The 72,089-nt window shown below is 47.7% G+C and overlaps 1 long non-coding RNA gene across 1 annotated transcript; it reads left to right on the top strand.

The window, feature by feature from the left end:
• Positions 1-34,129: 34,129 nt before the first annotated feature.
• LOC146813263 (uncharacterized) lies at positions 34,130-61,532 on the top strand. Its single transcript, XR_014966022.1, has 4 exons — positions 34,130-34,260; positions 40,679-40,713; positions 50,842-50,988; positions 61,004-61,532. It is a non-coding gene; the product is annotated as an uncharacterized LOC146813263 (long non-coding RNA).
• Positions 61,533-72,089: the final 10,557 nt, after the last annotated feature.

The following is a 72,089-nucleotide window of genomic DNA, read 5'->3' as shown; positions in this document are numbered from 1 at the left end:
GGGTGCCTATCACTCCCAGCAGTGGCCAGACATCTGAGGGGTGGGTGCAGAGGACTCCCAGCATTGACCAGACATATGAGTGGTGGGTGCCTATCACTCCCAGCAATGGCCAGACATATGAGGGGTGGGTGCAGAGGCCTCCCAGCAGTGGAAAGAGACCCATGAGCAAAACTCCATGGGTGCATGAAGGCATCCACAATGTGCGACTATGATGAGAGTGCCATGACAACACATCACTGACAGCAGTGTCCCACTCCCATGAGGATGGATGTCCTTCCCCCACTGCATGACACACCACATGTGGGTGTGATGACAAATTTTGCATAGGTGTGATAGGAATGTACATGTGCTGGGGCAGCCAACAAGTTGTTGCCTCCCATGGAAGGAAAAGGGTGGAGTACCCACAGATACAATGCCCACAATTGTCAGTCAGGTGCCCAAATACCCTGCAGAACAAGTAACACATGTGTGCTAGGCTGGGAGTACACACATGCATAGTGCGGAAAAGGGACCATGTCCACATGAAGCCATGGCAACATACTCCATACACAAGTACAGTGACTACCAAGGATGACACAGACGATGCAGGCGGAGACATTGCTGAGCAGGCATGGGCAAAGTTGAAGGGATCGCTCACACAGCAAGGAAATGTAGACACAGGTCAGCACACCAATTGGGAAACACCCTGCAGGGAAGAAGTCAGGTGCCAAAGAGGAAGGGACACTCCTTGGGACAATGTCACCATACAGTAAGAGCTTACATGACCAAAGATTATTTGCGGAGACCTTGTGATGGCACGCAGATACCAGGTTCCTCCCCATGAGCAGCACACTACAACATTTCCCAGACACCTAACACATTATCACCACCCCAACTCAGGGAGCAGCAGCACCAACAGCAATACCAGAAAAGCATGTGTGTGCAAATGAAAAACAAAATGATTTATTCAGCATAAAAAATTATTTGATTTGAAATGTACACTATATACAAGGCCCACAGGCCAGTCCATATGCGAATTCCTGGGGGGGGGACACATTGGGACGTGTCTCCCCTAGCTTGCCTGCACAGTTCAGAGTTCCTTTTCATCCACAGGGGGGGGCATCATGTGGGGGGGAAGGACCAGGCACCACAGGGACAGGAGGGGCAAGGGTAGGTGTTGTGGGTGTAGGGACGGACGACTCCACCACAGGGGGTGGGGCAGCGCCAAAGGTGGTGGTTAGGATGGCACTGCACACAGTTGCAAGGTCTGCCAGCGTCTCCCCTGCACCCAAAGGAACCATAGGCCCCAAGGAGGAGGGGGGGTCGGAGGGATGGGTTGCAGCACTACTGGGGGAGGGTGTGGACAGGGGGGGGACTCAACTCCCCTGCCCGGGGACTTCCTCGACCGCTTGCGGGGTGGTGTCACACTGGGGCTGTGGGGCAGACTGGCCATGAAGGACTCTTTGTCCGATTGTTGGGCAGGGGAGTTAAGGGGAGTGGTTTTGGAGGAAGTGGGTCGTGAGGACTGTAGACTCCCACTGTGGCTGCATGTCTGCCGTTTGCCCTCCGACCCAGTGGGTGTGCCTACTTCCCCCTGTGTGTGCGTGACAGGAGGTGTGCGCTTGGCCTTCCCCGTTGGTGTGCTGGCTGTGTCTGGTGGGGTGCGTGCATGGGGTTGTCTGGGTGTGCTTGGGACAGGCATGGGAGTGGGAAGTGTGGATGGTGCAGGGGTAGGGGGGGACGGAGCGCTGCAGGAGACCCACTGCTGCCGTCAGTGACGAGTCCATGGACCTCAGCAACATCCATTGGTCAGACATCGCTGCTGACATGCCCTCCATGTACGACACCATCTGTGTCAGCAGTCTGGTGTGGCCATGGAGGACATTATGCAGCGATGTCTGACCAACCTGCAACTGCCGCAGGATGTCCAGAGACTCGGCATTGACGGCAGCAGGGGAGACAGGGGCAGGGGGTGCGGTGCATGGCACGAAGGAGACATGTTGTCGCCTAGCAAGGACAGAAGGGACCCGAGCAAGTGGGAGGGCGGTGATGGGAATGGAGGGGGCGGCGAGAGATGTACTGCTGCTTTCTGCTGTGGGAGCAGCCTCCGCCCCCTCTGGGAGCTCAGCCTCGGACCCGTCAGCGTCATAGTCGGTGTTGGGACTGGACAGGTCCTCCGCCTGACTCCCCTCGCCCTCCGTGCCACTTGCTGCGCCAGACTCCCCAGCACTGGTGGCACCGGTGCTGGATCCCTCCTCCACGTCCGTGGCGGTGTCTCCCTCGGTGTCCCCCGACGATGCTGTGGGCAAGGTGAAGAGACAGGAAATAATCAGACACCTGTATACATATGACACATGAGTCCAAACTACATAGGTCACAGTGCATAGCATGAAAAGCATCTAGAGTAACATCTACAATACTACGCACATATGTAGGCCCTGCACTACACAGTTGGTTGACCCACCATGCCACTTTGAAACAATGGAGAGCATGACAAAACAGCAAAGATCTTGATATCACATTATACAGAGAAGCTAGTGTCTGTGGACAGTCGAGCACATCATCTGGACCACACACCATTGCCAAAAATGGATGAGCAGGAACCATATCTTTTAACTTTTGACACATGCTGCAAAGCACAAACATTAAACCCTGCACAACATGACTGGGTCAATACTTGTTGAGTGTCTGTTCAGACTATCATCACACACAGGCCAGACCTGGCAAGGAGACATAAGGTTTGGACATGTAGGCCTTGCCCGCACAACCCCACCCCACCCCTAACTGAGACTATGAGATTGAGACAGAGGAAAGACTTACACCTCTTAATCAGGGATCACAAAAATGGGCTCCATTAATTCCTAATTGCACTCTAACTACCCCTCGTGGGGCTGACCACACATATTATTGACAAACAACCATCATCAGATAGTTGTACACAGACACACAGGCACTGGCCAGTGTGAGGATGCACAAGCCACATTGGGTCACCCTGTACAGTGGACACATGTAGCACACTTTACGTAAATACAAATGAGGCCAGGGTACAATGCCACAGAGGCCAACCTATGCTGAAGACACTGAGAATGTCCAGAGTGTTGGATGACACACATGATTCCTAGGAAAAGGTGTCTCAGGGGACTGTAGTGGCCACACTGCTCCATGGTCCTGGATAGATCTGACTGCAACAGGAGCAACCATCCCCGCACTATGCATATCTCCCCCTCATGCACATCATGTCTGAGGCCGCAACATCGGTCATGCATGCTGCAAGGCAGTTCATTTTAAGCCTCACACTCCTATGTTGGGACTCTGCATCAGAGCCAACAATCATGGACCCCCAAATGACTGAACTGGACAGGGCACAGGCAAGGTCCCAACACATGTCACAGACCACCCCCACACATGATGCTGCAAGCATTGGGCACTTGGATTAACTGCCAGCCTAGATTACCTTGTGCAAGAGTGACTACACACAGACCAGGGAACACATGTCAAGGAGGGGAAGGGAGGAAGAACAGGACCGGTTGACTTTGGAGAACAGGATATGCACTGCACATATAAACCCTGGCAGTGTATCCAGGCGACTGAGCACTTCCAAAAGCTGGTGACACACAACAAACACACATGTACCTACCCCCTTGCTGCTGCTGCTTCTCCTGTAACCGCCTATCCATGTCAGGGAAGACCACTGCCAGGACACGCTTCATTTGGTGGGTCAGGCGCCGGCACCCGCCGTGTTTTCGTGCTGGTGAGTCCCCCAGCAGGACCCAGGCAATCCTCCTGGTCCAGCACCGGATGTACTGCCAGCGTTTCCTCACCTGGGCCAGGCGCCGACTGCGACCCTCCACCGACCTCACGGCCCTGACGGCTCGCTTCCAAATCTCCCCCTTGGTGTAGGCGGCTACCTGTGAGGATGACAAAGTGAGACAACATCAATACACCTGCTCCATGTCACAGAGACACACATTAGAACAATTAGGCTTATATGAACAGGGCATAGTATGCAGCCAACTCATTGCACCTTTGTCATAGGGACATTATCCTCTGGGGAAGGCCAAATGCACTACGTGGCATTTAAAGTACACAAGTGGCATGAGGGGTGCGACAGAATCAATGATCATGGCTCACACTGTGCATCACAAGCAACACCAGGATTATGGACAGCACCTCAAAGCAGTCACATGCCCAAGGCCACTGACGCAACCTCAGCGGAGTACACAGACACACACAGGCACAGGACAATCACCTGCCATTGGCAACTGCGGATACAAACATCACTCTGCACATGTGCCACTTGACTGGGGGGAGTCACAGGTGTGGGGCTAGCTCAGCACGTCAGACACACAGCACGGCTCCCTGCTCACATCAGATGGGTAGGGCGTATGCATCCTCCATGCAGCTGGGGTGCAACACTCCACATAGACACTCACCCACATGACAGGGGACTTACACACACACCAATGTCCAGGGGCCGTACTCATCATTTGGACACTATCACCACAGGTACACTCAACTGACACACATCTGTGGGTACAGTCACCTGTCACACTGGGGGGACCACAGAATCACATCAGGACTATAGAAACAACATTCCCAAGAGGATTAGCTAGGCTGACTGTGGCATGCACCATGCAGTGATTGTCACAGTAAGCACAATGCAAGTGAGGAGTGCAGATATGAACCACAACATGCTCTGCATGGGAGACATAAGGCATTCCCCCCCCTGGGACCCACCATGAACAACATTGCATGTCTGTCACACCTGGACACAATGCCAGAAGGGACCGACACAAAAAAGGGGCACAGTCAAAGCTAGTGGAGTCAGCACTCACCTTCTCCCCTGGTCTCCCATACAGGCAGGGGTACTGTGGGAGGATGATGTCCAGCAACCCCTCATTCTCCTCTTGGGTGAAAGGCTGGGCCCTCTCCACAGACCTGGACATGGTGCCAGAGGAATCACAAGCAGCAGCAGTGGTGTGGAATGAAAGGTTGTGCAGGCAAGTGCTCTCTCATGGGTCCTGGCTGCCTTATATCTCCCTTGCTGGGCTGTTTCATTTACAGGAGTACAGAGTCATTGGTCAATCTCATTTGCATCCTACGTTCCCTCCAATCCCTTTAAACCTACCCCAGTGAGGGCCTTTGCATGGTTCAAAATTTGAGCATGATGTCAAGTCAACAACCACTTTGCAACATAGTATATTGTCTCCAACCGACTTTTGCTGGCCACCTGATGAAAATTTTTGAACTGGAAACTCGGTCTCCATGACAACCAGCATGCATGTAGGCCCTTATACTTGTCCCTCACGTGTCCCCTATGTAATTTCACTATCCACACACAGGTACGGTGCGTTCCACACGTACCCCTAGGGCACCACTACTCCAGTGATACGGTCCGTACACGCGTGTGTACGGTCCGTATCACTTTGGTAGTGTTACCGTAGGCGTACGCCATAGTGATACAGTCCGTACACGCGTGTGTAGGGTCTGTATCACGTTGGTAGTGTTGCCGTAGGTGTACGCCATAGTGATACGGTCCGTACACGCGTGTGTAGGGCCCGTAGCACTATGGTAGTGTTGCCGTAGGCGTACGCCATAGTGATACGGTCCGTACACGCGTGTGTAGGGTCCGTATCACTTTGGTAGTGTTGCTGTAGGCGTACGCCATAGTGATACGGTCCGTACACGCGTGTTTAGGGCCCGTAGCACTATGGTAGTGTTGCCGTAGGCGTACGCCATAGTGATACGGTCCGTACACGCGTGTGTATGGCCCGTAGCACTATGGTAGTGTTGGTGTAGGCGTACGCCATAGTGCTACGGGCCGTACACACGCGGGTACGAGCCGTATCTCTATGGCGTACGCCTACGGCAACCCTATCATAGTGCTACGAGCCGTACACACGCGGGTACGGCCCGTAGCACTATGGCGTACACCTACGGCAACCCTACCATAGGGATAGGACCAGTGTGTACACATACATGTGTACGGTCCGTTCACACACGTGTACTCCTACCCAAAGCCCATATAGTGATACGACCGTACACACGCTCTCTGAGCGTGTGTACGGTGCGTTTCACAGCTTACGCTGGTGATAGGAGGCGCACAGGAAAGGAATGGAGGTGTCTGACTCACACAAGGATGGACATTCTCCTCTTGGGTGAAAGGCTGGGCCCTCTCCACAGACCTGGACATGGTGCCAGAGGAATCACAAGCAGCAGCAGTGGTGTGGAATGAAAGGTTGTGCAGGCAAGTGCTCTCTCATGGGTCCTGGCTGCCTTATATCTCCCTTGCTGGGCTGTTTCATTTACAGGAGTACAGAGTGATTGGTCAATCTCATTTGCATCCTACGTTCCCTCCAATCCCTTTAAACCTACCCCAGTGAGGGCCTTTGCATGGTTCAAAATTTGAGCATGATATCAAGTCAACAACCACTTTGCAACATAGTATATTGTCTCCAACCGACTTTTGCTGGCCACCTGATGAAAATTTTTGAACTGGAAAATCGGTCACCATGACAGCCAGCATGCATGTAGGCCCTTATACTTGTCCCTCATGTGTCCCCTATGTAATTTCACTATCCACACACAGGTACGGTGCGTTCCACACGTACCCCTAGGGCACCACTACTCCAGTGATACGGTCCGTACACGCGTGTGTAGGGTCCGTATCACTTTGGTAGTGTTACCGTAGGCGTACGCCATAGTGATACAGTCCGTACACGCGTGTGTAGGGTCCGTATCACGTTGGTAGTGTTGCCGTAGGTGTACGCCATAGTGATACGGTCCGTACACGCGTGTGTAGGGCCCGTAGCACTATGGTAGTGTTGCCGTAGGCGTACGCCATAGTGATACGGTCCGTACACGCGTGTGTAGGGTCCGTATCACTTTGGTAGTGTTGCCGTAGGCGTACGCCATAGTGATACGGTCCGTACACGCGTGTTTAGGGCCCGTAGCACTATGGTAGTGTTGCCGTAGGCGTACGCCATAGTGATAAGGTCTGTACACGCGTGTGTAGGGCCCGTAGCACTATGGTAGTGTTGGTGTAGGCGTACGCCATAGTGCTACGGGCCGTACACACGCGGGTACGAGCCGTATCTCTATGGCTTACGCCTACGGCAACCCTCTCATAGTGCTACGAGCCGTACACACGCGGGTACGGCCCGTAGCACTATGGCGTACACCTACGGCAACCCTACCATAGGGATAGGACCAGTGTGTACACATACATGTGTACGGTCCGTTCACACACGTGTACTCCTACCCAAAGCCCATATAGTGATACGACCGTACACACGCTCTCTGAGCGTGTGTACGGTGCGTTTCACAGCTTACGCTGGTGATAGGAGGCGCACAGGAAAGGAATGGAGGTGTCTGACTCACACAAGGATGGACATCAAGTCATTGTCAGTGCAGTCCTTCATGTGTAGGGCCTACGTGTGTCAGGCAGTGATGTGGCACATGTCTCCTCATGTTTTAACCCAATAGTTGTGTCATGACCTGTGTACACATGTCATGTGTGATGGGGCACTATGTGGCGCACTTCCCCTTCACACCTTTTACATGTGTGCATGTAGTTCAAACTTGTCAAGCACTGCATCACTGGCATGGCACAGTCAGCAACTCCCGCAACTGTCCCCTGATGCCAGGTAGACGGATGATGACACCTGACATCTCACTACCAGCGTGCCACGATGTGACTATGTCATGTGTGTGTCATGTGCTCCCATGATCTTGGTGTTGGTGTTCCGTCCATGGCATCTGCTGTAGCTGCATCCAACATGTGTCTGTGTGTAGATGCCCATGTCACACTATTACGCACACCAGGACACATGTGGAATGACACGTAACGTGTGTCTGTATGCATCGAACAGGGACTTGCATGCTTAGGACATATCTGCGTAGTCTTGATGTCTGTGTGATCATTTTTGACATGTACCCCTTCATGGCAAGGTGTGTGGTCTGTCCTTTTTTCCATGACATGTGACCTGTGCGTCTAGATTTGCGGCAGCTGTCTGTATGAGATGACATCCTTCAAATGCACATATGTGGATGTATGTCACTCTTGTAATTTGTCTGGCTGTTCACTCACACTGGCCCACAGCTCCTTTCATGGCATGTCATGTAGACCTTGCCATTCCACGTTTGTAGCTGGCTCTTGGTAGGAGTATCACCTTGCTGGCATACGTGTGCAGGTTGCATTGCACAGTACAGACTCTGTATGTAGCATATGTGTATTAGCTGTTGAACATGTGCTCAGTGCATTGACATTGGTGTAGTAATGTACTCAATCTTCGTTATTCCTTCCAAATTTTTGCAGGGCACCGCCTCTCCCCCGACCAATGCCAGACTTGGCTGCCATGAGGGAACGTGACTGCATACGCCGCTACAGATTCCCCCAATAGTTAATTGTGGACCTGACAAACAGGCTGGCACCACACCTCCAACCGCGACACAGTTATCCGACTGCGCTGACCCCAAAGATGAAGGTGATGTCAGCCCTACATTTCTTTGCCACCGGTACGTTTCAATTGACCATAGCTGATGTGGGTGGCATGTCCCAGACCCTGTTCAACCGTGTCCTGCATGATGTTTTAGAAGCCATGTTGGAGCACCTGGATGAATTCATCCATTTTCCAACTTGTGAGCAGCTGACAGGTATCAAGGGTGAGTTCTATGCCCTGGGAGCGATGCCCCATGTAATTGGGTCCATTGATGGGACACATGTGGCTTTGGTACCACCACAGGCACAGGAGGTAGCCTTTCGTAAACGTAAACATTACCACTCCATTAATGCCCTTGTGGTGTGTCTTGCTAACATGGTGATTTCCCATGTCTGTGCACGTTTTCCAGGGTCAGCACACGATGCCTACATCATGAGGCGTAGCAGGGTGCCAGAAATGATGCTGCAGCTGCACAACGAACGAGCATGTCTTGTTGGTGGGTAGACTCTGTTTGTCCAGTATTCAGCGGTATCTTAGTATGTGACGGCATCTCCTGACCCACTTCTTTCCATGTTGTTTCCATGTAGGGGACTCTGGCTATCCCAACATGCCAGGGCTGGTGACGCCTCTCCGCAACCCGAGAACAGCTACAGATCACCGTTACAACAACGCCCATGGGCAGACCAGGCGAGTGATTGAGAGGACGTTTGGCCTCCTGAAGAGCCGATTCCGGTGCCTCCACAAGACCGGCGGGTCCCTCCCATATGCACCGGTGAAGGTCTGCAAAATCTTCCTCGTGTGCTGCATGCTGCACAACATGGCAGTGGAGAAAGCTGTGCCACTCATCCTGGATCCCGATGAGCAGGAACATCCACCCGTGGAGGATGACGGCCTTGGTCACGAGGCAAGGGAGGAGGAGGAGCAGGAGGAGGAGGAGGACCTCAGGAGTCAGCTCATACGCAACTACTTCTCATAATGGTGTGTCCCTGGGTCTGAGTGTGCACGCTTGGAGCCTTGTGTGGCATGTGTTGCAATGTGTGTGTCCAGCTGACTCTATGCTAAGTGACTTTGAGGTGTGTGCTGCTGTGTCACTCGAGTGCTGATGTCATTCCACACATTTTAGCTGACACACTCAATTGACAACTAGCATGGTGTCAACCTTATTCATGTAGAGCACATGACCATGCATGCGGATGACTATGTTTTTCCTGACTTCTTGTGTGTCTGTCATCCCCAGGTAGTTGCGCATGCTGTCTGCTCGTGGCATTGTTGTGCTCCTGCTATTCCTCATGAGTAATGCAACGTGTGCTGAATCAACGTTACATGCACGGACATGGTGAAAAGTCTCCTTTGGGTTAAGGATTGCAGCAAGGCTTTTTGGGTGTGGTAGTTGTTTGTAATGTGTGGGCACTGCTCCTGTGCAGGTTTTGTTACTATGCATACATGTCGACTCACCATGGGGCACATGACATGTGGCGTGACTCACATGAATTGATAGTCACACTTCGTGACAGTCATCTGTTATGGGATTGTGGTTTTTGATGAAGGCATCAATGTGTGTACAACTTCCCTCGGAAACATACGGGAGGCTACGGGTGGACATATTGCGGGACATCCCCATATGATGCTCAATGGGGAATTGCAGCCTCTCCGGGCGCAGCAGGGGATGTTTGGCTCAACCCCTTCACTTGTGTGCCAGTACAATGGATTTACAGCATCTGTGGTGCAAAGGGGGTGTCCGGTGTAGGTCCCACATGTTAATCCAATAGACCTGTGAGTCTGTTAATGTTGATGCTTTTGCATAGGTGTGAGCCTGAGTAATAAAGGTGTTCCTCAGCCTCCAAGGTGCCACATCTCTGTCAATGCAGGTCTCTTGCCACTGTGCATGTGGCATCTCTGGCATGGTTGTCAAGGATTGTGCATATGAGTCTATGTGTAGATTAGCAACCTGCATGCTGTTCTTCATGTATTTGATTCTCTATTGTGCATGATGTCCATGGCTGTGTATGTGTTTTGGCATGTTAGTCCCCCCCACGGGCCGTCAACACCTTCTGGGCTGTGTTTCCTGTGCGCAGCTCGGCCTTCAGTTTCATGATCCGGTGTCAGTCATCTTTGGTAATTGTGCATCCTTTGTCTCTGGGTGTGCCATTGTAAAGCGGTAACTCCTTCCTTGACATACACCTGTTGCAGTAGTCCTTTCTGACATCCTAGTCTTTGTGTGGATATTGTGGCATAGTTCCCAGGACATGCCTCCTGCTGTTGCAGCCACTGCAGCAAGGGCACATGTAGTTTCGAGATTTGGCAACACACACACATCAAAGGTGGTCCTCCCTTCCTCCCTCAACACATTCATTTGGCTGTCTTCAGCTTGTCTGTGCCACAGTTGCGGCCACGCGGTCCCAAAGGCTGGACCGTCTGCACATGCAACGTGCACATTGCACGACCCTCAGGTCCTTGCATGACCCACATCACACTACAGTCTGATGTTGCAGCCACCCTCCAAGCAAGGTCCATCCACATCTCCCACCTGCTCTCAGGCATGCACTGAGCGCACACACAACACCTTTGCATGATGAGTGTGCAACTCCGACTGCCTACACAGCGCTGCCATGCCTTCCAGGACCTGTCACACCCACCAGGTCATGTCCCTCCTACTCCCCACCGGCTCTGTACCCCTGCAAGGCCATGGGAGTGGGACTCAAGGCTTCTGTATGTAGTATGCTGTTGTCGTGAGGCACATGGCACAGGTATCATCTCTCAGCGTGTCAATCTACAATGTGTCCAGGACCCCCCTATCCACCATCACATGCGCACACAACCTCATCATCAACTCATATGCCATTGACAGCCAGGCGCTCCTCACCCTCACCAAGGACGCAGACATTTCCAGTTCCAATATTCAAGATTGCATGGGATCCATAGATGAATGGCAGAACAGCAGCCACCTGAGGCTGGACTTGTACAGGACTGAGGTCAACATCTGAGGATTGTCCCCTTACAGCTGGGTCAACTGCTTGTGTCCCACCTACAGAAGCCCCGCACAGGCACCCAGTGTCCACGCACACAAGATGTTGTGCATCATGGATTGCTTGCTCACATTTGCCATGGTAATCACCAGCATCTGTACCTCACACTGCAACACCCTCAGCATTATTCACATGATCCACAGATAGATCCACTCCAAGGTAAGACGGACCATCCCCCAGGTCCACAACAACATCCGTGTCAAATACTGCCCTGCCCTCTACGGAGCAGCCACATCCAAAATCCATGGACACTTGTCCACATCCAGGCTGCATCTGCACACCTCAGCGTCAACATCCCACGCCCCAGCCACATCACCGTCCAGCAGAGATAGCTGCAATGGATCACTGTGTGCTGCAGGATGACCTGCAGACTCCTCACCCACACTCAGGAGGCAGGCCACAACCCTGACCCAAAACCAACCTTGTACCACTGTCATCCACCGTACTCCTGCATGCAGCACATAGTTCTCCCACCTGGGAACACATACCTGGGACTCCCTGCCCGGGAACCTCCAAATGAGGCATGACCTCTACACCTTAATGTTACTCTTCCAAATAGGTGTGTCCTCACAGTTTCCCTAGCACCCCCTCAGCAGCTTGAGGCCATCACAGGTGAGTATTGTGCTCCATGTCTGCATTAAATGATAAATTGTGACCCATGTGTGTCCTGTACCAGACTCAGATCCCAGGGTATGGATGGGTGGAGTTAGTTCAACACTCAGGCATAGTTAGACATTTACACACACATATGTTGTGGACTAATGCCAAATGACAGCAACATCTCATGACAAGAAAAAAGAGAATTTAGTTTTTGGTGGGGTGAGTCTTTTGGTAGATGTGCTAAGGTGCTCTACCGGGTGCATAGAATCCAAAGTTCACAGGGGGAGATGGCATCCTTGTCAGTTGGAGTCATCAGAGTCCAGACCACAGTGTTGGTCATCATTGGTCAGACTGTGACCAGCAAGTCCATGTGGCAGAGAATGTCATTGGGTGCGATGCTGCTGTTGATGGATGATGGTCCGCTGACTCTCATGGTCTTTTCCGTGGACGACCCACCTTCCTCGCAGGACCCTCAGATGCAGGCCTTGACGATGTCTGTGATGCTCCGTCGGACGAATCCTCCTCCTCCTCCCTCCCTGTATCTGGTGGTGGTCTTCGCTTGGTGGCACAGGGAGGGTTGCCCATGTTGTCGGCAAACCGACGGAGTGAACGGCTCATGTCCGTTTGCACCGCCAGGAGCTCAGCCAGTCTTGCCTCCATCCGTCCTTGGTGTTGTTGCTCGGCCTGCAGGTTCTTCATCTCGTCGAGGGTCCCCTTGATGTCTGTGAGGCTCGACACAACCTGGCTGATGCCCCTGGTGTCACGCCGGTATGTGTCCAGGATGTGGCGCATGTGTGCCATACCGGTTCCCTCAGCTGGCTGGTCAGGTTCTTGCCTCCTCCTGCCTCCACTCCCACCACCCCTGCCCAAACGAGCCTGGCCTGCCGTTGTGGGCACATCAGGTCTACAGGACCCCTGAGGGATGGCATTAGCGTGGTTGTCTGCCTCCTCCTGGGTGCCCGGAGAACCTTGTCCCTCCTGGTCAGACTGGCTGTGCTGTTCAGTGCGAGCAGGGCTCCTGGGTGTCTCCTGGGAGGTGGCAGGAATGGGGGTGGTGGTTGGCACAGATGTATCTGACGCAGGTGCTGCATGGGCTTGGGCCCCGGAGGGGCCAGGTTGGTCGGGGTCATCCACGGAGTGGTGGGAGTCGTCGCTGCCGGTGGGATCATCTTCACACCAAGCCTGGGACTGTGATTGTTCCCCCCCATTGATGGGGGGAGGTCTATGACGTTGCCCTGTGTGTGAGAGTGAGACAATGTTAATGCTGTTTCATGCCACATCCATGTTTCATACATATTCAAGTAGTCACAGTTCCTCCAGGTGGTTGGATGTGCCTAGCATTCCTCTCAATGTACACTTGGGGATGGGTATGTTGCGGGGGGCAGATTGGTATGTGCTCCTGAGTGTTTGACCATTAGATTTTTGGCTGGTATGCTTATTTGGCTATAGATTGGTCTTGTTGTGTCATATGTCCATTGTGAGAGTGGGTAAATCCGTTCCCTGCCCCGGGGGTGTGTGCTTGTGTGAGGGGGGGGTGTGTGACCGGGCCTGCTGTTGGGTGTAGTGTGATTTGTCATTGGGTCTCCCAGGTGATGTGTCTGTCCCCTCATGGTGCATGCTGGCATGACAGTGTGTGTGAGTTTCTGTGCTGGGTATGTGAGCTAGTGGAGTTGTTGTTTGAGTGTACAGTGGTCACATGAGGGCCTTGTGCTGCCTACAGCAGGGCCAAGTGTCAGCTACCTAGTCAGTACTTTGCCAGTACCTGTGCATTGGGCATGGTGCATGGGTATGTACCTAGGCCATATGGGCTTTGGGCATTGGTGTCTGGTTCTGAGTTGCACAATGTGTTGTGTGAGCCACACCCTCCCAGCATCCCGGACATCCAGTCTTGGGTTTGTGGTTTGTGTGGCCTGGGACATGGCATTGCCTTTATTTGTGAATGGGTCATGGAGACGTTAGTGGCATGAGCGTGGTTTTTGGGTGTGGTTGTGTGCGGTGAGGGCTTGGGGTAAGTTGCGTGCATTTGGTGTCTATGTGGTGTGGATGCCATTCCCCCATCTTTCATGAGTTGTTTGTGTACTCACCAGGCTCTGCGACTCCGTGTACTCCCACCGGCGGAAGCGTGGCCATCAGCTTCTCCTCCCAGGGATGGTAATGTACGGGTCTGCGGGGCAGCTCACCTCCAGTGATTTTACTCTGGGCGTATTCCTCGTTCATTATCCCCTTGACTGCCCTGCACAGATCGTACCACCTGGCTTGGCATTCATGCCTGGTCCTTCGGATAGGCGCAACAGCATTCACCTTATCGACGATCCTCTGCCACAGGCTAGTTTTTTGGGCTATGCTGGTCTGTCTGACCAATGTTCCAAACAGCTGTGGCTCGACTCTGATGACTTCGTTGACAAGGAGCTCCAGCTCCGCCGTTGTGAACTTTGGATTCTTGTCTGTGGGCGTGGGGTGTGGGTGTGGATGGTTGTGGGTGTGTGGGTGTGAATGTGATGGTGTGTGTGTGAAGGTGAAGAGGGGGTGTTTGTGAAGGAGGTTGTGTGAAGGTGTTTGAGTTAAGGTGTAGTTAAGGTGTAAGTAAGGTGCAATTGTTTGTCTGTGGTGTCTGTCAGCAGTGGGTCTGTTGCAATGGCTCATGGGTTGTGTGTGTGGGCCCTTTTTATTGGTCCATTTGTTGGTGTGGCTGTGTTTGAATTTGTGGTGGGTGTGTTATAAGAGGTGGTTGTGATTTAGGGCCTCTGTTTGCCTGTTTGGATGTGCCAGGTCAGTCATAGAGATGTATTTTGTCATGTTGACGTGTTTTGTTGTGCGAGTCGAATTGACCCTCCTTGTGCTGTTTTACAGTGTCCTGGTTCTGTACGAGTCTTTTTCGCGTAGGTATGGTCCGTACATACGCGATGCTGGGTGAGGGTGCTGGGGTACGGTGTTGGGGTACGGTGCGTACAGGTGCGGGCTGTGCTACGGTGTTGGGGTACGGTGCGTACAGGTGCGGGCCTGTGCTAGGGTGTTGGGGTACGGTGCGTACAGGTACGGGGCTGTGCTACGGTGTTGGGGTACGGTGCGTACTGGTACGGGGCTGTGCTACGGTGTTGGGGTATGATGCGTACAGGTATAGGGCTGTGCTACGGTGTTGGGGTACGGTGCGTACAGGTACGGGGCTGGGCTATGGTGTTGGGGTACGGTGCGTACAGGTACGGGGCTGGGCTACGAGGTTGGGGTACGGTGCGTACAGGTACGGGGCTGGGAGACGGGCCTGGGGTGCGGCGCGTACAGGTGGGGGGCTGGGGTACGGTCCTGGGGTACGGGGCATACAGGTGCGGGGCTGGGAGACGGGCCTGGGGTACGGCGCGTACAGGTGGGGGGCTGTGGTACGGTGTTGGGGTACGGTGGGGGGGTACGGTGCGGACATACGGGGGTACGGTGCTGACATGTGCGGGTGAGGGGGGCTGTACGACTCATATCCGGGCACAAGTTTACCCGTGTACATGTAGGCTACAGTGTTCGCTCCGTACGGGGCCTTTTTCATGAGGTCGTGTATTCGGACGGGCGGTACGGATCGTACTTGCGCGCTCGGACTTCTGTTTTACAATTTGCACGTAAAAATGTCCGGCTCCCTATCGGACACTTTTCCCGACGCCATTCGGACGTAAAAATTTACGGCTCCTTCTTGGACCATTTTCCCAACGCAATTTGTATGTATTTTTCACGTACGAATCGTACTTCGCAGTTTGTACGGTACTTGTACGATTCGTACGTGAAAATATACGCATACGAGTCGTACGCAATTTTTTTTTCCCGGATCGTAATCGGCACCTGAATGTTTAAAAAACAGGGAGTAAAGTTCAGAGATTTTTGAAAAATTCAAATCATTTCTGACCTTCAAACTCTGAAATTTGATTTGCGCCAAAAAGGATTATTTTCTTATTTACTTTACCAATGAATTAACTGAGGGTTTAAGTCAATTATTTACGTTGTTTCAAAGTCATTTATTGGAGTTTTTTTTTAAAACAAATATCTCAAAACATCACGTTGATGCCACAGAAAGCTTACATGTGATAGCTATTAGCTAAGGTACGTATTCCTGTTGAGTGTGTTTCTTTAAGACACGGTCATCCTCGTGTTTTGTGTTTGTAACCACTTAGCAGTCTTTGCCTGGCATCTAAAAAAATATATGTGCTGGGTGCCAAAGTTTTTCTTAGGAGCTCACCAATACAATTGCCTAGTGCTGGTGTTGCCAAATACCAAGACTGCCACGTCTTGACTCCACTTTCTTCCTGTCTCTATCTCACTCCTGTGGGTTCTTTTTTTACACATGCTTTCTTTCTTACTTGATATTTTCCTCTCTTTCTCTTTCTCCTCCTTTTCTGTATTTCTGTTGCTTTATATGGGCCAATGTATGAAAATGAATGGTATGTCCCAATCAACAATCATTTGTGCCAGCACCCACCAGTAGGAACCACCGGCAGAAATCCAGCACTGTTTATGTCATACCATAAAGTTAAAAACGCAATAAGATAATACGAAGAAATGCCATAAAAAGAAGGACATGGGATACTTTGGGGTCATGTACAAAAGAATTTATACAATGGAGGTCAAATAAATTAGACCTGAGTGCAATGAGAGAAAAAACACATGCACATAAGAGCAAACAGTCAATAAAGTCAAAGAAGGACCCATAGAAAGCATGACTTTTATACATACATGGTTTGAGGAGAACAGGATCGAACCAAGTGCTGAAAAACAACAATGGCAGTGCAGTGGGCAAGTGCATCAAACGTGCTGGTGTGAGAATAAAAATATAAAGAAAGCGGAAAATAGAACTAAGGAAAGTCAATATTTTGATATCTAGAGATCACAAAGATTTGACATTGAATCCCGAAGGGTCCCCTTTTTAACAGGTGGTAGGGTGAGAGTCCAATAGGTAATTATCGTCGATGTTTCAACCCCAGAGTCATCAAACGAACATTTAATAAAGGTAATGGAGGCCAGAATAATGGTCACATTAAAAAAAAAAGCATTTGCAATGCAATGGGACTCGCATTACTGAAGGTTTGAGCTATTGGCGTTGCATTAATATTTGCAACGCTAATAGCTAAACTTTTAGTATTGCGAGACCTAGTGCATTGCAAATGCTTGTTATTTTATTGGTCATGCCAGTCTTATGAAGGACGCTGTTGCACTTATCCTCTCCATACGCCCTCTTCCCCGTGATTTTGTTTAGGTGCAGGAATGGGGTGGGGGAGTGGACCATTGTAGTATCTGCCCCTCCACATGACACCTGCTCTGCAGTACAAGCAGTCGTGGCTGTCATGATGGGGAAGGGGAGGGGTCGCACGGGTTCGCAGGGGGGTAGGGGTCGAGCAAGTTCATGGGGGAAGGGGAGCGGGATAGGTTTAAGTACAATAAAAAAACTTACCGTCCTGCGTTTTACTGCTGCTCCTGGCCGTGTCTCCTTTTTCCATCGGCATCCTCCTTGAGGACTCCCACTCCCAGGCCAGGGCAGGGCAAGTTGGGCAACGAGGTCAGTCGGAGTTCGAGTGCTCCGAGCCTCCGACTCTGTCTCACTTCCTCAACAATGGCATGAGCGCACGCACTGTGGGGAGGGGGAGCACTGTCCCGGAGCAGAGAGAGCGGGGCTGTTTGGTCAATAAAAATGCATCCTGCCTGCTTGTACTTTACTGGCTGCCCAGTCCCGGGCTAGAGAGCTAGCAATTCCTTCTTATTCGAAGTGAGGTAAATGAACTAATGGAAGCGTTCCTCATGTTTTTTTTTAATGTTCTGAGTCGGTGTCTTTTCTGCAGACCGCATCTTTGGAGGCTCTCAACTGATTAGTATGATTTATGGCGATAAGGCTTTCATTGCGAAAGTTTACTTTCGGGAATGCTCCTGATGAACGCAGGCCTCTTGGCTTCACACCAAGAGGCCTGGCTGGACTGGTGGGCGGGCATTAGGGGGAGGTAAAGCGAATGCAAAAGCACACCGCCATGCACGCGTAGGGACAAAAAAATGCGAGTACAATGATGGCGTTGGGCTGTCCACATGCGCATGCATTTTTTTGTCCCTATGCGTGCATGTTTAGCTTTGTGAATGGCGAGAGCAGCCATTTCTGTCCATCTGTACGCATGTGCATTCAGGTTTGGCTGAATTGATCGAAAAAAGGCACTTGCATATATATATATTACCTACTGGTGGTAGTTATAGTTAGGACCTATTTTCTATAGGAAATCTGCAACATTCTATACCCAATAACTTTGGTGCTGGTTGACGAATCTTCGCGAAAATATCAAAACTTTTGGCCATCTCTGGTCCGCTCCTATCCTAAAAGTCTCGGGGTGATTCGTCAAGCGGGGCCGAGAAAAAAGGGGGGTCCCAAACGTGTTTTCCCGATGCAATTTTCCATAGGAACCTTTAGTCGCGGCTACAGCCCGAACTGTTGAACAGAATTACAGCAACTTTGGCAAAAAGGTAGCCCTTGGTTCAGAGTCGTGCCTTTTGGTTAAATGGTGTAAATCCGTTCATTAGTTCCTGAGCAAATCAAAAGTAAAATCACATATATATCTATGGGTGTCGTGGATCTGCGCACCCTGAGCCCACCCTGCACGCACCCACCCGATCAAGAGCTTTTTAAAAGGGAAGATGCACGCAGGCTGCGTGGATCCTGCCGATTAAAAAATAAAAACGAAGTGCGGGCTCCCGCATTTCGTTGATAATTAGCCCCCGAGGACCAAGTCCCGAGGGCAATATGAAATTATGTATGGGGGCTCACAGCCCTCCCAGCCCCAGGGACCGCCACCCCTGGGACTTCAATATTCATGGGTGGGGGGCTCAAAGGCCCCCACAAGCCCCAGGGCTTCTTTAGAATATATGCATCCCCCGGGGCTTTTCACGCGCAAGCGTATGTGTCGCGTATGCGCCTGGAGTTGCGTACAGGTTCGATAGCGATCGCGCACGAAAATACGCACCCATCGAACATCCTACGCGGATCCTACACAACAATCCTAAAATGATGGCTAGGTTCCGCGCAGTGATCGAGAAAGGTACGCTTTGGGTGCGCGACTCCCCCAAAAAATTGAAAACAAAAAAAAACATTAGAGTTTCAATATTTAAAAAAAAAAATCCATTTATATTAAAAATATATAATGTATTTTAAAAAATAAAATATTTAAAAATAAATAGTTTAAAAAATGTAGAAAATCAGTATTACAAAAATAAATATAACTATTATTACATTTAAAAATTGTCATTTAAGGAATCTTTGAAATTCACTAAAAAAAACATAGGTTTCAGACATGTTATAGTTAGCAATTAGCATTTAAAAAACCTTTGAAATTCACTGAAAAAACCATAGGTTTCACACATGTTATAGTTAGCTGGACATTTCACTCGTAAAAAACCTTTGAAATTCCCCCATTATAGTTAGTTCAGCTAACTATAACTCGCGCGACCGCAATCCAGTTCTGATGACGTCACATATTACATCACTCATGACATGGTCAGTGACATCACTCATGAAATCACTGATGACATCTCCAATGACTATAACTATAACGGGGGAATTTCAATGGTTTTGTACGAGTGAAAAGTCCAGCTAACTAAAACGCCCCTGAAACCTATGGTTCTTTCAGTGAATTTCAAAGGTTTTTTAAATGCTAATTTCTAACTATGTGATGTCATCAGCAGTGGATTGCGGTCGCGAGAGTTATAGTTAGCAGAACTAACTATAACGGGGGAATTTCAATGGTTTTTTACGAGTGAAATGTCCAGCTAACTATAACATGTGTGAAACCTATGGTTTTTTCAGTGAATTTGCAAGGTTTTTTAAATGCTAATTCCTAACTATAACGTGTGTAAAACCTATGGTTTTTTCCGTGAATTTGCAAGGTTCTTAAAATGCTAATTCCTAAGTGTGAAACCTATATCTTCCATAAACTTATAAACATTTTTTTTATTTTATTTTTTTTAAGTTTTTCAACGTGCGTGCACGGTGCGCGCACCGTCTCCATGTGCGCATGCGTGCGTGCTCCGTGTGCGCATGCGTACGTGCTCCGTGTGCGCATGTGTGCGTGCTCCACGTGGGCATGCGTGCGTGCTCCGTGTGCGCATGCGTATGTGCTCCGTGTGCGCATGCGTGCATGCTCCGTGCGTGCTCTGTGCGTGCTCCGTGTGTGCATGCGTGCATGCTCTGTGGTGCTCTGTGGGTGCTCCGTGCGCGTCAGCTCCATATGCGCATGCGCGCGTGCTCCGTGCGTGCCTGCTCCGTACGTGCATGCGTGCGTGTTCCATGCACACGGCAAGTCATGTGATTACGAAACAACACTTTTCATTGGTTCAAAGTAGTTTCAGTTCCAGAATCTTCCAACACCACACCCACTCCCCTCATTAATACTTCTTATTTCCTGGGAGAAGGAGCTGAACAGCTTTTCCTGCACCTGAAAATAACAGAACAGGAGACTTCTTCAGGGAGTGAGGAGGAGACCTTTGTGCCCCCAAGGCAGAGGAAACAAAAGGACTCATTTATTTGGCAATTTTTTACTTTTCCAGAGGGTCAGAAGAAGGTGAATGCTCCTAAAGTCACCTGCACTATTTGTGGAGTGGTCTTATCTAGAGGAGACCCTAAAAAAAAATACTCCTTTAGTATTTACTCCATGATAATGAACTTTAAAGCAGTGCATCCTGTGGCTTATGCTCGGGCTGAAAAAGACAACCCTCCAGCAGCTCAGCCGAGCACATCATCTGCAGCCGCAGCTCAGCCGAGCACATCATCTGCTGCCGCAGCCTCACCTGCTTCTAGACCTCTGGATATGCACCCTCTGTTCACGAAGGTGTATATACGGTGCAATGTGTGCAATGCTGTTCTCTGTTATGGTGAGAGCAGCATTAACCTATAGAGAACAAGATACAGCAGCACACATGCTCCACCCCCTAATTTTTTTCCTTTTTTTTTTTGTTCCTGGTGAACAGTTTTTCATTTTATTTATTTTTTTGCTGCATTTTTCTTTTTTTTTGCTGCTCAACAAAAAACAACAGTTCTTTTCAGAACTTACTTCACTTCTCCAAGAAGAGCTATATTCCTAATTGTAGTAATGAAGTCAGGATCCAAGAGGTGGTTTTATGTAGGTTTATTGAGGTTGGATACAAGATGTAGTTCAGATGAAGTAATCCAGTATTAAACAGGTGAATAACCCCAATGTAGCCCCACCAGGAGCAACCTTCCAGGTGCTCAGCCCATCTCCAACTGTCCATTCCCACTCCCAACATTCCATCCAGCATCACACTGTGAGCATTCCATTGGCACATCATAACCATACCAGACCAGGATACTACATATCCCCCTTTGTTCCAACAAAAACAAAAAGAAACGCCAAAATCTAGAATGACGAGAGAAAAAGAACAGAATCTAGTCACAGAATCAAGAAAACCAGAAAGGACGAGAAAGCAGAGGAAGAATATACTGAAAGAAGAAGAGAGAGAAGAGATACGAAAAAAAAGAAAGAACATGAGAAAAGGAAAAACGTAAAACACACATCTTCCCTTCCAAAGAATAAATGAAGAAAACATCCATAAATGACTGTCCCCTGCATAACCACTGGCCAGGTAGAAATACAAGAACACAGCTCACATCAGGAGAAAACAAGACGACAGAGAAAGAGCGGAAACAGAATGCTCACTCTTCCCTGACGACAGCAAGAAAAAGAAATTACAATAAATAGAGTACAACTGGGCTACAGCGTAAAAACTATACTAAGACAATTGAAACACCCAGAGTAACATGACCCATGCTCTGTGGCGACTTAGACCACACACCCACCAAGGGTAACAACATTTGCATCTGCATGGGCAACCTCATGTGGAGGTAGATGTGCACTTATTGAAAACAAAACAATTGCCAACACTAAACACCTTAAGAAAGGTAAGACGTGCACTACAGTGAGAGCAACTAACAAATGATATGCTGTCCACCTACGGACGCACCTCGACTAGAGGTAAAAACCATTATGCACCAGATAATGGGGAAAGACCCCAAAACACACCTCGCGGAGAGGTACATAGATTGTGCACGATTGTAAACTGTGTGGTAAGTTAAAAACCTACTGGCACACTAATTGTGCACTGTGTGACCACTGCTCACGAGTAACAAAAACGCAACATAACTGGTTCTGGAGATTGACTCGTCACACAATTAAAATGTCACTGAGCAGTTTTAGAAAACGTAAAGTTAACCACAACACATACTGTGTAAAAAAATAATATGACCTTGTATGAAATGAATAGCTATAACAAACTAGACCTTCCAAATTGCATACAAAAACTCAATGGTAAAATATTGCCATGGAGCCTCAAAATCACAATGTGACAAAGCGTCACTAGATGGCAGCGTAACACAGAACAGTATTAAACAAATATTTGAATACAAGATTTCACACTGTTTACAATACAACACTGCACTCGAATAAAGGATCCCACCTCAAAAGATAAAACGAGTCACTCCCAATATCTTATGCACATGAGCAACCTTAAAAAAATGATCTCATCCAAACAAATATTTGTAATTACGAGCGAGATTTAAATTGCTGCAGAGCGTCTATAATGTGAACAAAGAATCGAACTCAATCCCACGACGGCGTTCCAAGACTGGTTATAGCTTCAATCAACTTTATTTAAAACGTGGTTGGCCAGTGCGATCGGGAATAAAACACCACCAAATGTATTAGAAATGTGCAAAAAATCGCCAAACATAAAATGGCGGCACGCCGATCACGTTGCGCCGGGTGGCTCCCGGCATGCAGGTGCTCCCCAACATCTCCTCAGGAAGACAACACGTCACAAGGGCTCCGTGGAAGGCAGCACATGAAAGGTAAGTGCGCACGCTGGAAAATGCTCGCGCTAGCATTTTGAAATGCCACGAGGCCGTTAAACTGTCGATGTCTCAGAGGAGACCAACAAAAATAGTACAAAAATGCCACAGATGCAAATGTTTAAAGATAAAGTGAAACAAAGGCAAATCCCCCCAAAAAATGCCATAAATGTCTCACCTCTCCTTGCCCCAGCTGAGACACGTCTTGTGAATGAAGATTAGATGTAACAAAGCTGACAGGCAACATTAAAGTTAAACACTCTGCGCAGGGACATCAAGGAGTGTTGAAATAGTGGCAGAGGAGGACATGTCCCAAAGGATATCGTGGAAGGCAGCACTACCTGCGGATGCATGCTGAATAGAGATAGCAAGGACCTCCCATGTCTTTTTCAAAGCGATGACTCCTTTCTCTTTTACATCCAACCCTTTTGAAATGAACATAAAAATCACGTGTGGAAAGGCAGGGAAGCTTGAAAAAAACGATGACAGCTTGTCACTTGTCACTAGTCTGTTGAAGGAGTTGGCACAGTAAACTCTTGTTCTTGAATATTAAGATGCTGTAGAGGCAACAGGAACAAATCTTGCGTTTTTTTTTTTTTTTTTAATGTTGAGAACTGTTACCAAACCACACACATGACGCTGGGTCATATAAAAGTAATACAGATGCAGTGCCTTAAACTTGTTGCGCAAACTTTGTTTTTGTGGTATTCTTCAAAACACCGACATCAAACCACACATTGAAAAAAAAACATGCTTACCCTCGCCTGAGGGCAGAGCACCTGACACAGGCAATGTAGAGTGTCAGGCATGGGCTGCACAGAACAAACGCTGTAGGTACAGCAAACAGAAACTGGTAGCAGACTTGAGCTGCAGTTGAGACTGGAACAGCCTTCTTTAGATGCAGTGTGACCAGCAGGCAAAGGCTTAAGCTGTGCAGAAACTGGAACTGGCACTGTAGAGTTGAGGGCGACCGTTGTAGTGGTCACTGGTGGGGCTATGATGTGCCAGTTGGTTGAGAAATCGCAGCAGTAGTTACTTGAGTTTCTTTAAGTAGAGAGTAGATACTGCAGACTTGAAGTAGATTTTAAGTTGAAGGTTACAGAGGTTGCAGGTTCTTTAGTTCAAATCGTCGCCATAAAATTGTAGTAATGAAGTCAGGATCCAAGAGGTGGTTTTATGTAGGTTTATTGAGGTTGGATACAAGATGTAGTTCAGATGAAGTAATCCAGTATTAAACAGGTGAATAACCCCAATGTAGCCCCACCAGGAGCAACCTTCCAGGTGCTCAGCCCATCTCCAACTGTCCATTCCCACTCCCAACATTCCATCCAGCATCACACTGTGAGCATTCCATTGGCATATCATAACCATACCAGACCAGGATACTACACTAATATACTGTGTTGTAGTTTTTTGAATGAATTTTTTGCCACCGTGCGCGCACGCCGCGATTTTTTGAAAAAAAATAAAATGTTTTTTTCACCCTTCGTGGTCCTTCAGGGACCCCCTGACAAAGGCTAGGGGGTCAGGAACTCTCTACCCTGCCCCCTTTTCACATTCTCCACCTTTCTTTTTCACTGTCACACACAAAACACACAAAATGGCGGCCGACACTTCCTGATTTTGACCGATTCGAATGTTGACTGACATGTAACCACCAATCAGAATTACGCTCGCACACGTTATGGTGCGCGCACAGTGCGCGCACGGTGCGCGCTTATAGATATTTATGTACTTTTAACTGCAATTTTCTCAGGAACTACTGAACAGATTGACACCATATATGCAAAAGGCACATGCCTGACCTGAGGACTACCTCTTTGCCAAATTTCAAGTAATTCTGTTCAGCCGTTCGGGCTGTACCTTCGACTAAAGGTCCTATGGGAAAATGCATAGGGAAACGCGTTTTGGGACCCCCCTTTGTTCTCGGCCCCCGCTTGACGAATCACACCAAGACTTTCAGGGTAGGAGCTGAGCGGAGCGCCCCATTAGTTTTGAAAATTGCACGAGGATTCGTCAGCCGGCGCCAAAGTTATTCAAAATAGAATTTTCAGATTTCCTATGGAAACTCGATCCTAACTATAACTATCTACTGGCGACCGCCAGTAGATTATATATATATATATATATATATATATATATGCAATACCAATCCTGGCAGACGAAGAGCAGACAGGCACAGACTCCGTGAAATACTGGCAAAAAGAAGTTTAATCCAACAACAGCAAGACGCGTTTCGACGGCGAACCGCCTTGTTCACTTGTCTATACATATTTTTTTTTTTAACTTTATTAGACGCCATCAGCAAACTAGAAGGCCGAAGACGAGTTCTCAATGTCTGTAAACTTGCTTTTCTGTTTTTATTTCCCTTAATAGGTTTACAACTGTGTATTTTCTCGAACCTGCGGAATTCGGTTGCCATTCCAACTGCTGAACAAGTTTTCTTTCCAGCCGTTTCTCTTTGCCAAAGTGACACAGCAGTTTCTTCCTTCATTTTTGCGAAATATTGGGCGCCCACACATTTATACTTGTATCATTTACTAACTCATTCTTCGGGAACCTAATTCGTATTCCTATTATAGCAGCAGTCAAGTCCCGTTCTGTTACATGTCTTTGGGTAAAGAAAGGCCAAGCTTGCTGAAATGTGGGCTTCCATGTAAACAGACACAGAGTCTTGAAAATGTAAGAGGTGGTACAGAAACACCCAGCGCATTTGTAGTGAGTAGTGTGTTTACATTTACACTTGATTATTTATTGCATGTTTGGAACGAAATTAAGAATACATTGTGCAGAGTTATATGCACATGTTAAAACCACAAGAGCATTGTTTTGCACAAGCACATATAAACTGACTGGAAGAATTGCTGTTATTTTTTTTACCAAGATGGAATGCATTTTTAGAAAGTTTTTTCAATTCTACTTAAAAAGCAAAACAGAAATCTATGGGAAGCCGTTCATGTCAAAATTACAGATCCCCATATAGGACACCTTTTGAAATGCATGGAGTGCTGCTAAATGAATTTGACACACACAAACATGAATGTAATGTGTGTCAAGATAGATATGATACCTGACAGAGTGAATCTGCCTTGAACCAAAACAAATATGAAGCCTGGCAGATTGACTATACTACTTAGTGATTAATATGAACAACACACACTCCGAATTAAATAAGAGATATACTGAAATATTTATCAAAGATACCGAAATGAATATGGCCCTCACTATAAAAAATATAGCAATCAGTGAAACAAATACAATATGTTTCAAAAAGAATGGGAAATTCCTTGAAATGACTGACATATGCCAAGAGGAATATGACATACATTGAAATTAATATGACAGATTGAAATGAATATAAGTTACTGAAATAAATATATTATATTCTGAAAAGTATATAATGCACATTGAAAATAATATATAATACAATGAAATGAAGCTTACACATGGTGCAATGAATATAAATAGCGTTGAAATTAATATTACCTAGATTGCAACGAATATGAGATATACAGAAATGAGTAGGAGATGATTTTAAATGAATATGGCTTATGTTGAAATGAATATAAGCTCCATTGAAATGAATTTGACATGCCTTAAAATGGGTATGAACAAAGCTAAAATTCTCATGACATTTGTCAAAATGAATATGACATGCATTGAAATCAATATGATATATGTTAAAATGAATATGTTACATCATAAAATGAATATGGCAAGTGTTAATATGAATATGACATCCATTGAAATGAATATAACATTGATTGAAAAGAGTTTAAATGAATATGAGCTTCATTGAAAAGAATTTGACATGTTTTAAAATTAATACAAGTAACGCTAAAAAGAACATGACATTTATCAAAATGAATACAACTTTGTTTGAAAGTAATTTGATACACATTGACATGATTATGATACGTGTCGAAATGGATATGATTCATGTTAAAATTAATATAAGATGTGTTGATATGAATGAGACATCCATTGAAAGGAATATGACATATGCTAAGATAAATATGACATGCATTGAAATGACTATGAACCCCATTGAAATTGATCCTACATGCCTTAAAACGAATATGACCAATACTGAAATTAAAATGAAGCTTGTCAAAATGAATTTGTTATGCTTTGAAATCAATATAATATACATCAAAATGAGAACTGCATGTATTGTAATGAATATGACCTATGCTGAAATAGATACGATGCATGTAAAAATTATTATGACAGGTGTTAAGGTGATTATGACAGCTATTGAAATGAATATGACATTCATTGAAAGGAATATGGTGCATGTTAAGATTAATATGAACCACTTTGAAATGAATATGACACCTGTTGAAATTAATATAGCCACATCAAAATTAATATGATATTCATTAAAATGAATATGGCACTTTTTAAAATGAATATGAAACTATGGGCCATATGTAGGAAGCCCAATACTGGTCGGTAACGGCCGATTTTCGGTAAATATCCCGTTACCGACCGGTATTCAGGCTTTTGGTATGTAGGGGGCACATTTCAGGATTCGGTAATTTACCGAATCGGTAAAATTACCGATTCGGTAATTTTACCGATTCGGTAAATACCGAATCCTGAAATGATATGTAGGGGGAGTGTGTGGTTGTTGTGGGGATTCGTTATTTACCACCAACTAAAAGTTGGTGGTAAATGACGAATAGCTGTAAAAAAGCATTCCTTTGCACTTTGAAGTGTGCAATGTGGCAGACATACATATGTGTGCCACATGTGCACACATGCAGGGATCAGAGGTGCAACAGGGTGTCACTGTGACACCCTGCCACCCTTGATTGTGCTCCCCCCATTACCGAATCGGTATTTACCAATTCGGTAATGGTAACTGGCTTCCCATTGATTCCTATGAGCCTCCTGGCCCATAGGAATCAATGGGAAGCCAGTTACCATTACCGAATCGGTAAATACCGATTCTAAATTACCGACCCATTCCGAATCGGTAAATATTACCGATGGATTACCTACATAGCATTTACCACTTCATAAATACCGAATCGGTAAAATTCGGTATTTATGAAGTGGTAAATGTTAGGCCACCTACATATGGCCCTAAGTGAGAAAAATGTAGCATGCTTTGAAAAGAATAAAGCACATATTGAAATGAACCTAAGCCATGTTTTAAATTAATATGACCCCTGTTTAAATGAATATTGCTTGCATCGAACATATGTTGATTTGCTTTAAAATTAATATTACATATTGAAATGAATATTACATATTCTGAAAGGATATGATATGGACTAAAATCAATTAACTAAAATAATATAAGACACATTTAACAGAATATAAAACAAGTAACCAGGCTTTACCACGCATCCATTTGCAATGCAGGTAAGAATTTCTACATTTGTCACACAGTACTTTATCAAACAGGAAATAATTTTTGTAAATAAGATGATTGTTTATGTGCACGTAGAGATACAGGGAGGTAGGATGATTTTAGTGTTTAAAGGTGGGTTGAGGTAAGAATTATTTTTGATTAGGAAGTGGGTAGAGGTAAAGGGAGGTAAGGAATAAAGAAAGGGTGTTCTCAATTACAAAATAAAAACTCACAAACATATACATTTAGATGTATATATATATATATATATATATATATATGTGTGTGTGTATGTGTGCACGTATGTATATATATAAATTTATCGTTTCAGGATTAGAGTGCCATCTAAATTATGCGAAGAAGAAAGCAATGAACTCTGAGTAGTTCCCAAGTTTACGTGGAGAGCAGCTCCCTTCCATGGAGCACTCTACAACACCACCAAATCTGCTCAAATCTGCTTAAATGTCCATTTTTTTAGCAAAGTTTTTAAGCATAGGATTTGTACAGTTCCATCCACTCCAAGCTAGAGAGTGACTAAGGATCCGTTACGAATTTGGCATTTTGTAGTGGACCGCCATGCCAGTGCCCCCGTCCAAGATTGCCAAACCCGTAGTCTGGCCGCCTGCCGTATTCCGATTGGAATACAGGTTGGGCAGTCCTGCAGCGGCTGGCCCACAGCAGTGCTTTTCAAAGGCTCTTAGAAAACCAGCGCTGTGGGACCGCCACAGCGTGTTCCAGCATGGCATGTACTGTGAAGTCCATGCGGTGCTGGAACAGGGGATGCATACAGACAGTGGAGGCACACTATGTGCCCCCCTGCATGTATCACCTGGCCCAGAGGCAACATGGGGCACTGTAGATCCCCCTCAATTTCCTCACCACCACACTTTTCACAGTGGGCTAGCTGCCATCAAAACTGTAGTGGTGAGGAAACTCGTAATATGCTTTGCGGTGCCTCAGTGGCACCAGCATATTGCAGGCCTCCTACTGCTGCAAGACCACCAGGGATCAGGGACTCCTGGCAGTAGCAGCGGTCCTATGGTGATCCTATGCCAATATTGTAATACGGCAGTCGGACCGCCGGTAGCTGCACCGCCACCGCAGGTTTGGTGGTACATCCACTAGCCAAACTCATAATCAGGCCCTTAGTCTTTTGCCATTTTTACAGCAAAGTCTTTAGATATAGGATTAGCTAGTGCCATTTATGCAGAGCTAAAAAATAACAGAAGTGTTTTACCACTCCAGGCACTGCATCACAGCTTTGAATTGAGTAAAAGCAACCCTTGACACATGTTTAGCTGTTATTAGAGCTCTCCAGAGAGGCATAACTGTCCAGACACAAGGAAGCACCCAGTACAGGTCTCTCTCACACTCTCTCTCTCACACACAAACTCACACACACACACATATATGCAAATATAAATAAATATATACATACATGAGTGTGCACACATATGTATATATCTTTATGTATATATATATATATATATATATATATATACACATACATACATACACACACACAGATATACATGCCACAAAAATGTGTGGTTGGGGTCCATTATGTAATACCATGCCCTGCTTGTAAAGATCAGCACGTTGTATTATATTCGTGATAAAGGCATGTGTTCTATTTGCATGGATTGTAATGTCTAACAACCATCAAATAAATGTTAGAAGGAATACAACACTCAATAATTCAATACTGTACCTATATGCACAGTGCGGGGATGAAATGTTAGGGAAGAGTAGTAAAAGATATATCAGTGAGGATAGAGATAAGAAATGAACGAGTGAAGGATGGGGATAAGGACATGAACATAGGCATGAAGAGTAAGTAGTTAGAGATGAGGAGTGTTTCATGAGGTATGAGGAGCAAGAGATGAGTAGTGAAAGATGGGAAGTGAGGGATGACTGATTAAGAGTGAAGGCTGAGAAATTAAGAATGAGGAGTAAACATGCAAAAGCAAGGAAGAAGGGTGAGGGAAGAGGAATGAGGAGTAAGGGGAGAGGGTTAAAGAGTAACAAATGGTGAGTGAGAGATTAAGAGGTTTGAAAGGTTATTGAGGGACAAGGGGTAATGAGTGAGGATTAAAGAATGAAGAGTAAGACAGGAGAACTGTAGGACAAGCAGTGAGAGAAGAGGGGTAAAGAATGAGGTGGGAGGGTTGAGAGGTGAGGGATGATGACCAAGGGTTGAGGCCTGAGCAGTGAAAAATGTGAAGAGTGAGGGACAAGAAATCTGGCTCGAGAAGTAAGGAGTGAGGCTTGTACAATGAGGTATTAGGAAAGGAAAGAAGTGAGCTGAAGGCTGCGGGATGAAGAATGAGAAGTTAAAAATGAGAAATGAGGGGTTAGGGACAGGAAGCAAGGAATGAAGAACAATGAGGACAGAATTAGAAATGAGGAACGGGAAATGATGATTGAGGCGATGGGAAATCTGAACTAAGAGATAAACAATAATGAGGTGAAATTGAAAAGAATGTGGAGTGAGAGATGAGGAATGAAAGATAAAGAGTGAGGTATGAGGTGTGAAAGTAGAAGAGTGTGGGATAAATTATTAGGAGTGAGGAATTAGAATTGATAAATAAGAATTGAAGAGTGATAAGTGGAGAATAAGGGTTAAAGAGGGAGGTTTGATGAGTGAGGGGTGATCACTGAGTCACGAAGACAAAGTAAATTGGAGATAGGGATGAGTGATAAGGAATGAGGAATAAAAACAGAGGCATGAGGCCTGAGGTATTAGACTGCCCTAATATAGACAGAGTGATGAATATTTTAGGACATAATCGTTTGTTAACTTCACTTTATCATGCAAAGCGTAAAGAAAATGTGAAATCCAAGGGATACAGAATAAGCGTTTAGGAGTAAAAGGTGAAGAAGAATGAATGGAGCGTGAGGGAAGAAGGATTAGGCTCCAGGGTTCCAGAGCTTTTGCAACCTTGGATTGTTGTTATGGGAACTTTGAGCCCCAAAGGGACATTCTCGAAAAAGATTCAGAAGTTTGAGAGCATTTGGAGCATTTTTGTAAACAATGTCCATAACTTGACTGACCTTTAGTTGAGAGCCAACCCGGTGACGTCAAACCGCGACTCGCCCTTGTCATCGTTGTGTGCCCTATCACCTTGGATAGTTCCCCTGCCCTTCTCTAATGGAGAGCACAACCAGGGAGAACCTTTCCTGTCAGGGGATAGTCACTCCACCCCATTTAGGGCATCAAAATGATTCGAGTTGGGAACTGTAAAACCAACAGGCCTCCTCACATGCTCAATGGGAGTCCTTACAGGGCCAATGCGAAGACATGAGCTTTTTTTTTCAAAATGATCACATTCCCTAAAACAAGACGGTCTATATAAATACCCCAGTGGAAATAACTCAACCTTAGACTCTCTCCTTGGTTGGGGAAGTGGGCCAAATAATAACCTTTGCACTACCTGGGCGATCTGAAGTTTATAATTATACGATCACCACAACGATCCTTGGGCCTGACCCCAGTCATCCCACTCTCCGTGTGAACAAAATCTCATTAGTCATATAATTAGGGACCTTCCTCTGTTGGACCAGCTAATTTAAACATTTATTAATCAGCTCGTCCTGGCCCTCCTTTTGATTCACATTCAACTCAGGGACTGCTACTAAAACAAGCATGTAGGGGCAAGATACTGGGGGGAGATCGATCGTTGGTTGCCTTAGTTTATTTAGCATAGGTCGAGGTGTCCCCGCATATCCAGTGTTAAAGGACAATGAGGCCTCAAGAACTCCTAATGCTTTTGATGTGTGCAAAATACCCACAACCTCTGTCCCTTCACCATGGCTAATTACAACATCTCTAGGTAGAGTGGTTGTTATACTATGTTGCAGGGTGCTAGAGTCCTTAACCAGTTTGTGTTGGCAGTTGGAGGTCATAACCTGGGCACTATCCTCTGCTACCAGTATTGAACATACAACTTGCTTTTGCTGGGGATATAACGCAATCGAGACCCCTTTGGATGGCCTCCAACTCCAATGTCAACGAGGAAAGTTCTTTATGCAGATAGTCTTTAATTTTTTCAAAATAGGACTCCATGAGGTCCACAGCCCAATGAGGTGTATGCATGGTCCCCGCAAGGCTGGAATTAGAAGGGTAAGAAATGTTTGAGTCAGCACATAAGCTAGCAGGGGCTAGAGGGGACTGAGACGAGAGCCGCTGTTTAGGCTGTTTGGCGGTGGAGAAGGTCAAGATGTAACTTTCAGGTGTGTCCCCATTAAATTAGGGACCAAATTTGCCTTCTCATCACTGGCTTGGTTGTTAGCCAGCCCCATATGGTCCACTGCACTGTTTGTACCAGTTGGGCTGTATGATAAGGAGCCATCCAAGCCTGAATCATTTGGGACTCCCAGAAATAATCTCCTCTCAGTCAGGGCTATTTCTGTGGAAATTATCCACATAGCCCTCTGCAACATTTTGTTGATGCTGGTAGTCTTAGGGGGAGAAGGTCGTCTTGTTGAACCTCCTGGGGATTTGTGTTTGCCAATTGTAATTTGGCAGATTCGAAACCTTAAGATCACGAGAGTCAGTATCCACAGAATAGCAACCAAGTTAGAGTTATACCCAAACACGTTAACCCAGCCACGATGTTATTCAGCTCTCCAGTACAAAAATAGAGAGCACTTACCCCAGGATCACGATGTCAGAGGGTGGGCCCAGGTTAAGTTTCCTCCGGGCTCTGACCGGTGCAGGACATGCCGAGCCACGGCCCACACATGTCCCGCTTTGCGGGAGTTGGAGGAATTCTTTAAGCACTAGCTAGGCTCCTTCCCCTGTCGTAGATGCAGGTGTGCACCTCCTGGCACAATGCCAGCTGGATGTGGAGTCCCCAGAAAGTGTCATAAGTTCAAAGAGTAACCTGCGCTGCGGGAGTTCAGGGAGCGCTTTAAGCGCTAAAAGGCTCCTCTCCCTGGCCGTAGATGCAGGTGCGTGCCTCCTGGCGCGATGGCATCTGGGACGTGGCGTCCCCAAACAGTAGTGTAAGTCCAAAGAATAGAATTAGGGGAAGGATGGAGGCTTGATGGGAATGTGTATACACACTGATTCCTGGACAAACTGTCCAAATTTATTAGTACCCGAAGAGTCCTCTTGGCCCCATTTCGGCTTTGATGAATGCCACTATGCTTTGGAGGTTCCATACTGATGTGTGAAACAACAATTCTGAGAAAAGAGGGATACTGCAGGACTGTTAATGTATTAAAAAATATGCTGCCTCATGTGTTAAGGTGCTGTCATTTACTGCAGGTAACTATACTGTTTTGTATAGAGTTAATATAATACAAAAGTTAATTTAAAAATTAATTAAAATAATGGCATTACAGAATCGTTTAAATATGAGAACCCTTGAAATTGATATAAATAAGTGAGGCAGATAACACTGTTCTTGAAATGAATATGGACATCACTGAAATTGGTTGCAAAGAATACTGAATGAACTGTACAACAATGTGAATGAATTGGATATGGTGAATTGTGTGTATAACATACTGAAAAGCACATGACATTGACAGCCAATCACAGTGGAGTTCAATGCAAGTTGCAGAGCTCACTTTGGACACTGAATAGGGCAGCTAAGGAAAAGGAGGGGTTGTGGAGAGGAGCACTTGTAAAACGTGCAGAAACAGGCAGCACAGAGTCCGATCACACCCCTCTCTGCTGTCCAGTTTGGTTTACAGGGCCGTCAATCTGGTAGAGCGCAAACGTCTACCAATGACAGCCCTGTAATTTGGCCTGCCTGCCCCCGCGGTCACGGGCACCACGTGCTTGCCTGCTGAAGTGCATCAAGCCATAAGGATTCGGTAACACTGGTGGGCAGTGGCTCTGGCATGGATTGACTGTCTGCCAGTGCCAAACAGCCACTTCAGTCAGCAAGCTGAGGTACAGCCTGACTCCTGATCCCTGCAGCGCCGTCTGACGCTGGCCTGGAACTACGGCGGAGAAAATTCCTGTCGGAACAGTGATAAGTAAGCCTGATACGGCGTGACTAAGATTCCGGTGTTCCGTCGTTTTCCACTCCCTGTCTGTATGCGCTCCCCCTCGCATGCCAACTATGGAATTTGTCATACAATAGATATTTTAAGCTCCCCTTGTGTGCTGCCGATCTAGTGCGCATGCGTGTACTCAGCATACTATGCAATTTTTCATTCATTTTGAAGCTCTCCGAGTCAACAGTACTTGCAGTACTTTTTCGACCTTTCCTTGGGGTCCTGGGAGAGCGTTAGTTAGGCGATCGAGTACTAGGAGTGTGCCACCGTAGGTCTCAGAAGGGCGAGACCGAGACCAGGGCCGGCTTTAGGTCGGTGCGACCGGTGCCACCGCACCGGGTGCTGGCTTCCTTGGGGCGTCGTGTTTGAAAGTTAATTATGCTTTTGAAGCACCTGCTGCAGCGTTTCTTTCCCCGGTAATTACCAGGCCTCACATAAATGTCAAGATAACTTGTGTGACTAATTATCTTCCAGTGGAGAGAGATCAGCATTTTGTATAGTTGAGGTTTTGACTTCGCTGAAGTTAGTGCAGAGGGTTAATATGCCTGCTGCAAAGAACGAGTACCAAGTAGATTACAGAGTGCGTATGATGTAAAAAGATCAGCAGGTTGCTGCTTTCAAAGAGGCATCCTTTTTTTACTTGCAATTTATAACTTAAAGTCCTAATATAGAATAGTGAGCTATTACGTTTCATCTTGAGCTGCATACACTCTGCAAAGTATACATTATTAGAACATTGATTAATGTTGCAAAAAGGGTTAATTTGGCTAGAAATCAATTCTTATCATTAAAGAAAACTCCCAACTATGCTGTTTCTTTTTCGACTCTGAGTTTGTGCTTCTCCACACCAAGCACTCTTAAACTATACTGCCTACCAGTATAGATGACGTGACTCCTACACTTTTAGTCCTTTGGCTTATGTGACATTTCCTATACACTGATTTACACAGGTATGATTGATTGTCTCTCTGTAATATGTGTGTGATGCAAAGTGCTCGGACACCCTACACTGGTATGAGTGGCGCTTCTTAACTTATTCAATGCATCTGAGAGAGTGTGGTTATGGAGACTTGGTCACTGTTAAAGGGTGCTAGTGAGAGAATACGTGGTGGAGGTGGTCATTGGGGAGGCGCCAACAAACATTGTTGCACAGGGCGCCACCAGCACTAAGGCCGGCGCTGGGTGAGACCTACTGTCTTCATGAGTGAGTACACACGCCGCGCTGCATGGACTAGAAGCTAGAGTATGGGTGAGGCTGGTGCAGGTACCGCCTGCGTGCATGAGTTTGCAAGACACCCTGTATCTGCCTTCACTAGCAGTCGCATAGCTGCCAAGGTTTCAGATAGCTGTGTGTGACATTTTTTATATTTACAGTGTAATTATTTGAGACCTGGAAGTGGCCACATTACTGACAAATGACATGCCTTTAAAAGATCAACAACGGAGGCAACTATAAGGCGGAATTTATAGATGCACCATGTAAATAGCGGGCGAGTGGGGTCTCCTTCTTTTTGCATACATCCTGTACCCAGTAGTAACCCCTTTTTGTTCCCTGCTTTAGGAGTCACAGCCAACACACTATTGGAACGTTCACTATCCTCCTCTGCTGACAAAGTAGTCGCCAGTGTTGACTGGAGAAGCAGTCTCTGCCTGCCCCAATAGTTATCATCAACATATCCAGCACCCGCCACCACCTACTGCAATTAACACGATTTACCTCTGCAACAGTGCACTTAGTCCTTGCTGCAGCAACTGCTGCCACTCCTTGCTCAATCAGTCCCAGCCCCACAGGCCTGCATTATTCAATGCCATCCCCTAGCGCGGTCGCTCCGTGCAGTAGCCCTGATCACCATCACCTTCCCGAGGCCCCCGCCTATGAAAGTGCTCCAGCGGCAGCAACCTTCCCTCTGCTCCAGCAGCTGTCGTGCCCACCATCCCTCATAAGTTATTGATAACAGCCCATTAGCCCCCTTAATAGGGTCAAAGCTCTTTCTAAATGTGCAATTATAGGAAACAAATTATTTTGAATAATGATTTTTATGATAAATATAGTAATTGATGAATTATTGGTATTGCACTTGAAACAAAATTGATTAGAAATTTAGAAGTGTGCTTATTAATGAAGTTTAGGTCTGCCACATTTTAGCAGATACATTATTTTATTAATATGGATGCTGTTTTGGTGTTCTGTTCATCTTGCTCCTGCACGTTATCTCTCCCAATCAATATCCCCTCATGTCTTCTCTCCACACACGGCCTCTGACCTCCTAGACAGAGACCTGCTCTCTCCCCCAGCAGCTCCGCTGTTGTGCCACTGACCCCGCTTACCTCTGAGCTGGTAGGTGTTCGAGGCCCTCCTCCAAGCGCAGGCTCCTGCCTGCACCTCATCCCTGGTGGTCCAGTGGGAGAGCCTTGCTCCTCTGCTGGTTCCGCTGCTGTCTGTGTTGTTGTGTGCCTGTTTTCCTGTCCTTTTGTTATTGTGCCCGTTTTTTCTATCTTGCTGTCATTGTGCCTCTGTATTTTTACTTGTGATCTGTTATTTGTTGTTTTGTCATTCTCTGTTTTGTTTTGTTTGTTTCTGCCCTTTTCCCTTCCCGCCGCTGCTGCCCCAGTGGCCCCTCACCCCTGCTGGTTCCCTCTCCCAACTTCCAGCTGCGCTTTCCTACCCCCTTCCCTATTTAATGGTGGCTGAGCGCAGCGTGCGCACCAAAGGCAAGACCATTTGCGAGCTGACCGTGACCAGCGCCAGGAACCCTGGATCCCCGACCACCCAACGCTACCACTCAGCTGCCCTCCTCTCACTCCACCCCGGAAGGAACAACAAAGTCCAACTGTCCACGCCGAATACCACCCACGGACAGTTTTCCAGCCGTCACTGCCGCCAAACCTTCGCCAAATCTTCACCACCCTCTGCACCACGCTGGACGCCACACCACCGAAGCCCTGAGGTGCATCCTCCTCAACGTTCGATCCCTGCACAGGCACGCTGCAGAGATCTGGGACCACCTTGACACCCACTCGCCAGATGTCGCCTTCTTCACAAAAAACTTGGACCAACTCCACCTCAGCCCCCGACATCACCACCGCCATCCCCGACGGATACAAGATCCAGAGGAAGGACCGCCCAAGAGGAGGGCTATCAATCGCACAAAACCGCTCCCTCCGACTCACAACCTCAGGCGATAGCCCGCCCGCCACCGGACACCTCCATTTCCAGATCCAGACCAGCCCCAGAATGACCCTAAGAGGCACCCTTGCCTACAGATCTCCCGGACCTGGAACTGCGTTCACCACTACATTCGCCGTCCTCATTGCGCCCCACGCCATAGCATCCATGGACTACATGCTCATCGGAGATTTCAACTTCCAGATGGACAACCTCAGCAACCCCAACTCTGCCACCCTCCTGGACAACCTTGTCAACCTCGGACTGAAACAACTAGTCACCACCACCACCCAAAAGCCAGGACACACCCTCGACCCCCATCTTTGCGGGAAGTAACAACATGCACTTCAGCCAGACCACCCAACCCCCATGGACAGACCACCACTGCGTACACTTCCCCATCAACAAACCCACGCCGCCCAAACCTGCACCCCGCCCTCATGGAAGAAACTGGAGCAAGGTCACTGAGGAGCAGCTCAACTCCACCCTCAACCGCGATGCCCCCACGACCTCGACTGACGCCAAACTCGCAGCTAAAGAACTCCAAATATGGATCACCAACTGCGCAGAGGAGCTTGCACCCCTGCGTAACCCCGACAGACAGCGCCTAAGAAAGGCCACCTGGTTCACCACTGACCAGAAGCCAGATGCACCTGCAGACGTCTTGAGAAGAACTGGAGAAACAGCAAATCCTCAGAAGACCGCACCACCTACCGGAACGCCATGATGGAATACCACCAACACATCAGATCCACAAAAATGACCTTCATCCACAACAAGATCCTCACCAACTCCAAGGAACTTTTCAGCGTCCTCCAGGAATTCACCCAAACCCCCAGCGAAACCACGGACATCACACCCTTCCAGGACCTCTGCAACAAGCTCAGCTCCTACTTCCATTTGAAAATCAAGGGCCTCTACAACAATTTAAACGACTAGACACCTGACTCCGAAACCCAGCAACGCCAGCCAGCCCAGCATCTCCTCCTGGACCCCAGTCCCCACCGAAGACACCGCATCGACCATGAAAGGCATTTACTCAGGAGCACCCACGGACCCCTGTCCCCCGCACATCTTCCACAGAGCTGCTGCCATCACTCAGGAACTACAACGCACCATCAACACCACCTTCAAAACTGGCATCTTTCCCGATGACTTGAAACGTGCAGAAGTTAGACCCCTACTAAAGAAGCCCACAGCAGATCACACCGACCTCAAGAACTACCAACTCATCTCCCTCCACCCCTTCCCGTCCAAAGTCACTGAGAAGATCGTCAACTTCCAACTAACAAAATTCATCGAAGAAAACGCCATCCTCGACCCCTTCCAATATGGATTCCGCAGCAACCACAGCACCGACACCACTCTACTCGCTGCCACACACGACATCCACACGCACCCTCCTCGACCAAGGACACAACGCAGCCCTGATCCTACTCGACCTCTCTGCAGCCTTCGACACGGTCTCCCACCGAGCACTCACCGCCAGACTCCACAATGCCGGCATACAGTGAGGCGTCCTCGACTGTCTCCGCTCCTTCCTCACCGGCAGAACCAAAAAAATCAGACTGCCATCCTTCCTCTCCGAACCCAAAGAATCAGACTGCCATCCTTCCTCTCCGAACACACGGAAATCAACTGCGAAGTACCCCAAGGGTCGTCGCTCAGCCCAGCACTCTTCAACATCTATATGGCCTCCCTCACCACCATTGTCAGACAGCACGGACTCAGCATAGTATCCTATGCCGATGGCAGCCAGCTCATCCTCTCCCTCACCAAGGACCCCATCACCACCAGACTCCACTTCCAGGAAGGAATGAAGGACGTCACATCCTGGATGAGCAGCAGCTGCCTGAAGCTCAACTCGGAGAAGACAGAGGTCCTCGTCCTCGGACCCTCGTCCTTTGCATGGGACAACACCTGGTGGCTCACCGCCCTCAGCAGCCCTCCCACCCCCACGGACCAAGCCAGAAATCTCAGAATGGTACTCGACTCCTCCATCTGCATGACTCGACAGGTCCACGCTGTTGCCTCCACCTGCTTCAACACCCTCCGGATCTTCCAAAAGACCTTCAAATGCACCCTCCCACCCTGAATCAAGGAAGACCGCCACCCACGCACTCATAACCAGCAGATTGGACTACGGAAACCCCCTCTACACCGGGATCAACAAGTCTCTGCTCCGCATACTCCGGACCATACTGAACACCACAGCCAGATTCGTAGTTGGCATCCCTCGACACAAACACATCACCCAACACCTGCGCAACTACCACTATCTCCCCATTGAGAAGAGAGTACATTTCAAGATACTCACCCATGCCTACAAATGCCTCCACAATAGCTCAACAATAGAATCTCCTTCCACATACCCAAGAGGAACCTCCGATCGGCCACCGTCGCTGAACCCCCGCGCATCTGCAGAGCAAGAACAGGTGGCAGAACCTTCTCCTACATCGCTGCCAAAACCTGGAACAAGCTCCTGATCGACATCAGACGCACCCCCGCCCTGCACATCTTCAGGAAGACCATGAAGACCTAGCTCGCCGACTGACCAGAGTTGCCCCCCCTACTGCTAGCGACTTGAGACCCTCATGGGTGAGTAGCACGCTTAAAGAATCCCTCATCGATTGATTATAGCGCCGCTCAGGTAGACGCAAGGCTGCACCATATCCTTGTAAATATGGTGCAGCCTTGCGTATCTGAAGTGGCGGAGTGAGGCGTTAAGCCATGATGGCTAACACCTCACTCCGCCACTTCTTTGTACATATGACCCCCGGTTTTCCCTCCTCCTCGTGTGGGTTTGTGTGGCAGGCAGAAGCCACAGTGAAGACGGGGAAATCTCTTCAAAATGTACATAACTGAATTTCTTTCACATGCATAATGTTTTCATTTTAGTACATTTTATTTTCTGTCACCTGTTTTACATTGAGGGTTTCTACTTTGTGAAGCTTGAGTGTGTCTGGCAGAAGCCTCGTGAAGCAGATTGAAATGTCTTCAAAATTCACACAACCGTATTTCTTAAACATGCGTATTATTATGTATTTTGTTCATCAGATTTTTTTTCTCCTGTTTTATATTAAAGGTTGCTGCTTTGTGTCCACGTGGAGTCTGGCAAATAATTTAGTGTTTTTGATATTTCTCTCTGCATTTGTTTAACTTGTGATAGATTTTCACCTTATTACTTATGATTTCCCCCACCCATTATACATGGGGTTGCTCCTTTTTTAGGGTTGAGCATGACTGGCAGAATCCACATGAAACAGGTGAAGTATCTCTTCGCACAACTTCATTTTTTTAAACATGCGTATTTTCAACTTTGTACATTAGATTTTCTCTTGCCCATTATACAACAAGAGTTGATGATTTGTGTCTTGCCTGTTTTACATTGTGTTGCTGCTTTGTAGTTCTTAGTGTATGAGATCTGAGCGTGACAAGCAGAAGCAGCTGGTGGAGTGGCACCGTGCACCATGAGTAATATTGTATCAAATACTGTCTTCTGCTACCCAACCAGTGCATGGTGACCTATTTCTATTGCTTGCCTCAAGGCTCATGTTATTGCTTCATCCATGACCACCCCCCCCCCGATATATATGACTCCGAATTCCATTTATTCCAAATAATGTCCACTCTTAAATCACTATCCCAGACATTGTCGTCCTACTCACCATTTTTTTTCTCTTGTGTGTCAAATCTGTTTAACTTTGGTTATTAGTGTTAGGATCCAAGGACGGTTGAGGGAGACACAGGTGATGTTTCATCTATGTAGGTGCAAAAACAGAATTTCAGAGTATGTTTTAAATGCCAGGTACCACGCAGTGAAATGGGTTTGCCTAGAAGGGTCTGGGCTGTTATCTGTTCAACATTTTGTGACTGACTCTTCGCCAGACTTGCGTCCTTTTTTTTTGAGCAGCATAATTATTGATGACAAAGCAATATAGTTTCCTGTTAAGCCTGACATGGACAGGGAAGAGACGAATACAAGATAGCTGCTCCCTTCCCACCAGTGACCGAAGCAGCGGCATAATGTCCGCTTCACCCTTTGATTCCCCTGGCGCTGCGTGAGGATAGACCCATGCCGGGAGTGACCTTGAGATTGAGGTGGGATACTGATTGGGGCACCTAGTTAAGCATCTGTTGGTTGGCATCTCCGTCACCGAGACCTGCTATGCGGGACCGCATGCATGGCTGTCGTGACCCGGGTAGATCGGATGCCACATTTTTTTACACTTGGGGTGATCTGCCTGTGTGACGGTCTCCCAACGCGGTGTCCTGTGTGTTGCAGGCGCCGGCACAGGCCTTGTGGTGTGCTCAGCCCCCCCCCCCTTCATGCCCATTTTGAAGGGAGGCTGTCTGGCGACCAGAGACCTCCTGCCTCCAATCGTCCATCACCAATAGCACTCTCCTTTGGGGATGGTTTTGGTGCCCCCCCCCCTGCCCATGACAGCGTCTGGTGGCCTGCCCGGCTGGGGTCAGTGCTTACAGGGGTGGTCACCGCCTGGACCGGGGCACACGTGGGTGCAGTGCCATTGTGATATAGTGATGTCATCTGGACTATGTAGCCTCGCAGATGAACACTAGAAATTGATTCCAAGCGGCCTGTTGTACTCTGGCAAGCCTCGCATTGTGGCCCAACTGGTGGATGGCTACTGATGACAACTGAGCAGTCACAGGCCTAGACCCGGGACAACTTGACTATGTGCAGCACTCAGATTCAGCAATTGATGGGCTCCTGCGGGCCCGCACTATCTGCACACCTTCGCCCAGTGACATAGCCTAGGGCGGGCACGCAGGCAGTTGCTGCCAATTTCATGCTCCACAGTGCCTACGTTGAGCGACCTCTGCCTCGGGTCCACAGAGGCCCTGTAAGACTAAGGACACGTTTCTTGCCAGCTTGCTGGGTCTGTGGTGCATCTAGCCCTGTTGTTATTCTCCAGACCTGTTGTTCTTCTCCAGACCTGTTCTTCTCCAGACCTCTTCTCCCCTATTGGAGTTTTTCAGGGCTTTAAAAGCAGGTCCCCGTGCCAGCTCCCCGCTGCCTCTGCCTCGCTTGTGCTCCTGCTGCTCCCTGCTGCATAGCCTAATTATGTCTGGCTCTCCCATCTGCCTGTTTGCTATACTGCTGTTATTAGTGTGCCGCATTCTCTTGTGCCTGATTATTAGATCTCCTAGTGTGCCATGTTCTTCCTACTGCCCCTACAATAATACTGTTGTCGGCCCATTCATTCCGCCATGGTCCCTCCACTGCTTATTGTTAGACTGTGATTGTAAAAAATGTGGTACATCGCGTTCCCTCATTATTGCTTGTTCTCTCTCGCTCCCTCTTTCCTGTTTTGACCTCTCATTTTCTTCCCGCCAATGCCCCGGTTTTTTCCTCTTCCCATCCAGCTCCCTTGTCAGGACCTACTCAAAGGAGGCTGCAGAGCGGCCCGCTACCGAAGGCAAGCCTGAACATCAGCCTCAACCAACTTGTCACCGACCCTACCCGCATCGCAGGACACTCGCTCTACCCCATTTTCACATCCACAGACCTAGTCCAGTATAACCACGTCTCACAGCTCACCTGGCCCAACCACTACAGCATCCACTTCACCATCTCAAGTCTTACCAACATTGGCACCATGCCACCAACACCATGTGCAGAAACTGGTAAAAGATATAAGAAGAACAGTAAAACAATGCTCTCAACTCTCACCTCCCAGACACAGAACAGACTATGAAGAACTTCTCCAAGTGGAGCATAGAATGCGCCGACACATTTGCCCCAGCCAAACCCGCCAAATCCAGATGACTTGCCAGAAGAGCCAGCTGGTTCATCACGGAGCTGAAATCCACCAAATGCAACTACCTGCAAGTAGAAAGGAAGTCGCGCACCAGCAAAGAGACAGGCACCCATACCACCTTTAAGACAGCACAAACCAGTACCACTCCCTCCTGAAAGAAAGAAAGAAGAATGCTCTAGCAGATGGCATAGAAGCCAGCACAAACCACAGCAAGAAGCTCTTCGCCATTGTGGAGTCCCCCAACCCTGCAGCCACCGAGAACGACACCACCCCTTCCCTAGAACTGTGACACACCCTGACTATCTTTTTCTACGACAAGATCTGTCAACTACGAAAACTTCAAAACCCTAACCCCCTGCCACTTACAGCATCAGCCTGCTCACACCCACAAACGCAAACCCCCAACAGCTGCTCACCAATTGGGAGCCTCTCACAATTCAATCCACAATCTCCATTATGAACTCTGTGCACTCTGGTTCACCCATAGACCACTGTCCCCACCCCTTCTTCAACCTCGGGAGCAAGACGATTGGCTACGAGCTCAAGAAAGTCCTGAACACCATCATCTCGGCATACTTCCCTGAAAACTGGAAACATGGGGAAGTGGGGCCCCTACTGAAAAAAACATCCGCTGACCCAGCAGAGCAGAACTGAAGATATACCGGCCCATCTCCCTGCTCCCCTTTCCAGCAAAGATTCACGAGAAGGCATTCAGCCAGCAACTCGCCAGACACCTAGAACACAACAATCTCCTGGACTCCTATCAATCTGGTTGCCTAATCAACCACAGCACCGACACAGCCCTCATCGAAACCGCCGAAATCAGGACCCTCCCGGACCTTTGCAAAACGGCAGCCCTCATCCTTATGGACCTATCAGCCGCCTTCAACACAGTCTCCCATTGCATATTGATCAACAGACTCCTCCACATCCGAATTCAGTGAGAGGATAGCAACCACCTTTAGAGTAAGATCAAACTTGTTCAGCTGTCACCGCTTAATCTCCATGCATGGACATGGATTTTGCAAATGCCTGGTCGGAGAGCCCAGCCCTTCTATTGTAATAGCATGTACTCACGAGGGCGTAGCTACTCAAGCCCAGGAATTCTGGATACCATACTCTCTGTGCCCAATCTTGATCCTCTTGGATAACTTGGACCCAGTTGGTCCTAATATTCTTGAGAAAATGAGGCAGGAGTGGTATCGACAGGAAGACCTAGAGGATTCCCATATTCCACTTAAGGTGGACCGCGTTCCTGAGTGAGAGATGCCTTGGAAACACCAGTCTGCAGAAGTGCTTACATTGCTCCTTCTTGGTGGTGGCAAACAGATCGAGCCACGGATCTCCCTATTCGTGTAAGAGAACCTGCCCTGCCTCCAGGTATAATTGCCACTCGTGATCTGCTAGGCGCTGACTGCTGAGTTCATCCACCAAGCGGATGGCCCGCCACTCCAGAAGGTTGATGTGGGGTTGGGACTCCCCCTAGAGGTCACTGATCTCTGCCCCTCACAGATGGCCAACTCAGATGCTACACATTTGTCACTGTCAGCTCAGGGAAGGGAAGAAGGCTCTGCCATGAATCATCCGTATTGAGACCCCCCTCAAATGGATCACCTCACACAGAAGAACTCAGATCCCTTCTCCCACCATTCACCTCCGAATCCGAGAAGATCTGCAGCATTCCACATGGATTGTCCCTCAGCCCCTCCCTCTTCAAGATGCACATAACCCCCTGGCCAACACCGTCTGATCGCATGGACTCAAAATCATCTCCTATGCCAACGAGACACAGATCACCCTCTCGCTGTTAGAAGACCCCTCCATTACCAGAGCCAACTTCCACAGATGTATGATGAACTGGATGAAGGACAACTGACCCAAGCTCGGCATGGACAGGACAGAAGTCCTCATCTTTGGGAACAACACCTCACCATGGAACGACGCATGGTGGCCTGCTTAACTTGGCCCATCCCCGCCCTGACAGACCGACCACTCCCGCAACCTCTGCGTCATCTTGAACAGCAAATAATCTACGAAGAATCAGGTAAACACAGTCTCATTAGCTTCCTTCAATAACATACACATGCTCCGCAAGATCTTCACTTGGCTCCCAGTCAACACTAGAAGGATCGTCATGCAGGCCCTCGTCACCGGCAGGCTGGACGATGGGAGCACATTCTACATAGAAGTCACTGCACATCTGAAGAAACTACAAACAATACCAAACTCGGTGGCAAGGCACATCCTCGATCTCCCCAGATGGAACCACATCACACTCCACCTCAGGAAGCTGTATTGGCTCCTGATCCAGAAGAGATTCCAGTTCAAGATGCTGACCCACTCATACAAAGCCCTGCACAACGAAGGACCAGCATATATCAACAAAAGTATACCCTTCCACCAACTGTCAAAACACCTGTGATTTGCTTCCCCCATCCTCGCAGAACCCCCCCCCCCACCCCCCACCGCCCCAGATCAGCTGAGTTGACAGCAGGGGATACTCCTTCTCAAACCTGGTGGCCAAAGCTTGGAACGACCTTCCTCTGCACCTCCCGACTGCCCCATCGCTCGGGCAATTCAAGAAAGGACTCAAGTCCTGGCTGGTTGAATGTATAGAACACCATGAAGCAGTTAAGCAACTCCAGTGCCTTTAGACCCTCACAGGTGATATACTGCACTTGATATATCCTTAATTGATTAAGAGGTCGTAGACCGCCCCACTCAATCGCTCTGTGGCTCTGTGGCATCTGGATGAGTGTGGGGAACTACGGAAGCCTGAATCTTGCACTTTACCTACTTGGGGCCTTGCGCTCCGGCAACAATTCTCTGTGATCCCTGGAGCAAGCGGGCCTGTTGGGGTGTGCCTATACCCCCCCAAGGCGAATGTGGCTCTGTAGTTGGAGATGGGGCGTGACAAGCCCCCACAGCCAAAGCTGGCCCAAACCAAAATGGACCAGTACATCAAACCTACTGTAGATATCCAGTGGACCGCAGAGCAGCTCCCCCATCGATCACAATAAACAGACATGCCTATCATCCTCAATGCAATTCAAAGCTCCAGGGGAGCAGTAGAGACAAAAGTGGATGAGGTCCGGGTGCATGTCTCCCTCCTGCGCCAAGATATTCGCAAAGTAGCAGACAGGGAGACTGAGGCTGAGGCCACGGTCTCCACGGTTGAAGATGAAGGGACAACCCTTACACTCCAGGTCTCCCAAGTTGCTCTCCACAATGGCTACCCTGAAAGAATGAGCAGAGGGTGCTGTAAACAGTTTCCTGGGATACAATCTGTGCCCAGAGGGGGTTGAGGCCTCCGGGTCAGACTGCTGTCTGGAGGAATTGTCCCATTCTTTTGTCCCATCCGATAAGCTGTCTCTTAAGGGAGCAAGGGGAGCAAGAACCCTGACCCTCTGGTCAGGCTATTGCTCTCCCGGCGTGCAGCTCCACCTCTGCCAACTGCATCCTCTACTGATCTAGCCTGCTTCTTCTGGCTTCTCTGCTGCCTTTTTTGCCCGCTCCGTTCCTGCCTGTTTTCCTTTTTACTTCCTTCATTTTTGACCTCCTCTATTTCCTTTTCCTTTTTTTATCCCTTGCCTCCTTCCCACTGCTGCGGCCCCTCCCGAGAGTTCCCACTCCCGCCTCTTAGCTGACCCACCCTCCACGGACACCTACTTAATGGAGGCCCCTGTGCGGCCGTGCAGCGGGCACGCCGCTTGCACGTCAAAGCCAAGCCTGACTGCAACCAGCGCCAGGAACCCTAGTCTTCCGACCCGCCAGTGCTACAGCTCCTTGGCTCTCTACGCACTCAACATCGGCAAGGACAACTATTGTAACTCTATTCACCTCTCGACACCCACGGACATTTCACCTGCCGCCACTGCTTCACCTTCGCCGAGACCCAGGACCCTGGACACTCCTCCACCCTCCAGCAACAATGCCATCACACCCCAAACCCTGCAATGCATCCTGCTCAACATCCACTCCCTCCACAGACACGCCACGGAAATCTGGGACCTCCTCGACAGAACCACCACTGGCGTCGCCTTCCTCACCGAAACCTGGATGAACGGCGCCTTGGGACCGGGCATCGTGATCGCCGTCCCCGAAGGATACAAGATCACGTGGAAGTACCCCCCCGGTGGAGGCATCGCCATCACCCACAAGTCTAACCTTCGTCTGAGCACCTACACCGACGGGCCCACAGACCTGATGGAACACCTCCATTTCAAGGTACAGCCCAACCTGTCCACCACTCTTCGAGACACCCTCCTCTACAGACCCCCCCGGTCCCCGCACACCTCTCTCCGACTCAATCACCAACATCATCACCCCGCAAGCCATCACCTCCACAGACTACACCCTGCTAGGAGACCTAACTTCCACCTCAAGAACCTCCAAGACACCAACTCCGCCTCCCTCCTGGACAACTTCCACAACAACACACACGGATCATACCAGATGCATCGTACCCAGCAGGACACACCCTCAACCCCATCTTCACAGCAGGAAACTCCATCACCTTCACCCAAACCTCAGAACTTCCATGGACAGGCCATTGCTGTGTCCAGTTCACCATCAAGACTAACATCACCCGCAAACGTCCTCTCCAGCGCAGGAACTGGAACAAGATCTCCGACAACCACCTCACCGCCTCCCTCAGCAGCTCCACTCCCACCACTACAGACGACGACCCTACCACTGCAGCTCGTGCCCTACACAAATGGATCACCGACTGCACCAACACCATCGCCCCCTCAAGAAAACTTCCAACCCTCATGCCAAGAAGGTCAGATTGTTCTCCACCAAACTGTGAGAATCTAAACAAACCTGCAGACGCCTCGAAAAGCTATGGAGGAACTCCAAAACTACAGCAGACTTTGACAGCTTCAAAACAGCTACAAACTCATCAGATACTCAATGAAGAAAAAACTCCAGGACAGAATCACCACCCATGCACACAACAGCAGGGAACTATTCAGCATCATGAAAGAGTTTGCCCCACCCAACAGTGAGACTACTGACATTCCAACCTCCCAGGACCTCTGCGACAGACTCTGCGCCTTCTTCCATCTCAAAATCAGGCCATCTATGACCACTTAGACAACAACCTCCACGCGGAACCCACACTCGCCATCCCCTACAACACGCAGCCGACACTTGACAGCTGGACCGGCCGCAGCATTGAAGACATCCTGAAGACTGTGAAGTCAACTCACTCCGGGGCCCGCCACGGACCCCCACCATATATACCACAGGGCTGCAGACATCATCGCCTCTGAGCTTCGAATCCTCAACCGCTCCCTTGAGACCTTGTTCCCCAATGACTGGAAACACGCCGAGATCAACCCTCTCCTGGCAAATCCCTCGGCGGACAACACTGACATCACGAACTATAGAACCATCTCCTTTCTCTCTTACCTGGCAAAAGTCATGGACAAAGCCGTCCACAGTCAACTTGCCTCCTTCATAGAAGAAAACAGCAGCCTCGACTCCTCCCAATCAAGCTTCAGAAAGAATCACAGCACTGAAACCACCCTTATAGCTGCGACAGACAACATCCGCTCCGTCTTCGACAGAGGAGAGACTGTGGCCCTCATTCTCATGGACCTCTCCACTGCTTTTGCCAGTCTCACACCATACCCTAGCCCGCAGACTCCACGACGCAGGTATCTGGAACAAGGCCCTCGACTGGATTCACTCATTCCTCTCTGGCAGAACACAGCTGGTCAGACTCCCTCCTTTCCCCTTAGAACCCACAGCAACCACCTGCGGAGTCCCGCAAGGATCCTCCATCTGCCCTACCCTGTTCAACGTCTACATAGTCCAGCTCGCATTAATTGTCAGATCATATGGACTCAACAACGTATCATACGCTGACGACAACCAACTCATCCTCTCCCTATCCAACGAACCCAACATCTCCAAACACAACTTTCAAGAAGGAATGGAAGCAGTTGCCAAGTGGATGAAGAACAGCTGCCTACAACTAAACACAGACAAAACTGAAGTACTCCTCATGTGCGTGCACCTTGACCTCTGGAACAACACCTGGTGGCCCTCCGCCCTCAGGAACCCACCAACAGACCACACTTGCAACCACAGAATCATCCTGGGCTCCAAACTCGAAATGGACCACCAGATCAATGCTGCCACCTCTTCCTGCTACCACTCCCTCCACCTCCTCCGAAAGACCTCACCTACAAACTCCAGAACGCAGCCACTATACTAGTCCTCAACCTACTGTGCCACTGCCACATCAGCCAACACCTACGGACACTACACTGGCTCCCTGGCGAGAAGATAATCACCTTCAAGCTCCTCACCCACGGCCACAAAGCCCTCCAACACTGGACCAGCCTACATGAACTAGCGCCTCTCGTTCCACGCACCCCAAAGATCCTTCAGCTCAGCTTTCTCTTACAAAGGAACCCCACATCAAGAAGACCAGAACAGAAGGAAGATCCTTCTCTTTCCTTGCGCCCAAGCCATGGAACACCCTCCCTCTCCACCTCCGACAGACACCTTCCCTCGCCAAGTTCATGATGGTATTCAGGGCCTGGCTCTTCGATGAAGCACCGTAACATCCTGGAGCCGAGCACCCCCCCCCTCCCCCCCAGCGCCTTGGGACCCTTTCTGTAGTTGTGCTTTACAAACCCTTGATTGATTGATCTGGTTTTCGTGCAGGAGAGGGTGCATCGGGCCCTTGCTAATTGGCCACCCCCAGGGGTTTTCTCGCCTCATGATAGGCTGCATCTTCAACCACCAGGATAGGGATGCCATCTTCCAGGAGGCTCATATCAGCAATATCTGCACTTCAACACCAAGCTCATGATCTTCCCAGACTACACCCGGGCGATCCCGCAGCGCAAATGCTTGTTTGAGGATGTTAAACAGAAAATCCGGGCCCTTCCGATCCAATATATGCTCCTTTTCAACTCCTCCACCTATTTCTTTGATGCTCCACAACAAGCATGGGTGTGGGAAATGGCGCAACAGGCACTGTGGCTCACCAGAGTTGGGGAGGCAGCAAACATGAGGACAACTGGATCTCCGTTAGCCCCCCTCTCAGGTACGCCGGAGAAAGAGAACCCCCTAAAGGATGGACTGACCAAACTAGCATAGGAGATAAGGGTTATTGAGCCCATCTTGTGCTAGGAGTGCACTGGGAGCTCTGGACCCAGATGCATCGCTCTCTGGCACCCCCACTCTCTTCCAGACTCAAGACGGTGATCCTGAGCCACTCACTTGAACCCTGGTTGGCAGTGAGGTGCAGAATGACTCGGTCATGAATAGCCAACCATTGCTGCAGATGCTGTGAACTTCTCTATTGCTGTATTGCATATAAACTTTTTGGATGTGGAGTGGGGAGAAGGGAGTGTTTTCCGGTATTATGTTCTTCTGTTTTATTGTGATAATCAGAAATTGCTGTCAGCTAGCGTCAACTTTCCATTGGGCAACCGGGAGCCTCAGACGGCTCCTGAGACAACCTTCTAGTTTCTTTATGTTTGAATGTTGGGCGAGAGATTCTTCAGGGTTGGAAGTATGGGGTGGGGGCTGTTGGGTGGTATGGGTTACTGTTTTGTTTTGCTTTATTGTTCTGACATTCTTTTGCAGGCACCTACAACAAACTTCATCCACTGCGTGCACTCACAAACATCATGCTCTACGGCTCCACTGAGTCTATCCCCCTGTGGACCAGGAGGCTTCTCGTGGGGAGAGGATCCAGCCCACCATTTAACACTCCCGCTCCAACTGATTAAGGTAATTTCCTTGATTGTAAACTATCTCCTCAACCGATAAGAAATCGGTGGTAATTCTCTATAAAGCGGTTTCGCCTGGATTTGGTCATGCTTCAAGAAACGCATCTTTTAGGCTCCCACTGTCCCTTCCTCGTTGGGTTTGGCTATGACACAGTTTTTTATGCTGGCTTCTTCAGAGGTTCACACGGAGCCGCTATACTGCTGCTCAATGCCTTCCCAATGTCGGTGTCCTCCTCATACATTGACCCACAGGGGAGGTACATAGGGATGGAGGGCCCTCTAGAGACTAGACACCAGAACTTCATATTGGCCTATGTTCCCCAACCGATGTTGCACTCGACACTGCAGGCACTCCAGGACCTTGTGGTGACCCCCCACCCTCCCCAGGGACTACCTGATGGGGGTGATTTTAACGCGGTCCCAGACCCCAGTCTGGATATTTCTAGTAGACAAAGACTGCATTGACGTTATAGAGGAGGAACCCCAGATCTTATTTAAGCTCAACTGTAATGCTGTATCCTCTCCTGGAACCCCTATGGGCGTCCAGTAAACACACCCTGAGGGGTCTGATCAAAGGATATGTAAGGGGAAAGGAAACACGCCAACTGGTACAGGTAATGGATTTAGAAGCCCAGAACCTCTCCCTGGAGTGGGGGAACTGTGGCTGGGCCTCTGCAACATTGAGAGCCAGCCACAGGTCCATCACTCCAGGGAGAGGATCTGGATTGCCGTGGCTAGTGAGGCCCACCCTGAAACCGATCTCCCTAGAGGATGCTAGACAGTGCTGGAGAGCATTGACACAGCTGGTCTATGAACATAGAGACAAATCTTGCAAGCTCTTATATTGGTTGGCAGCTCATGCCACTGCGACTAGGACAGTACCGGCCATTCGCGATTCTCATGGAACCCTTCGTGAAAGTATGCCCGAGGTTGCTCAGGTCTTCGCGGCTTATCAAAACTTCTATGTGGCAACTCCCTGTACCCCCACAGGAGCGTGCATTCCCACTGCTAAAGGAGATTTCCCCTGCACTCGATCCCTGCCTTCTGTGGCCCGAGGACTTGACTAACCGATCACCACTGAGGAGATAAACTTGCCCATTTCAGATCTCAATTCAGGCAAGACCCCTGGCACAGATGGGTTCCCCATTGAATTCCTTAAAAGCTACCTGACCCATTTGCTCCCTCACCTACTGGCCTTCTACACTGAGCTGGCAGAGCGTGGATCGTCATCCCCGTCCCCCCCAGACCTAGACACTGCCACTATTGTGTTTTCCAAGGCCCACAAGCCCGCAGGACATTGCGCCTCTTATATGCCTATCCCTCTCATAAACTTGTTTGCGAAGGTCCTAGTGAATACATTAAGTCACACACTGAGTTAACTAATCCACCCAGACCAAATGTTGGTTCATGCCTGTGAGGAGCTATTCACCCTGTCCCAGCAGTGCCAGTTGAGCGTCTCCCTGGCCTTACTTCCAATTGACTTTGAAAAGGCCTTTGACACTGTCGCATGGACCTTCTTGGAAGCTGTGCTGAAGCATGCAGGTTTTGGGACTTCCGCAGACTCATCAGCCTGTCATACAATGCCCTGCATCCCATGTCCAGGTAAACGGAGTCCTATGCCTGCCCTTCCCTGTTTTTAGAGGCTGGCACCAGGGCTGTCCCCTGTCCCCATTATTTGCCCTAGTGATCGAACTCTTGGCAAGTCTTATCAGATGTAAAGCCCAAATTCGGGGATGGCTTTAAGAGGAGGATCCTGAAGAACACATCACTGTATGTGAATGACATCCTATTATTTCTGGATGACCCGCAGCATTCTGGCCCCAGATGCCTCTAAATACTACCCCTGTATGGAGAAGCCTCTGGTCTGCAGATAAACAAGTCGCTGTTGGTACCTGTTGAGGAAAATACTGGAGTACATTCTTGGTGCCCTGCGATCCCGATATGCTGCCGCTCCTTCAGATATTTAGAAATCTATATTCTCTACCTCCCAGATCTGGCCTGGACTCTTAATTTTCAGCCCATTATGAACACCTTGACTAGGGACCTCTGGAAAAGGGGCCCCCTGCCTCCTAAGCGCTATGGGGTGGGTAGCCTTAATTAATATGATGTGCCTACTGCACTTGCATGTTATTGTAAACTTGCATCACTCAATCCCCTGAGGACAGCCCTGCTGTGCCTCTTGGAGGAGGTTGGGGGACTGAGACTGGAGAGAATATTTATCAGCATGGCCACATTGTTGGCCAACAAGATATCGTCCGTAACTGGAAGTCACTGGAATCGCCCCTCATTGGAGGGGTGGAGGAGGGGGTGGACTGGTGTGCCCGCTATGAGAATCTGATCTACGGGGCCCAGTCATTGGTATTGGTATTGGTATTGGTATTTATAGAGCGCGACTGTCGCTCCGGAAGGAGCATCCTGGCGCTAACTGGAAAGTATGCTTGAGGTTGAGGGAAGGCGGGATTAGATGGCGTCCAGTACGTACTCGTCAGAAAGGCTGAAGATCCAGGTTTTTAGTTGTTTCCTAAAATGGATTTCCTTGGTTAGGGACCTCAGGTGCTGGGGCATGGAATTCCAGGCTCTAGAAGATAAGTGGGTGAGGGTTTTACCCCCTTTGGTTTTTAGGTTGAAGTTGGATGGTTTTAGTAGATTGTTATTGGAGGATCTCAGGGTCCTCTGGGGATTGTAATGGGGGTAGCGCCTAATTAGATATTTGGGGCCGATGTGGTTGAATGCCCGGAATGCAATGATTAGGATTTTGAAAAGAATCCTTTTGTGCAAGGGTAGCCAGTGGAGGGTTCTCAGAGCAGTGGAAGCTGAAGACCTCCTGGGGAGTTTAAGCACCATTCTGGCAGCAGAATGCTGGACGCTCTGCAGTTTTTTGAGTGTGACTTTTTTCACACCTGCCATTAGGCCGTTGCAGTAATCCAAGCGCGATAGGATTAGCGCCACGGCTACCGCTTTTCTAGCATCCGTTGGTAGGAAGTCAAAAAAAATTTTGAGGGATTTAATGATTCCGAAGCAGCTTCCTGCCACCTTCCTTACGTGATGATCGAAGGATAGGTCAGTATCGAAGGTGACTCCAAGGTTTCTTGCTGTTGTGACGGTCTGGGGAGGGGCTGTGGAGTCCTCTGGCCACCAGAGATGAGGACAGAAGTTGACATTTTTCCCCATGGGGAGGATTTCTGTCTTACTAGTGTTGCACTTGAGGTGATTTGTTTCCATCCACAGAAAGACGTTTTTCAGGCAGTTTTTTAGATTTTGTTCGGCTGATGTAGAATTCTCCTCTAGCGGGACTATGAGTTGGGTATCGTCGGCGTATGATGTAACAGTTATGCCGAATGATTCGATCAAGGAGATGAGGGGAATAAGGTAGACGTTAAAGAGCAGGGGGCTTAAGATGGAGCCTTGTGGGACTCCTGATCGAATCTTTTTCTCTGCAGAACTGAAAGGTCCTAGTGTGATGGATTGGGATCTTTCTGTTAGGAAAGATGTTATCCAGTTCAATGCCAGGTCAGAGATACCAATGTCCCTGAGTCTGTCCAGTAGTATGGGATGGGAGATGGTGTCGAACGCTGCTGTGAGGTCCAACAGGATCAATACTGCGTTCTTTCTTTGGTCCTGTAATATTTTTATTGAGTCAGTCAATTCGATCAAGGCAGTTTCCGTCGAGTGCTGGGGGCGGAAGCCTGATTGTTGAGGGTGGAGGATATTATTCATTTCGAGATGGTTTTTGAGTTCCCTGTAGACTAATTGTTCTGTGATTTTTCCCAGAACTGGGAGAAGTGAGATTGGACGGAGATTGGTCAGGTCGAAAGGGGATTTGTTCAATTTTTTCATTAAGGGCTTAACAATGGCTTGTTTCCATGCCCTGGGGACGATGCCAGTGCTGAGGGAGGTATTTACTATTTTGTTTATGATGGGATTGACAGTGTCAATCAGTTGGTGAAGGATTCTAGGAGGGCAGGAGTCAGAGGGGGCTCCTGACTTGCATGCTAGGATGACTTCCTTGGTTTGGGCTAGAGTGACCTGTGAGAACGTTTTTAGGTTTCCAGTTAGTTTACCTGCTTGTTCCAGAGGGATGGGGGACTGTGGGCTATGGTAAGGGGGGAAGTCTTTCTGAATGAGATTGATTTTCTCTTCAAAGAAGTCTGCTATTTGGTCGCAGAGGTCTTGAGAGGGAGGTATTTCGGGCTGTAGGGCTTTTGGATGGGTGAAAGATTTAACTATGATAAGATATGGAGGGGATGGTGGATGCATCATGGGTCGAATGTGTAATGATATTGATGATGATGTATTTACTATGGTTATATCTCCAATGCATTTTTATGGAGTCTTGTAGCATTGTTTGTGGGAAATGCCGAAATCTGAGAACTTGGGTATCAAAAAAGAATTTGATGCTTTAAAGTCCCACAGTTACCAGGATAAGGACAATGTTTCCTAGTGCCCATAGTGCTAAAGTTAAAGCAGCTGTCACCCATGGGCTGTGCACCACAAAGTTTGATCTTACCCACACCATGGGAGACTTAGCGGCAGCCCCAGAAACATTTGGTAGTTTGGCTTACAAATCTGCAGCGACTGATGGTGGCAAGGAATAGTTGCCTATTTGCAACCATCTCAGGAATTGGATCTTCACGCTGCTCCTCAGAGTTGACGGTAAGTTCCTTTGGGTTCTGATGCAGATTTTGGGTGCGTCAGTTTTTACAAAGTTGATGTAGCAGTTGCACTTACCGTGTGAGTCTGTATCCACGCTGGTGTTCAGGGCCTCCTCTTGCAAATCTGAGGTCGCTTTCACACACTCGATACGAGGTCCGAATTCAGGTCAGATTACTGCCTAGGGTGACAAACCTGTCTTCTCCAGCAACAGTGTACAAAGGCGATGGCCCTTGAATCCCCATGGGCCTTTCCTGGTATACAGGGGTTGTTACTCACCTAAGGAGACAACCCGCTTGGGGGGGTCTCAGTTACGGCCCTATTATTTCCACATTGTTGCACCAGCATGACTGTTCTTAAGTTCCTGTTGCTCAATATTGTTATGCAGTCGTTGCCTCTCACATTTAAGGCAGCCCTATAGTCTCTGAAGCTTTGTTATAACGCGAAGGCCCTTACATTTCAGTGCCCCCCTTTTCTAATACAGGGGTCATATCTCTCACGCGGACAGGTAGTACGATCGGTGCAGTGGTCCCGATGCACCCTAATCTTATACTCTGCCTCTCAGATTCTTGCATCTGGACTTCTAGACCTTGCTATCTCCTAGATCTCTTCTGAACGTCACAGAGTTCACTGGTCTTGGGTTAGGTAGGAGGCTGTGTTCCAGGTGAGAAGTCTTGATCCTCTTGGGTGATGTTTCCTCAGCAAGCATGGGAGACTGGGCGACCCTCTGGGTCACAATCCTAATTGCAACAGGCTGAACTCTTGTTGAGTTCTTACATGCTGATGATCAGCTTCATTTGACAAAATGTTTGTCTCAAGCCTCCTCTTTCATAAACATTTTCCAAACAAACTGTTGGATTTTGTGTCTCTGCTTTTGATTCATGTAATGGGGGGCCTACTTGGAAATGCCCACATCTTATTACACTTACTGTAGTTAATAATCTATCACTGAAGGACAGTCTCCAAATTTGAGAGCCCCCAACACAGGCCACCTTGATGTTCTCATCAGTGACGTGTGGTTTAAATGGTTACCCGTGACATTGATCTTCTCAGTCCCATAGGGTTCCACAGATGTGCTCAAGCCTCCTTTGACCAGTGATTCCTTCCGAATAAAAGAGCTACCTTTTGAAATGAAGGACAGACCCTTGCTCTCCCTTCACCCAGTGTTTTTCCTTCCAGTTTGAGAAAATGCAATTTACATTTATGTTTTTTGAAGATTTATTGATTGAAAACTGAACTTGGTGTTATTTATTGTTGATTATTAATACACATTTGTTTTTGTTGATTATTAATACACATTTGTTTGACTGTAGTTTCAGTCACATGACCTCTTCCGACTTCATGGCAGAAGAAAAGTGCAGGAGTTGCTCTTCTTCTAGCGAGAAGCAGGGTGCCTTGATTTACTGCTGTACAGGGGCGCAGTCTCTGTGCCGGTTCGTCCGGCAAGGCATGTGTCAGGTGAGGTAGCCGCCGCAGTATTGGCGTGCTCTCCACCCCAAGGCAGAGCCAGTGAACATTATAAAGCCCAGGTAGGCAGCTGGGGCCACTTGTGGGTTCAGCGGGGGGCCCTGAAATCAGGGAGATGTCAGAGTGAGGTCAAGATGAGGCAGGATAAGCAGCATAACTGTTAATACATGTGTAGCGCAAAACACTTCCCCACTTGGACTCGCGGCCTGCAGGGGAACAGAGATAGCTAGCATACTGAAGAGCACGTGGGGGTGGGGCAAAATACATGGTGAGAAAGCCCAGGCGCCGAGGCTTCCTGCCCAACGGAGTGAACAAAGAAAGACAGACAGAGTGGTGTGGCCGCAGAATAAAGCAGGCTGAGGTAATTCACCGGCAATATAGCACAAAACAAGGGTACAGTTTCTAATAGGCAGTGGGGGTTGATAAGGCTGTCAGAAGGAACAGGCGGGTGTACCAGAAGGATTTGGGGGGATCCAAGTGATCGGATCTGAATGCCTTCACACACCCAGAAGGGTGTCATGCTTCATCATTGGGCTGCTCCTCATCGGGCCGATGCTGCAATGCGTGACAGGTCCCTCAGTGGGGGGCTCTATAGCGGAGATCTTTTGATCTTAGCCGTATTGATGAATGCAAGTGAGGGGGTGTAAGTGTAGGGTGGTGTCTAGGTGATCGAAAATAGCCTAAGTAGTATCGAGGAGACTTTTTATTAAAGTGGTCCCCATGACAATGTAAAAACAAGGGAGCTGTCACAGGTAATGCTATACCAAAATAGCTTCAAAAAGGGTTACGTGGGGGTCATCTGATGTAGGCCATAGCCCACAATATCTAGCTTGGGCTCTTTGAGATGTCTCTCCGAGCCTTCGCTAGACCAAGTGGTCCCCTCAAAGGATGACCAAACCGAAGCTCAAAGGGACTAAATCCCATTATTTCTGTGGCACTTCTCTGTAGGTGAAAATCAGGCATGGCAAAAGGACAACCCGTCTTCTGAGTTCTTCAGGGAGTCTCATGATCATACCTTTCATGGTTTTGTTGAATCGCTCAACTAGACCATTGGTTTGTGGGTGATATGGGGTGGTAAACTTGTATATCACCCCAAACTCAGCCAACATGGCTTTTAGATAGCCAGATGATGAAGTTACTATCTCTGTATGACACCACCTCATTAGGAAATTCCACTCCAATAAAGATAATGATTGGGGCCCTGACACCAGCAGGAGGAGTAACAGCGCTAAGAGGAATTGTTTCAGGATACCTAGTGGTATTATCCACTACCAACAGTATACATTTGTTTCCTGATGCTTCACCTTTTCATAGGGAACCCCCACCACTTGAAGTGGAATTAAGGGGGCTTTTGGTGGTGAGCTGTTTTGCCACTGACTTTGTAGGTAACAGAGGAGTTGCAAACTCCTTCACTTTTTGGGACTTGCTTGGGCAGTAGAAGTAGGCAACTAGCCAAGTAGCCAAGTTCTTACCCTGGTACCCACCCTTGGATTGTGAAGTGCCTCTGACCCCACCCTCCTGAACAGGTTTCTGTGGGATTTTAGAAGACTCTTTAACTTTTTTCCTTAGACTTTTCCAAATCTTTCCAGTGGGGGGGGGAATAGCAAACCCTTTCTTTTGCGCACCCCCACACTGAGATAATTGGGTCACCCTACTCTTGATCAAATGGTTAGCCTTCTCCCCCAAACTACGCAGGAGAGGCTAAACCTATGTCTACCAAGTATTGATGCCATTTTTCAGACGTACAGTCACCTACACCACCCTACACTTGTACCCCCCCAAACTTGCATTCATTAATATGCCTAAGATGAACAGATCTCTGCTAAAAAGCACCCACTGAAGAGCCTCATCGGGCATTGCAGCGCCCGCCCAACGAGGGGCAGCCCAATGATGAAGCATGACACCCTTCTGAGTGTGTGAGAGCATTCAGATCTGATCACTTGGGCCCCCAACTCCCCCCAAATACCTCTGTTCTACCAGCCAGTTCCTTCTGACATCCTTATCTTCCATCCCCATGAGGAACTGCACTTTCCTTTTGTGCTGGATTGTCCATTTAGGAGCTTAGGTGCTGGACCTATTATATCTGCTCCCTTTTCCCCCTTTGATTTATAGTGATTCAGAAGCAAGCAGCAGTAGAGGAACTGGCGATCCTTGTTTTAGGCACCGGTTGTAGCGATGTCAGATGAGAGATGTGAGGTAGTGGAATGGCCTTCCGAAGAGTATTGGGATAACTGAAAAGGGAAAGTAGGAGGTGAAGAGCTGGGGTTGGAGGTTACATCTCTGAGGATGCAAGAATGGCTGGAAAGAGTGCTACAAGGTCTGCAAATACAATGGCCAGTGGAGGTGATTGAGGGCGGGGAGGGGAGATGCTGCGGGGAAAGGGAGCAGAGGGAGATCAAGGTGCCTGAAGCAAGACCATGGCCCGGTGCCCATCTGCTGAGCCTATGCTGGGTGCAGAGGTGGCAAGGTTGAAGTGGAAAAAGGATGAAGGCCAGGAGGAAATGGAGCATTAACCGTGGGCAGCTACTAGTCTAGGGCAGCAGGAAGAGCAAAGTAAGGGACCCAAAAGGGTGTATTCTCACAGAGGTCAAGGGGGGCACAGGCGCAGCGAGGACAGGGCATGGGCGTAGCGAGGGTATAGGAGTTTAGTGGTTCAGCATTCATATTTTGCCTCTAGCGGGCTGGTAGGCATCTTGGGTGTGGTGTCTAGGGCTCTGAGGTGGGATAGCAGAAGGATGGAAGTCAGTGGAGACAGAATAGATGGGGAGGAATGTAGGGTAGCAAGGGGTATACACTCCAGACCTATTCTCTTTCTTGCAGTTTTCGGGACAGCCGGATGGTGTTTTGGGACATGGTGTATTCTGACACAGGGCCCTCTGAGGACTCTCGTCATGTCCATCAGAGGACATGCGCAGAGCATCTTCAGGAGGAAGGACATACAGGTCAAAACAGCCCACAACTATAGAGGACTTGGGAGGGCTGATTACTGCCACCCTCAGGAGAAGGTAAACATTTAACCCGAGGTGGTGTATAATGTTCAATATCTGATGACAGTACCAACACACGTGGGCGGGGCAGATGAATTGGTTGGTTCAATGGACTTAGACTATGAGGAGGATTGGCTGGAGGAGGGTGAGGTCTTGGGCAGTGATGTGATTGATAAGGCATAGCAGAGGCGGTGACAGCAAGGAGCACGAAGGTCTGTGGGTGATGGGGCTGGGTTTGTTAATCAGTGTCCAAAGGCTTAAGACACAGTACCATCCAGATCCACTGACACCAGGTTGGCGGGCAGGAGGCTTCTACTGGCAAGGCAGCAGACTACGGAGTGGGCACTGACTTTAATGCCAGGTAAGGATGTAAGGGCCACTTTGTTGTCCCGGTTATGTTGTCAATTGGCAGTGCCTTGAAAACAGGCACCGCAATGGGAACTGCCAATAAGTTCCAGCATGTCATGGACGGTGACATCCATGCCGTGCTGGAACTGGGGGAATACAGAAAGGCAGGGGGCACATGTTATGCCTCCCCTGAATATATCCCCATGACATGGCCCCCTTTGTACTTGCCCCACCAGCTTCTTCATGGCAGGGCCTCGCCATGAAAATTCTGGTGGTGCAAAAACTCAAAATATGCTGAGCGGGACTGCGCCAGTCCCTGCTCACCATATTGCGTTGTGGCACTCTTGTGTCACCGCCAAGAAATGACTGTTCCCCGGCACAGCAGGCGGTCCACTGCCGATATGACTGAGTTGTAATCGGCAATACTGTGGACCACCACCCCTGTGCCACCGCAAGACCGCCAGACTTGTAATCAGGCCCTAAGTTAGCAAAGCTAAACTATTGTTCTGCGTATTAAGCAAACTGATTAACATATATTTTTTAATTTGTTCCCTTTTCCAACAGGTACTATGTCATGAATTTTTCAGATGGGTACATTTACAATGCATTCAAATAGAAGAGGCAGCCTTACTAGAGCAATACGGCTGTCAATGTAGTTATTAATAATCTTTTGAGTATTAAATGCAGAGGTGTAACCCTATTATACTCTCAGAGGACCGAATACGAATATTGTGTTACGTAGGAGGTAGAATCTTAATGTGTTTACAATAATATAAATATTTGCGGTGCTCATTATTCTGGTTTCATTAGTACACATTTTATTTCATATTTATCTTCCAATTGTAGCACCCTTTTTGTACAAAAGTGAACAGATTACAGTAAACATTTGTAAAGTGAATTATTGTGGTTTTCCTTTATACTGTCTTGGGTGTATCATAATGTATATGCAAGGCCAAGGTCCATTTCCTCGTCATCACTGAGAAAGAGAGCCTGACATTGCGTACCAACTGAAAAAGAACAGTTTCCACCATTGCAACTAATGTAAAGGCATGGGAAAAGTACTTCCGACCATATTTTTTAGAAAATGTTTTTAATCGCAATAAAGTCTTGCTTTTTCGAAACAAATAAGTATATATATATATATTATATATTTGCAAATTGTCAATTTTTCAACTTTTTGCAAATAAATTTTAAAATGAAAAAACATGGTGTTTGTTTCCTGTACCTTACTCTAAAATAAAGTGCATCACTGGAACTATTATTTATTCATAATAATTGTTGTTTAAAATTGAAATGTCTACTAATATCTAACTATTGTATTTATTTTTCTATTTAAAATAAATTTCAGTCCGTTTGTTAAAATAGGGGCCTCATTATGATGGCGGTTGGACTTACGTCCGACAGACATCATACCGGAGACGGGACGGCTCGACTTGCTGGCAGAGGTCCCGCCAATGAAATTACAATGCGACTGCCTCCAGGATGGTCGCAATTCCTATGTTTTGTATTGTGGCGGGTGCTGCGTGCTGCAGCACACGCTGCAGTACAAAAATTAGAACGCATATCCCTGCACTACGTGGCAGGCACCTTGGGGTGCCTGCCATATGGTGCAGGGATATGTAAAACGCCCAAAACTAAGGGGGCCTGATATGGCCCCCAATGTCCCTTTCTGCCAGCCTTTTCATGGCATGTAAAGCGCCATGAAACGGCTGGCGGAGAGGGACATCATAATAATCCTTGTAGGTATTTTGGCTGCCTTCAACCCATCGGATGCATGGCGGTCGGGCTTTCCGACTGCCAACCATACGCCCGCCATTGTAATGTGGTGGGTGGTAAACATGCTTAGGATGGCAGTGATACCGCCAGTCATCTTAATCAGGCCTTTTGTATTACCTGGGTATTAATACACTACTACGCTCATTAACCCTATATCTCTTACATCCTGTCACTAAAGGTGAGAGTAGCAGTAGTTTTCAACATTATTTAAGTTGAATGATAAAAACACCAAGGGACCTATTATGATCTCGGTCGTAAAGCCTCCGACCTCAGGCTTTACGAACAAAATTGTCTGTTTCAATTACGACCGACTGATTACAATACAGCCGGTCGGAATTGAAACTGGCCTGTCATTCCAGCCTGCTTCCGATGGGCTCTAGTAGCCCGTCGGCCAGTCAGAGACTGGCCCGTAATCCCATGGGAAGGCGTTTCTGCCTTCAGGATTTACGATGCTCGGTTTCCCACAGGCCTTCCACGGCAGGCTTTCCGACATGGAAAGGCTGTCAGAAAGGAAGTTTGGGGGCCCCCTATTGGAGCTCCCTTGTCCTTGCAGTCTCCGTTTGGGAGTCGAGGGGGCACCTATGGTGCCCCCGTTAATGCCTGCACCTGAGGTGCCTACCACAGGGTGCAGGGATTAACACAATCTCCCATTTCTCTATGGGAGCTTGTGTTACAGCTTGTTTACGGCCTTAATATAAGCTCCCATGTAGAAATGGAAGAATGCGACAGCACATGGTGCGGTCGCATTGTAATAGCTGTCCTGAGACCTCGACGGTGTCAAGCGGGCTCAAGTCCACCCGACCTCGTACTTGAGCCCCTAGTAATTAGTACTCTGGTATTAAAAGTAACACCTGGGTATTAATACAATTCCACCTCATGTTACCCTTATATTCCTTGGACTCCGTCCCAAGAGGTATTACAGTTGGGTTTAAAAAAATGTACTTTGAATTATTTAAAGTGTAAAACTACAGTTCAAAGTCTATTAGTACACAGATGTTTATTAATACACAAGTATTAATTTTAATATCTTCCCCTCCCCCATACCCCTATTCCCTTGTTTCCTGTCCCTAAAAGTGAGTGTTACATTAGTTCACAAATATATTTGTTTAAAGATAAAATTAAATTCCTGTTGGTCGGAACCACATCGTACACCCCTATGGACAGTGTTTCCGCCCTCTGGATTGCGATGTTGATTTCCAACTGCCTTTCTGCATCGGCCTGTCCGACACGAAAAGGCTGTTGGAAAGTGACTTTGGGGGCCCCTGGCAGGGCCCCCTAGGTCTCTGCAGCCTACTGTTGATGGCCGAGGAGGTACCTAAGGACCCACCTGTAAAACCCTGCACTGTGTGGCAGGCACCATGGGGTGCCTGCGAAGGGTGCAGGGTTTTCCGCAAACACCCCCTTTCCCCATTGGAGCCTGTGTTCTGGCTGGTCGTCGGGCAGAGCACAAGCTTCCATAGGAAACAATGGGACTCTGGCGGTCGGAACCAGCGACCGCAAGTTGATCGGTCCCGATTCCAAGTCTGTGTCGGGCAGAGGCTTTCCACCCAACATCGTAATGAGCCCTGTAGTAATATTTATTCTCTGGTTTTTAAATTAATACCTTGGTGTTAATACACTGCTCCAAGCATTACCACATATGTTACTTGGATTTGGTCCCAAATGGTGAGGGTAAAACAAAATATTTAAATTTAAAAATACAGTTTAAAGCCTATTAATGCACAGGGAGTAAAAGTAATACCCTGGTATTAATAAAGTTCACCACTCATATTTCCTAGTACCCTTGAATCCCCTCCCTAAGCGTGAGTTTTGCAAGACGTAAAAAAAATATGTTTAAATATATAAAATAACATTATAATATATTTAACCCCCAGTAATTAATACCCAGGTATTTAAATTAAAACCCGGCTATTGATCCACTTCCCAACCCATTACCCCTATTTCCCTTGCATCCGTCCCTAAAAATGTGTTGAAGTACTTTTAAAAAAGAAATGTAAGTTAAATTATAAAATTCAATAATATATAAAAACACCTATTAATTAATACACAGGTATCACAATTAAGGGCCTGATTACGATGCTGGTTGGAAACTAAACCTCCTGACTCTTTGTCGAATTCGGTTCCAACAGACTCGCGGTCAGAGGTTCCGACCGACCGATTATAATGCTTCTGATCGTCATTCGGAAAGTCTCAGATTGACTTCAATGGGAGCCTGTGTTCTGACTAACAGAGGCTCCCATTGAAGCAAGCATTGGCATAGCCAACAGGTCGCGCCTTTGGGACCTTATAAGTGTTTAGCTATGCAACAGTTGATGTTGTTGCACCAAGGATATTTTGCTGCATAACTAAATACTTTATAAGGTCCCAAAAGCGACACCTATTGGCTAGGCCAATGCTTGTTTAAAGGAGGCCTCGAAACGGGTCTCTTATCGGGCTCTGTTTTGCGCCCTGGCACAGGCGGTCCGTTTTTTCCTAGACTGCAGTGACAGAAGGCACATCGATATGCACGTGCTCACACGTCTCACTAGTGGAAAAGTTACAGCATGACGTCATGCCAGGTGAGCCTTGTAGGGGAAGGGAAATCCATTAAAGAGACTAATTTTTTCTCTGGATATCCTTCTGTTTTTGAAACTCAGGAGCAGCGACATTGTCGTGGTGTCATCCGGGCTTTAAGTGGAAGCTTTTTCAATATCATATACAACAAACCATTGTTGCTGCTTATTTATCTTATGCAACTAACAACCATTGACAAAGCCAATAGTCCTAACTTGTTGTAGGAATGATGTTACTTGTTGTATCATATATCTGGATGCAATGACAGAAACAGCAAAATACAAGATGGGCAGTACACTATGCTAAGCACAGATTTATAGCTTACAAGTTTTTAAGCCATGCCCTTAATTATATCGGCCACACCCCTTTGAGAGACCCCCCAATTTTTCACCCAACTTAAAGGCACAATGAGTGTGATATATCCCAAGCAGCTTTACCTCTCGAATCCGACTTTCACAGGTCCTAAAGGGGAATAACTTTTCATCTCCTTGTTGCTAGTTGTCTCCTGCAGCGAGCACGTGGACAAGTGGTTATAGCTAAACTGCACCTTCAAGCGGGAAAAGTAGGTTAAAGGTTTAATCTACAAAAGACGAGCTAAAATGTTAATTCCCATTGGAGTTAGTTTAAACAGTTGCATCATTCTTACTGTTGCATGTGCTTTACTTTTACATTGTGACTGTCCAGCGTTGTAATCTTGCTGAAGTGCCACTACTTCTGAGTGCCTCAACTATTCCAGAGGGACCCTCCAAGGTGTGTGTGGTGTTAAATATTGCAGACTGCTTGAAGATGAGGAAAATCACGCGACGGTGAGAACAGAATAGGGTCACATTTAAATCTGCAGGTGGATAAATGACGCAAAGCATCCTGGCTCAAAAAATGAGCAAGGTATGTTGGGCGAGTTTATGTATCCGATTAAGTCTGGCAAAAAAACACATGGTCTATATTGCGTAAAGTGTATAAGTGCCCATTTTAGGCACAATATTTGTGTGCGTTATGAGCTCCTCTGTCAGACTAAAGCCGGTGGTAAATGTGTGCGTAGGTTGTGCTCAGTTATTCACATTGGTAGAGTGAAACGGGTACAGATTTCATTGGTCACTGTTTTCACCCTGCCTGCCACCAGGGTCTGTCACTGCAACAACGGTGCCCTTTTGTGTAAAGAGGAAGCCGCAATTAGCATTTTCAACTCCTTTTGCAACTGTGAGAACACTTACATACCACAGCAGCGGGAAGTGAACTATTCTTAGGCACTACACGGTGGATAGAAGGTGAGCTACTCCTAGAGCCAAGTGTATGTGATCACTCAAAATAACAAGATCTCTTCAAGGTGCTTTGCATTTGAAGAGCGAGAAGTTAAAAAAAAAAAGACAGCAAAAGTAAAAGCAGGGGTGCGCACGTGAGTGCGCACCGGCAAAACCCACTTACTAAATATCTTGCAACGCATGCAATGGCTCAGGCGAGACCTAAAAAGGGATGGTTGCAGAAAACCTTGCACCCTGTGGCGGCACCCCAGGGTGCCTGTCACACTGTGCTTGATTACACAGAGGGTTCCGTTGGGTACCACCATGGCCCTATCCGGGGGCCTCAGGATGATGTGTGGCCTGCTAAGGGCCCCCCCATAGTCAGTTTCCGACAGCCTTTTCGTGTCAGACGGTCCATGTTGGAAAGGCTGTCTGAATCCGATATTGTAATACGTCGGTCGGAAACGCGGTCTGTAGAGCTGCACGTTTCAGCTTCTACCAACTGAGTTTCCGAATGCCATTCGGAGCCTTTCCAACCGATATCGTAATCAGGCCATAAAGGTGAATGTAGCAGTACTTTAAAAACTGTTTGTTTAATGATAATTTTATATTAAAATACATTTTAAAGCCAATTAATTTATGCACAGGTATTACAATTAATACCAGTGCATTAATACATTACCCCACCCATTACACCTATGTCCCTTGCATCCTGTCCCTAAAGGTGGGTGTAACAGTACTTTTAAAATGTTATTTAAGTGTAATGATAAAAGTAATTTTCAATATTTTTCAATGCCCAGTAACTAAAACCCGAGTATTTATATACAACCCTACTTTCACTTTTGTCTACACCAAGACACGCAGCCTGCAATGGCAGACTTGCATTTGCTAGGTGAAGTGTTTCTTAGGGTGGCACAATGCGTGCTGAAGCCCTCTTTAGTACCTCAGGCCCTAGGTACCCCCGGTACCACTTACTAGGGACTTACAGAGGGTGCTAAAGGTTTTGCCAATTGGGAAGACAATTGTACATTTTTAGGGAAAGGACACTGGTACTGGGAACCTAGTTAGCAGGAAAACTGTACACTTCAGTCAACGTTCCATCAAATACCAGGCAAAGGGGGTTGGGGGGACTGCTACTGCATCAAAAACCCAGTTTCCAACAGTTTTTCATTGTTGCAACAGCAACTAGTTGACAGTAAGTTTACTGACCTCAGAAAGCTTGCAGAGGAGGCAGGCCTTCTGAGCTACCACCAGAGTGTCCAAGAAAGTATATGGGGGTGACAGCCACATAGGTGCTCAGGGTTTCCAACAAAAGAAAGAGGTAGGAGAAACACCTAAATGTTATGATTACTCAAAAGGCCCCAAAAATAACTCCCATGGGAGTAGTGGTAACCACTCCCAGGCAGAGCCTAAAAATGGGTTCCTTAACCATAGACAGGGATGGTTCCACCCCAATGTACAGAGTGCTGCAAATGTGTGCACAACAAGGGCAAACACAAATGTCCCTTAAGGGCACACCCCTTTACCTGTGGGCAGACACCTGGGTTGTCGAATGTAGTGCTCGGGAAGTAGGTAGTCCCGGTTACTTTTGGGGGACAGGCAGAGGTGACCCAAGTTTCCCTGGCTGATAGAGAAATAGCGCCAAAAGCCCACATGCCTTCCAATGCTTCCAGATACAGACTGTGGGCCACCATTAATGGGCAACGGGTGGAGGCTCTGTGAGACACAGAAGCCAGCATGGAAACTGACAAGTGTCAGCTGTTGTCTGCTGAGCAGTTTCTAACAAACACATTCCAACAAGTCCTAATTGCCGGCAGCCGCAAGAACCAACTACCAGTGTCTCTGGTTCCCTTTCAGTGGGGGGAGCATCTTAGGTTCGCAGGTCAATGTTGTCAACCTACAGTTCCACGGTATGAGCAAAGTCGTGCAATAGTGCATGTAGGGGTGACACTTACGGCGGATGGGGGACATTTGCTTGCTATTGAAGCTAAGCATAGATGAAAAGTTATTAAAAAGCTGAAATACTCCAAGCTTTGCTGGGTTGAAGCAGGTGAACTCCTAGCGAGTAAGATAGCGGATCAGACGGTGCCAAACCTGATGAAATTTAGTTTCTGTGTGAGGTAAGTTGTGGGAAAGTTGTTTCATCACCATCACATTCCACGGGCGAGAGAAACATGAAGCAATTGGGGGGCAGTTGTCTTTTTCCACTACATTATTGTGCAGCATTCAGTATGTGGCTGATAAGCTTCCAGTCAGCGTGAGTCATTGCTACCAGGGCCGGACTGGGACCAGAAACCGGACCTGGCAAACTGCACAGCCTGCCCCCCTGAGGAGGGAGGGGGGGTGCGGCTGAGCTGTTTGCAGGGGCTGGTTTTGGCCGATTTTGTTACAGGGGGCCGATATTGCTGGCCACCGGTAACGAAAATGGCCCTCCAGGGGTCCAAAACCAGCACCCACCCTGGCGGCCCACCGGAGAAACGCCCGGTGCCCGCTATGGCTAGTCCGGCCCTGATTGCTTCCAAGGCAAGGAGTTGCACACCTAGTATAACTGTGAGTTAAGACGCAGGGAGTGATTTCCCTATGATGACCTTGTTCCAGGATCGCTTTTCAATATGTGATAAGTATATCCCACTACTAGTACACACTGATGGCAGAGGGAAGATGTGGAGGGATATATGCTGGACAAGTAAGCTGGTGTAGAATACCATTGAACCATGATTTTATAAGTCATTTACCTGTGGTATAAGCTGCGGTAAGTTTTCGGAGCGTCTCACCAAAGGGTTTCCCATTGCTTAGACGAAATACCCGATGTGATAATAATGTGAAATAAATGTTTAGTCATTAGTAAAAAATGTACAACTTCTAAAACTTGCATTAAATACTAAACATACAAAATACACTATTCCCACTCCAAATATAAATGAATTCAGGGAAAGTCTTTAACACTAAACATAATAAATGTATAGTTCCCATTCCAATGTGGCTTTATTCCAGGAAGGTGCTGTACAGTAAACAAAAAAAAATAATTGATACTGCTCTAAACATAAATTAATTCAGAGAAAGTGCTGGACATTAAACAAACATAATTTACTATTCCCACTCCAATATAACTAAAATCATGAAGGGTGCTGCATAGTAAAATAAAAAAAAACTATTCTCACGCCAATTAATTTAAGGAAAGCGCTGGACCCTATGGGGGTCATTACGATGTTGGGCGGAATCACTTCAGCCCGACACCGCATCATCATGGGACCGACTGATACCCGGTCGGCAGTCCCGACTGCCTCATTAGGATGCAACAGAACACTGTTCGGTCCCATTCCTACATTTTACTGGGAGCATGCATTCTGGCCGTAATCTGGCTGTAATGCATGCTCCCATAGTAAAATGGAAGGTGCAGTTCATCCCTGCACCCCGTGACAGCCTCAAGGGGCCTGCCACACGGTGCAGGGATCAACAGGGGGGCACCTTTGCCTCTAACCGGAGGCCATGGACCCAAGGGGGCCCTGCTGGGGGATCCGAAAGATGCTTTCCGACATGGTTTTCATGTCGTACAAGCCAGCATGGAAACCATGTAGAAAACCGTCATCGAAATTTACTTTTCCCACTCCAATATAACCTAAATCAGCGAAGATGCTGGACACAAAAAAAAAATTACTATCACCACTAAATGAATGAATTCTGGGAAGGTGCTGGACAGTAAACAAAGAAATAAATAGTTCCACTCCAACCATAAAATATTTTTAAAATGTGGTGAACAGTAAACACGTTCATACTAATGACAGCGTTTTAAAGGCAGGCGTTCAAAACGCATGCATAATTCCGACATACAATTCCAAATCAGGCCTCAAAGAAGTCAATGGGAGCAAAATATTCTCCTGATTATTTTTTTTAAACTTCCCACTTTCCTCTTCCAAAATAATGGTATGTATGTATGTGAGTGCTTTGATAGTATGCACTCCACATTGCTTGTTCACCTTATCCGCTGGAATCTCTCAGCACAGGATTATGCTAGTGTGGCCACCATGACTCCTGTTTTTGGATACGGGCCAAATCTTTTTCACTGCTGGCCGGAGAGTTGGCACATATCTGCCACCTACACTCTCTCTGCAAAGCTGTTTACTAGCCCTCTCTAACCTTGCTATAATTTTCTGGCCTCCGAGCATCAGGCGTTTATCCTTTGGAGGCACACTGGATGTACGAGTACCACTCAGACTTCTGCCTGGCACCACTGGAGTGTCACAGGCCTTTGCAAGTGAAGGCCATTGTTTCCACTAAGTTGCTCCTGAAGGAAAATATCTCTAGAGGACCCTGAATGAATGTGCACTACTTTCTGCAGCACTGTCTTTTAATTATATGCACCCAGCAGCGGGTTTTTCTTTTAGGTTGTGCCATATTATGTTAAATAGGGTGCAATCCTGCCTTTTCACACAGCAAGGTGGCTTGCTGCACTGTTCTGTATGAAATAATGATAAATCTGCCCCTCAGGGTGACTGGCAGAGGGAAACAGCAAAGTCCAGTCCAGGTCCAGTTGCCACTGGTCAACTGGCATTTTTCACAGGAATGTCCTCTTCAGCTTTTTTAGGTTCCTAGAGCAACCTAGGGGATCAGCCTCATGATCTTTGGAGAACTTTCTGTCCTTGAGTTTCAAGAAGAAGGGGGTCAATACTCCTCGGGTCCTTCTTGCTGGTCACAAGTCCAGAATTTTTCTGAGAAAGGCTGGATGAGGGTCCAGACTTGTAAGCTTCACCAGCCTGTGGGGGAGCGACATCCTATGACATTACTAGTTCCTCTATTACCAATGGAGTAAAGGCTCCCAGGCCGTGAACGACCTACCTTTGCAGCAGTTCCTATTTGCCTTACTGTTAACAGGCCAAAAATGCAATGTGTCAGAGCAAATACACAATGGCAAAGGTCTTTGGCCACACTTAACTTGGACGCTGGGGGTGTGAATGGGGAGTGTAACATGGTAATCCTAGTGCCATGCCACATCTAAACCTAAAATGCAGTTTGAAGCACTCACTGTACCCACAACAAACCCAGAGACAGATGCCGTGTAGGTCACAAGCACGGTCTTTCAGTAAAAGGCATTATATACACAAGAATTGTCTTGGCATCCTGTTCTCTCCCTGTCAATTGTTAGATGTGGGTCAGCAGACCTGTTAAGCGGGATTGGACATTACAGTGTCAACAGGATGCCCACAGCCACCCCTCTGAATATTCTGTAGAATTCTGAGGGGTCATCTCTGCCCATTCAGGTCAGCCTATTGTTTGCTCCTGGGATGCAGTTCACACATTTTGCACACCTTTTACCAGGCTTGAGTACAGGCTGGGAGTTGGCAAAAGCTAATACCATTTAGACTAGATTAATGGTAGTTTTCTATTTATTATTTCTATTTAATAAAAATAGAAAAACACTCTGGTTTTATATAGGACAGCAAGACCTGCCAAACCGAAAATAGCTTGTAGGGACTTATTGCTTTAGGGACGTTATCATATTAATTTTCAACATTTGACACTTTTAAATACCATCCACCCAAGCTTGTTGGCTACAACCCTTACATAGGGGTGAATTACTAATATTTAAAAGGGAGGTTTATAGCTATTACAATTTTTTATTTTAACAGTTCACTGGGCAAACTTTACACTGCAGCTGTCAGGCTACAATGGTAGCCCTGATGTCATGTTTCCTTTGTTGTACTGAGTGGAGTGTACAATAAGTGCTGTGGTTCTGGTTTCATTTTTTCATTCCCATGCCTTGGGTGTAGTTTCTACATCATACACTATGGACTTAGCATGCCACTCAATTATTAGTCAATGTCTAAAGGTTTTAGGGTTCAGAGCACATACACTGGGCACTAACAACATTGCCATAGTGTGCAGTCTAAAACAGCAATAAATTCCGCAAACAAAAGAGGTTGAGCATGTAAAAAGGAGCAATTCCTCATGCCCACTTTATTATTTTAAACAAGAGTTTGTCTTGCAGCAAAATGAGGATTTCATCATGTTTCAGATTTATTTCAAAACATGCCACATTCATTACAATGGATACCACTTCAGCTCAAAGCTTCTCATATTCACTT

This window comes from Triturus cristatus, chromosome 7 (genome assembly GCF_964204655.1).
Source record: "Triturus cristatus chromosome 7, aTriCri1.1, whole genome shotgun sequence".
Lineage (NCBI taxonomy): Eukaryota > Metazoa > Chordata > Amphibia > Caudata > Salamandridae > Triturus > Triturus cristatus.
This window is presented reverse-complemented; position numbering and strand designations above follow the sequence as displayed.